The sequence below is a fragment of the Anabrus simplex genome, chromosome 2, assembly GCF_040414725.1.
Source record: "Anabrus simplex isolate iqAnaSimp1 chromosome 2, ASM4041472v1, whole genome shotgun sequence".
In the NCBI taxonomy this organism is placed as follows: Eukaryota; Metazoa; Arthropoda; class Insecta; order Orthoptera; family Tettigoniidae; genus Anabrus; species Anabrus simplex.
The window spans coordinates 1,072,518,045-1,072,590,133 of NC_090266.1; positions in this window are offsets into that span (position 1 = coordinate 1,072,518,045).

Consider the following 72,089-nt stretch of genomic DNA (forward strand, 5'->3'; position numbering starts at 1 on the left):
TAAACTGAGACTTGAGTGTGTACAGCTACCATCCCAGACCTATCGTCGGGCTCACTTGAAATCTGTACACCCTAAACCTAATCAGTATATACATGATGCCTTCCAAATCCTATCGTCGGGCGTGACCTAGGACGTCTCATCATCAATGACTCCAAGAATAAACACGTGACGTCCTAAATCTATCGTTGGGCGTCAAAGTGGGTCGCACCACGTCTCCCTTAACATATCAGGCGAACCGCAATTTCCAACAAACCTCCAACAGTAACACTGAATCTGGTCAGACAAAAAAATACGCACGACGGAACTACGTCTCTTATTAAAAAGAATACAAGTCGAAACACGGTAAGTGCCTACCTCTCGAAAAAAAATACAAGTGTCTACCTCATCATAATATGTGAACTCAAAAGTAAATAGACGTGACGAACGATTCTCCACCTCGAACACAATCTCAGCCTGTGCACTGAAGTGTCAGGGCTGCCAATGAAAATTCCCAACACACGTTTCCCTTTTAGTGGATGCATTCAAAATAATAATCATCACCATCGCATTCGAAAATCTCAGATCGCCTATCATCAATTCCAACCATCTTATCCATGACCTCTCCAATGAACAAATTAAATATAACCCAAACCGTGTGTCCAAAGTGCTCTTTGATCCTGAAGATCGTTCATTCTCTTATCATCCATGCGGGCTTTACGCACATAGATCACTGGATGTGTATTACCCAGACTGTAACATTTTACAAGAGTCGTTTTCACTTGGAATCTTTCTATAAATTTCACAATGCTTCACATCATAGTTATCTCAAATTCGGATTGATTGCGGAAAACAATACAGCCTGTTTCACACAGCCTGTTCCTAAATACTTCCTCTACAAAAATACAGCTTGTCTCAACACTCTTTCTCCTCGCTTTCCAGCGGTATTACTCCCATCTATCTCGTCTCCACATACATATCAATTCATCGCACTCAATTCCTTTTCCTTCAAGATCCTTTTTCATACATCGATCCCCTGGTGAAAACGACAACCATTATTAACCACATCTCTTACTTTACTATTATTAAGGCTTTCGGACCTCAAGAATCCAAGAGCACACATCGACCTTTCGCAATTCAAGTATACACGATGTCTCAAAATTTCCTTCCCATTAATGACTGTGACTCTAACAAATTTTCTTGACATTATCTAAATATGCCTACGATCCTTGTAAAAATAACTGGTTAAATGTAATTTAACAGAGAGGAATTTCCTTATCCCGCGGTAAACATTATTATTATTATTATTATTATTATTATTATTATTATTATTATTATTATTATTATTAACCAGCATTTCTGAATGCAACTGACACCTGAGATCACAATATTCGCCACGACAAATTTACACTTATAACGTTCACAAATCCGTACTTTGAATGATATCTCATCTCAACACAAAATTTTAAGCGTCGCATTTTACCGTTCTTGACATGAAATTTACACACTGAAAATTTTCACACGCTGACCAAAATTTACAACGCCTTTCGCCTGATAATCACGCATATCACCCGACAATCATCTGGAAAATTTGGTTAGGACAGACAGTAACTAAATAACTAACTACAACATAATATAAAATAGACAGACCTGCACAATGGTGACATTCTCAGCATTCTGATTGCATCATCCCAGCAACCTCGTACTTAGCCACTCATTTTCACAGATAACATTTTCATATTTAAAAACTCACTCATCCAAACACTACCCTTCACACACACACGAGATTAAAATTACCATAAATAATGCATTTTCTTTGTAACTTGCACCACGAACTTCCCTCGTTCTGCAGTCGGCTATAACTGTCTGATGCGTCTCCCAGAGTGGTTTCTCTCCCCGTTGTTTCAACAAGAACAGGTGTTCGGCCGATAAGGGAATCGAACTATTTTGAATCGCTTCCCCCAGACCTTCTTCACTTACAAGAGTACAGGAAATGATAAAAATAAAATCTGCTGTGTATTTTTCAACCAGCCTACACCTTCCCAGTTCGTCTGCAAACGTTCACAGCTTCTCCAATTCACTTTTCTTCTTACTAAATATATGGACTTTAGCCACGAACATGTATTGAAATATTGTCGGTCAATCTGGCGCGAAATTCTAATGACGACGGGCACGAGCTCCCGCGGCCTCAAGTTCCAGATCGACACTGAAAAATCTACGGTGGGGGGTTTCTTTTATAATTTCCGGAAGGACGCTATCCCCTCTATGAGTCTCGGTGGTGTAATCTGCCAAATTTGCTTCTAATAGACCAATTTTGATAAGACTTGTCCCAGAACTCCGGACAGACTTGCACTTATGTTCGATGTTAAATTTATAATTTTTCTACACTCACCACAGGAGAAATAAATTGTTTCTGCCCGTGCATTTCGCGCGTTTTTCTTCTGCCCACGACCTTGGCACGTGTAACTAGCTCGCTGTTCTCACGCTAACACACACTTGGGCTTAACTGCATCTAAATTGTCCCTGGTGTCACTACCTCCACAGAGGGTGTATGAATAATTTTGCTTATTTATTTCTTCCTTTACTATCTTGTCAAAATCCCTCGTTGTGCAGAATTCATTAATTTAGAAACTTGTCGGGCACTCGAGTTCCACCGAGGTGTCCCGGCAATCCACGAGCTCGCCTTGCGGGAACCTTCCCACGCAACATCGGGCTCTTGGGAGCGCAAAATGGCTGCCCTCAAACATACAGTCGTTTCTGAATACCAAAAAAAAATATTTGAGAAAAATAAAAATTTTTCTCACCGTAGAATTATGGGTTCATAATCCACCTACAACCACGAAATGTTTACCCAGAAAGGGGAAATATTTAAACAAATATATTCCTTCAAAATTCTAAAGTGTACATGGGAATTTTGATACAAATGAACCATGATTCTACGTAAAATTTCCCAGCCGATCTCACTCTTGACGTAGGGCTCTGTTACTTTCACGTATTTCCCTGTTTTCTTCTTCCAACAATAGGATTGCGTTACAGATGTCATCAACAAAGTCTTCTCTTAAGAATGAACATTGTAAACATTCAGCGTCTTCCTCTTCTTTACTCCCACTGCTTGCCTGTCCTTGGAGTGGTGCCTCGACCTGTCTTCCTCTCGACGTGACGATCATATTTACGGGTTGTACTTCTTCTTCTTCTTCTTCGGTGACCATTTCTCCAGCTGGTAAGACTGCGTCATCCTGTAGTGGAACTCTTTCTTCTGCTCTATGGTCAATCTGTAAATTTCTTGTTGGGTTGCGGTCATCATTTAATTGGGAGTTGCTCGAAGTCTGTTTCCTGTTGTTATTGATGTTATGTGCGTCATTCGGTTGTCTCTCCTTCAGAATCTGGGATGAAAGACTCTGAACCTTTTCCTACTGGGAATTTGAAGTTGTTTTTCTTCTATCAAGAGTAGACATTGACTCCTGCTCAAAATCTGGCGCAAATGGGTTCAGACCGGAGTTTCGTTGGTCTTGCCTATGTACCTTCTGGAATTCCAAACTTTCAGCCCCGAAACAATCGGTGTTGACGTCCTGGCGCTGTATAGCCCCCTGCCATTTCTTCCTTTCGTGGTCCTTCCTTAACCCGTCGGTGTACTGAACGCGTTCACGGTACCGTTCATCCTCATCACGGCGGAAGTTCTGGGTTCGATTATTTCCCCAGTCCCTGCGGTTATTAAGTCCATTCCTGAAATTCCTCTGGTTTTCTCTGTCCCCATCGTATCGCCTCCAGTAAGGGTTCCTCCTTTGTGGATAATTCCAATTGCCCCTACGCCTTTTCCAATCCTCATTTCGTGGATGCGAGGGTTCCCAGTTATTCCGAAACTCACGCCTCCGCTCAATCGGCTGTGGTTTCCCCTGCTCAGGTGCCTCTGGACTTCCCTCTGGAACCTGGCTAACAGTGTTTACATGTTGCTCGTGCGATCGTCCCCCTCTGGGTGCTATTTGATTATGGGTATGATCCAATTGCCTAAGGATCATTTCTGCCTGCATGGGGGTCTCTACCTTTGATGCAATGAGCATCCTTTGTACTTCGGGAGGTAACTGCTTCTGGATGGCCTGTACCAACTCTTGCTCCGAGGGCGGCGCCTCAAGTTCTCTGAACTTTACCATTTGTGCAATAAAGTATTCACTGAACTTTGTAGGGCCTATTGCATTATACCGACGTGAGTATAGCTCTAATCTAAGACTCTGCTGAATTTCCGTACTCCAAAATTTATTGAGAAACGCCCTCTGGAATTCATCAAAGGTATCAAAGTGGTATCGGAAGCCTTTAAACCATAAAAGTGGTGCCCCCTCTAAATATCTTTCAGCTACCCTCAACTGACGTTCCTCAGGAATCTTGGCGTCCCGGATGTACTCCCTGAGATCCTTAAGAAATCCCTTCGGCGTGGTATGTGGACCTCCATTAAATTTCTTAGGCTGGTCCTCATGTAACTTGATCATGTTAATAACGTTAGTGACCCCTGAGCCTTGAGATCGACTGGTATCTACATTCGAGCTCTGACCGTTATTATTCACATGATTGATATTTGGCAATTGACCACTGAGGTCAGAGTTAACAGCTGTCGAGGTTTGACTTAATACTTTGTCCACCTTGGACTGCATATCTACCACGCTGCTAATCCAACTGCTCACTTCGCTCTTAATGAACCCAACTTTCTTGTCTGTCTCTTCCTGGGCTGACGTGATTTCCCTTAAATCCTGTTCTATACTAATTTGCCTGTCATTGAATTCCCTGGTATGTTCAGTTTTCATTTCAACTAGCTCCTCTTGAATTTCTTTAATTAAAATTTCGGAGTCCTCATTAGCCGCTTGGAGTTTACTAATTGCTTCCTCATTAACTTGCAACAGTTTCTTCTCCATGGTTTCGGTTTTTGACAATACCTGACTCTCCAATTCCACACTAATTTTATCTACCTTATTGTTCAGTGACTGAATGTCCGCAGATAATACTTGACGTTGTTCCTCTATTATGGTTAGCGTTTTCCCCTTTTCCTTATCACTGGAGATCCGCATCTCTACGACCTGTTGTGTAATGTCGTCCTTAAATTCAACCTGGCTGTCGATCAGCTGCTTATGCGCCACCTGGCTTTCCAGTAAATGCTTGTCAAGTTCCTTTCTCATCTCATCCTGACTATCGCATAACCTACTGTACATGTCGTGGCTTTCGTCAAAACGCTTGTCCATATCGGTTTTTAAACTGTCATGGATTTTGGAAAACTGTTTGTCGAAATCGTTCTTTAAACTGACCTGCACTTCCGCAAATTGTTTGTCAATTTCATCCCTAATTTCCACTCGGCTATCATCAAAACGCTGGTTGAGTTTACCTATCTCACCCCTAACTTCCTCTTTAAGTTCGGTGCACATAGTGTATGTCTCGCGAACTACGTTCTTCAATCCAGCCTTCAACTCATCACTAGACTCTTTACACCTAGCCTGGGTATCCTCAATACTACTCTGTAACTCCTCACGAGTGTCTTTCAAACTAGACTGCAACTCCTCAATCTTACCATCCAAACTTTCATTATGAGCCTTCATGTCCTCTCTCAAATTCTCCCTCTGGACTTTCGCGTCCTCCATCTTGCTATCAAAACTTTCTAACATTTGCCCTTTCGTATCCTCCATCTTACTACTCAAATTCTCATTCTGGACTTTCATGTCCTCTCTCAACTTACTATCCAAACTATCTATCTTACTATTTAAACTCTCATTTGTCTTAATATTTAACATCTCATTATGAACTTTCATGTCCTCCATCATCTGCTTTAGCAGATCCACGGTCACCTGACCTTCCATCTCACAATACCACAAAGAATACAATAATGAGTACGCTGGCTGTTGATGCAACCAGAATACTCCAAACTACTAGGGAAAGAATTCACTACCTACTGCGTTTTCACATACAAACGCTATTATAATTTAATACCGAAACTGACAACATTCCAACAGTTGTCTCATAAAATTTTGTTTAGGTGGCTGGTATCACAAACTTGTTTAATAAAAAGAAAATTCTAAAGTTAATAATTTACTCTGGATAAATATCCCAAATGGTTTCGCTTCCGTAAATTAAGTAAATAACGAACATGTTAACGCATAAACTTTGAATGTAATTCAGCGTTACCACTTCCAAAATTTATATTGGCAACATGACATAAGCTTCAATATAGCTTTAAATACTAATTTCCTAAAATGCATTGTGACTGTTATTATTATTATTATTATCTACCAAGTAGTTACGCTCCTCATTAAACGTATTAATATCTAGCACTCTCATTGGGCATAATTCGTTTAACTGTGGCTCAGCCATAATTTTCACCCGCTTGTATTATTTATAATGTGGCTTAAGCCTCAACATTATTTTATATTTTTCTAACATTTATTTTCAATGGATAATTTCATTATCGTTATCGTGGCATCGTATCGTTATCGTGACTTTGGGCTCCTCATCGTTATCGTGACATTAAGGCCCCAAAGTTGATGGCGCCACTTCTACTGAACCCTTGAACTTACCATTCCATCGTTGGTCGGCCACGGCTGCTATAGTAGAACAATTTTAGAACTCTTAAATCTTGGGTCGTTGCGGGAATAAATTCGGTCACGATCTTAACCAAACGATGGGGTTCAGAAGAAAGCCTAACTACTTGAAATGAGGAGCATAAATGTGCTTACTAACTTTTATTTAAACTGAAAGAGCACGATAACATCGTTAATTTAATATGCATTCTTGCCACAAAACATAAAAACATTTAATTATTGATTTTTGAAAAGTTCCTAACACAGTCACATTACATAACGTCACTTCGTTTCTTCCAATGTCGAAGAGTTGCTTCAGAGAAGCTAATATGTTAGTGGACAGCGAAACTGAAAAACTGAAAAAGGGAAGACCTGAAAACCGGGCACCTATCATTCCAAACAAGAACTGAGAGTTAATCCACACGATCCGTGGAAAATCTGACTTTCAACAAGTAGAACGCCTGATTTTCTCTTAATTAAGGTTATCCACCAGTCAAATACCCTTCACGGATACGGAACATCCGCCGAATGGACCCTTAATCGAACCAAACTGACTATCAGTTGCTTTGGATAGGTTGCGAAATATTATAGGAAAGCATGGTGTTCACTACAAGTTAATGGCATCATTCACAATTGAAATAAAATTCCACCATGTATTTGTCATTCATGACACCCTTAAGTGATACGTTAATCCCGATGCTAACTGTGCATCACCCAAACAACTGTTCGGAAGGAACCAACAACAACATGATCCGAGAGGATCTTACGTTAGATCGTTCTAAAGGAACAAAACTGCGAAATGCAGGAAACACTTACTAATCATGCATTTAGAAGAAATGCCAAACACTGAAGTTAATCAAAAAGTGGAAAGTCACTTGAAAATATTATTATTGAACCGATTTTCAGGTTAGAAATGGGTTTATTATGCTTAATAAATTTACCAGTCCACGCTAAAATTTACTACAAATTTAAGGAATTCTTTCCCTTGACAACAATGCTACCAGTACAGATCTCTCCATTTACTGTCTGTCCCAACACACTACTGGTAAAGTGATTACTTACTTATTCTAACTATGAATACGAATGAAAATACGACAAGATTAAAATATAAAATTAAATTACTGGCTGACGAATCGAAACCGCATTCGCAACTCAAGTCTCATTCTAAAACACTGAGTGTCAATAATGCACACTATCAATGAAAACGGACGTCAAGACGAGGAAACAATAAAGTCCGTAAAAAAATATAAATTAACATCTCGAAGTCATACAGCTTAACACGCACGAAGAAACACAGTAAAAATATAATCTAGATCGGGTCGATGTCCCACACTTGGACAGCCCTCGTTTGTCAACAGCAGTCCCGTTATCTCAATGAGAGCTTCGCACAGACCCTCTACAATAAATCATATCGCACTGTAATGGCTACCTTCAACCAGGCCACTTCACAAAAGAAACAAAAGAAAAAAAATCTAAACTGAGACTTGAGTGTGTACAGCTACCATCCCAGACCTATCGTCGGGCTCACTTGAAATCTGTACACCCTAAACCTAATCAGTATATACATGATGCCTTCCAAATCCTATCGTCGGGCGTGACCTAGGACGTCTCATCATCAATGACTCCAAGAATAAACACGTGACGTCCTAAATCTATCGTTGGGCGTCAAAGTGGGTCGCACCACGTCTCCCTTAACATATCAGGCGAACCGCAATTTCCAACAAACCTCCAACAGTAACACTGAATCTGGTCAGACAAAAAAATACGCACGACGGAACTACGTCTCTTATTAAAAAGAATACAAGTCGAAACACGGTAAGTGCCTACCTCTCGAAAAAAAATACAAGTGTCTACCTCATCATAATATGTGAACTCAAAAGTAAATAGACGTGACGAACGATTCTCCACCTCGAACACAATCTCAGCCTGTGCACTGAAGTGTCAGGGCTGCCAATGAAAATTCCCAACACACGTTTCCCTTTTAGTGGATGCATTCAAAATAATAATCATCACCATCGCATTCGAAAATCTCAGATCGCCTATCATCAATTCCAACCATCTTATCCATGACCTCTCCAATGAACAAATTAAATATAACCCAAACCGTGTGTCCAAAGTGCTCTTTGATCCTGAAGATCGTTCATTCTCTTATCATCCATGCGGGCTTTACGCACATAGATCACTGGATGTGTATTACCCAGACTGTAACATTTTACAAGAGTCGTTTTCACTTGGAATCTTTCTATAAATTTCACAATGCTTCACATCATAGTTATCTCAAATTCGGATTGATTGCGGAAAACAATACAGCCTGTTTCACACAGCCTGTTCCTAAATACTTCCTCTACAAAAATACAGCTTGTCTCAACACTCTTTCTCCTCGCTTTCCAGCGGTATTACTCCCATCTATCTCGTCTCCACATACATATCAATTCATCGCACTCAATTCCTTTTCCTTCAAGATCCTTTTTCATACATCGATCCCCTGGTGAAAACGACAACCATTATTAACCACATCTCTTACTTTACTATTATTAAGGCTTTCGGACCTCAAGAATCCAAGAGCACACATCGACCTTTCGCAATTCAAGTATACACGATGTCTCAAAATTTCCTTCCCATTAATGACTGTGACTCTAACAAATTTTCTTGACATTATCTAAATATGCCTACGATCCTTGTAAAAATAACTGGTTAAATGTAATTTAACAGAGAGGAATTTCCTTATCCCGCGGTAAACATTATTATTATTATTATTATTATTATTATTATTATTATTATTATTATTATTATTATTATTATTATTAACCAGCATTTCTGAATGCAACTGACACCTGAGATTACAATATTCGCCACGACAAATTTACACTTATAACGTTCACAAATCCGTACTTTGAATGATATCTCATCTCAACACAAAATTTTAAGCGTCGCATTTTACCGTTCTTGACATGAAATTTACACACTGAAAATTTTCACACGCTGACCAAAATTTACAACGCCTTTCGCCTGATAATCACGCATATCACCCGACAATCATCTGGAAAATTTGGTTAGGACAGACAGTAACTAAATAATTAACTACAACATAATATAAAATAGACAGACCTGCACAATGGTGACATTCTCAGCATTCTGATTGCATCATCCCAGCAACCTCGTACTTAGCCACTCATTTTCACAGATAACATTTTCATATTTAAAAACTCACTCATCCAAACACTACCCTTCACACACACACGAGATTAAAATTACCATAAATAATGCATTTTCTTTGTAACTTGCACCACGAACTTCCCTCGTTCTGCAGTCGGCTATAACTGTCTGATGCGTCTCCCAGAGTGGTTTCTCTCCCCGTTGTTTCAACAAGAACAGGTGTTCGGCCGATAAGGGAATCGAACTATTTTGAATCGCTTCCCCCAGACCTTCTTCACTTACAAGAGTACAGGAAATGATAAAAATAAAATCTGCTGTGTATTTTTCAACCAGCCTACACCTTCCCAGTTCGTCTGCAAACGTTCACAGCTTCTCCAATTCACTTTTCTTCTTACTAAATATATGGACTTTAGCCACGAACATGTATTGAAATATTGTCGGTCAATCTGGCGCGAAATTCTAATGACGACGGGCACGAGCTCCCGCGGCCTCAAGTTCCAGATCGACACTGAAAAATCTACGGTGGGGGGTTTCTTTTATAATTTCCGGAAGGACGCTATCCCCTCTATGAGTCTCGGTGGTGTAATCTGCCAAATTTGCTTCTAATAGACCAATTTTGATAAGACTTGTCCCAGAACTCCGGACAGACTTGCACTTATGTTCGATGTTAAATTTATAATTTTTCTACACTCACCACAGGAGAAATAAATTGTTTCTGCCCGTGCATTTCGCGCGTTTTTCTTCTGCCCACGACCTTGGCACGTGTAACTAGCTCGCTGTTCTCACGCTAACACACACTTGGGCTTAACTGCATCTAAATTGTCCCTGGTGTCACTACCTCCACAGAGGGTGTATGAATAATTTTGCTTATTTATTTCTTCCTTTACTATCTTGTCAAAATCCCTCGTTGTGCAGAATTCATTAATTTAGAAACTTGTCGGGCACTCGAGTTCCACCGAGGTGTCCCGGCAATCCACGAGCTCGCCTTGCGGGAACCTTCCCACGCAACATCGGGCTCTTGGGAGCGCAAAATGGCTGCCCTCAAACATACAGTCGTTTCTGAATACCAAAAAAAAATATTTGAGAAAAATAAAAATTTTTCTCACCGTAGAATTATGGGTTCAATATTAAACTAGCAAATGTACCCGTGCTTCGCTACGGTACTCTACATTGTATACGGATTCCTCCGTAAATTACTGTAAAGGCAGTGAGTAGGCCCTTAACTTGGCAGGGTGGGCTCGCGACCACGGACCCTTAGGTGAGTCTCGTTTTTATACCTTAATTTATATATATATATATATATATATATATATATATATATATATATGTATTACAGTGTGTATAGATCGCTCCAAAGCGACTTCAATGTATTAATATATAGATTATATTTCACCCCCCTACCGAGGGGTTCTAGGGGCGTCTTGCTCCCACAGTACTTTTTCCACATAGTAGGTTATATTTGTACGCCCCCACCGCAAAGGGGGCTGAAGTTGAACTTTAAAAAATCCGAAGTGTCAGTATTCATGTCAGCGACCCCGAAATCTATGGATTCGACACTATTTTCGATTATTTGTATATATCACTCCCCCCCCCCCCTCGCCACAAAGGGCGTGAAAATGAAAGACACCACAGGCCACCACACGTAATACCGTGCGAGTTGAAATAGAACGAAAGTTGACCAAGGGAGGTCGAAAAGGATAGATGAAAGTGAGAAGCCTAGCACAAGGAAACAGAAGCAATGTCAGGACTCAGCTAAGGCCCCGCGATCGCCAACCCATACTCCCTACTTAACAGCCCCTGAGGTGGCTTGTAGTCGCCTCTTATGACACGGCATCATGATAGCACTCGAACTCGACTGCGACTGACAGTAGTAAAGGGAACGTGCCATTATAATGAAAATACCTTCCCTATTTCCAGTCATAGTGTAGTTGGGGAAGTATCATGAAATCGCAGGTGGCCTTGGGTGTTAGCAATCAAAAACGTGATGGAGTTTTTCCGTTTTAATGCCAGGCCACCGTGTGTACTTCCAGTCGCTGTCGAGTTGGAGAGTTCCCATTACAATGGGATATCTTGTTTCCTTTTTCCAATGATAATCAGTTGGGGAGTTTTAACTATAATGGCAAGCGGACTTGTCTACCGACAGTATTAGTCCAATTGGGGAGTTCGAGTAGAAGTCAGAGTCGAGTTGGGAGTTTTAATTATAATGACAGTTCTGCTTACTTATTTTTTTGCTATTTGCTTTAGGTCGCACCGACACAGATATGTCTTATGTCGATGATGGGATAGGAAAGGCCTAGGAAGTGGAAGGAAGCGGCCGTGGCCTTAATTAAGGTACAGCCCCGGCTTTTGCCTGGTGTGAAAATGGGAAACCACGGAAAACCATCTTCAGGGCTGCCGACAGTGAGGCTCGAACCCACTATCCCCCGATTACTGGATACTGGCCGCACCTAAGCGACTGCAGCTATAGAGCTCGGTTGCTTACTTAGTGCCAGTCACAGTCGAGGTGGAGGGTTTCCGTTATTACGGTAGATCATTTTTGCTATTCCCAGTCAGAACTGAGATGGAAAGTTTTGGTTAGAAAAGAAGGCCCCTTTGTCTACTGTTACCGAAATGTATTTAGGGTTTTTCAATATAATGGCAGGCCCACTGGTGGGTAGGCGGTCACAATCGAATTTCAAGGTTCCCATTATCATTATAGGTCGTCTTTGCTATCCCCAGTCACTGTTGATTTGCGAAGTTTTCATTGAAATGGCATTTCCGCTTGCCTATGGCCAGTTAGTATCAAGTTGACGACTTTTCATGACAATGTCAAGCCTTCTTGCCTATTACCAATCAAAAATGTGTTCGGGCGTGTGGGTTATGAAAGTAGGTCCCCTTGCTACTGCCAAACCCAGTCAATTTGGGGGTTCCCATGATAACGGCAGATCTTCTTTCCTATTTCCGGTTATCGTGTTTTGATTATATTGCCAGGCCCCCTTGCGTATTGGCAGTCACAACGAAGTTGGACAGTTTTCATTGTAATATTATTCCAGTTTGTCTACTGCGAAAAACATTGAGTTGAGGAGTTAAAATTATATTGGCAGGCCCCCTTACCTTCTGCCAGTCACAACCGACGTGGGGTATTTTCATTACAGTGGCAGATCCTCTTGCCTATTTCCAGTCACAGTCGAGGTGGAAGGTTCCCTACCGCCACAGACAGTAGATTTGAGCAGCTTTGGTTATGATGACAGCCAACGGCCGTAGCCGTGTTTAAGCACCGGATCCCGTGAGATCTCCGAAGTTAAGCAACATTGGACGTGGTCAAGATTTGGATGGGTTGCCACGCGCTGTTGGTGGGGGTTAAGGGAATGGAGGAGCGGAAAGGGACTGGCCACCCTACCGTACGTAAACTCCGGCTCAGGCACACCTCTGCGGAGGTTCGGACCTGCCTTCGGGCAGAATACACCCTTTAGTTATGATGACAGGCATACTTTCTCTTATTGCCTGTCACAATGGACTTGCGCAGGTTTCATTATAATGGCCGGCCCACTTGCCTATCGGTAGCCACAGCCCTCTTTCCTATATTCAGTCATAGTGTAATTGGCGAGGTTTGGTTATAATGGTAGTCCCGCTTGCCTACTGCGAGTCACAATCGAGTTGAGGAGTATTAATTATAGTGGCAGTTCCCCTTGCCTACTACCAGTCACATTCAAAATGGGGAGTTTTCATCATCAATGCTGGTAGAGTTTACCAGTGCTAGTCACAGTCGAGTTTGAAGTTGCTATTATAACGGCCGATCTCCTTTCCTATTTCCAGTCATAGTCGAATTGGGAAGGATTTTTATAATAGCAGGCCCCTTACCTACTGCAATTCACAATCGAGTAGAGGAGTTTTAATTATAATAGCAGTCCCCCTTGCCTACCACCAGTGTCAATCAAGCTCGGGAGTTTTCATTTTAAGGGCAGACCCCCTTGCCTAGGGCCAATCGCAGTCAATTCGGAGAATTCCCATTTTAACGTTAGGTCTTCTTCCCTATTCCCAGTCAGTGTCGATTTGGCCAGTTTTCATTATGTTGGCATGCCCCCATTTCTACTTCCAGATAATCAATAGTGTGCTTGGAAAAATTAAGTAACACTGATGATCTTCCCATAATTCGGAGCCTATTCGTTTATGGGATCAATTTCATTTAATTTGTCACCAGTACACGTACTGAAGCGAAGGAAGAACAGAGTCATTGAAGAACCTCTTGATAAACAATATTTCGTGTTTTATTTTCTGGTGCACATATAAACAGGGACTTGCTGCTGCTGCTGACTCGGGAACATGCGACGTACAGTTGCCCGTGGGAAAAGCAGGGTGATCTGAGGTGAAGTCCAGCAACACTCAACGTCTGGCCTTGGGATTTATTAATAGTCATCGCAAAGCAGAGGCTGACTGGAAACTGCAGACGCTTGAACTCAAACGGGTAGTTGATTGGGATTAGTGGTATCCGCGGGATAAGAACTGACTCTCCTTCACCGCATCCAGTCATGATAGTTGCCTCTATCACATGTTTGTGGAGGGCCTTTACCTGAAGTCTTGTCCCATTGCACAAATTAGGTGGGCTGAGATTGCGCATGAGTATGATTGGTGCGCCGATCTTTAAGGTAATTTTTTGCGATGGAAGCCCCGGAGCCGTTATAGAATTCAGGAACTCAGGAGGATAGTGAACTGCGTCGTCAGAGTTGATTACTTGATTGACAGACGTATAAACTGTCTCCTCGCCGTGGAACATTGTGAGGATAGTCGAATTAATGTACGCCGCTTGTTCATTAGTTGGAGTTAAGATCGCTCTGCAGCAGAGCCATGAGATGGGTTTGCTCCTAATATTTTCTACGTCCGGGTACACCGATGAAATGAGAGCTTCAAGGTTAGAAAGCGACAAACAAAATTCATCAGAAAGAGTAATGATCCCGTTACTGTCTCCCAGTGAGCCGTTCCCAATGGACAACAATATTTCAGTGAATGTATGTATGTTTTCATCACCACCTAGATGTACCCTCGTATTCTGTGTCAGGGACAGTTTTTTGATATTTGGCCAAAGTGATGATCTCCTTAATGAAGCGTTCACTTCATCTGCTCTGCTCCCTCTTGGAACAACCGGTAACGTTTGACGAAAATCACCAGAAAAGAGGATAGGGACACCTCCAAAGAAGTTATCACTGTTTCGGATGTCCCGCAGCGTTCGGTCAACTGCTTCAATCGCCTTTCTGTGAGCCATAGGGCATTCATCCCAAATTATAAGACTGCAGTCTTGCAGAACCTTGGATATGTTACTTTGTTTTGTGATGTTACATATTGGTGACTCTGTGCAGTCAAGATCTATAGGCACTTTAAACATCGAGTGAGCAGTTTTTCCACCGGGTAAAAGAGTGGCTGCGATCCCCGAAGAGGCTACTGCTACAGCAATCTTACTATCCTGTCTGATCTTAGACAACAGTAAGTTAATCAGGAATGTTTTTCCAGTTCCGCCCAGAGCGTCTAAGAAAAACATTCTACTTTCCTTATTTGTAACACAGTTTAATATTTCCCGATATACTACAGTCTGTTCATCTGTAAGTTTTGGTTCATTTAATAGAACAAAAGACCTTAACGCTTCTTTATCGTAATTTTTTTCCCTGAGATAGTCAGCATTTAACGTTTGTAAGATCTGAGGGGAAGGAAGGCCGTAAATGTTCAAAGGCTGACCGCCAATCGATAGAACGTATTCTTCGAGGTCTTGAAGACATCTGTCTTCCACATGGGCGATCATTTCATGAGCAGTACCGTCGTTACAGCGGGAAAGTTGTCGTAAGAAATCTTCTGCTAGGCTCTCCTTATATTTGTTCCACAGATCCAACGGATCAGAGAGACTGCAAAAGACTAACAATATGCCAAAAAGCCGGCGAAGTTTTGCTGGGCTTTGTGAAACTATCGCCTCCTTCAGTGTCTCTTCCCATTGAGAGTCATCCAGGAGTAATCCATGGACTTTGCATACACTCCGATATGTAGGGTGAAGTATGCCATTGACGGTGCGAAGGTCAGTGAAGGATGTTGGTCCCCTGACAGTGAACAGAAGCACTCGGAATTATTAGGATGGACTGCATACACTCGGCTAATTACGTGCTGCTTTCTAACGCCCGAAAATGCCACCACAGGTACTCCTTTCTTTCTTCTTACAAAGGTACCTTGCTGTTTGTTATACGTATAGTAAGAGGGAACGTCTTCATACAACAGTGTCTTAGCAAAATCATCTGTCTGACATAAGTTAAAGAATGCCATTAAGGTGGTGTTACGTGGATTTTCTACTATGTCATGAGCCGTTTCTGCAGTAAAGACAATTCTTTGAAAATTTTGTAGATGAACATCTAAATGCATTACTGGAGGATACCTTTCATGGATAGGAAATGAAAGAATTCGTCAAACTGCTTCTGTGCTGGATATGTACCTTCCGCTCTGATACTGGCACACTTCGTCATTTTTGTCTTGCAAACCTAAGACTGCCTGATCGCTTCCTTTGTTGATGTACTTACAGATGTATTTGATGGACTTAACACTGCTACAGTATTCAACATTGATGTGTGTTTTGAATATCCTAGACAAAACAGGACAGTATGGCACTATCCATCTATTATCCACTTCCATATCCTGTCCATTTAGCATAAGGCGTGCAGTGAAGCCACCCATAGAAGGATTCCTGCGCTTGTAGGATGGGTACCCATCGTTCCCTGTGACAGTTTCATTGACGAATGCTCGTGGGTATCGTTTTGAGCATCGTCCACCTTTCATACATGGTGAGCCTACGTTGAAAGATCCGCATGGTCCATGGACCATGTGACATTTAACTATGTTAAAAAGCTGTGGATCTTTATCAGGATCTGGAAATTCAGCACTAATAACCTTATCAATATCGACGGGTCGTATCTTGTCCTCAAGCCATAATAATATGTGGGCGTGAGGCAAGCCACGCTTTTGCCATTCAACAGAGTACATAAAACAAAGAGTTGGCCCAAATATTTGTTCTCTGGTTAGTAAGTCCATGAGATATTTTAATTTCATGTGAAATACACGTGTAATAATGTCGTGACGATCATTCGCTGACTGACCATTATATACGGCATTACCAATTTCTTCCCATTTTGGATTAGTTGTAGCTGTAATAAAAAGATCTGGACATGAGTATTTTCGCACATAACAGAGTGCATCTTGAGATCGCTCGTGCATATATCGGGGTCCTCCAGTGAAAGTGGACGGTAAAATGACTAACCGTCCCAAATCTGCCATGTTACCCTCGTCCTTCCTCAGGGCGTCTTTAAGGTGAATGTAGCTCTCAGCCCTTAATTCTCTTTGGTGTGTTCTGATATAGACTAACCTTTCAGTCTCTATTTTAGCATACATGTCTACCCAGAACTGATTGGACAGTTGACGGTAACAATGTAAGTAGTTTACCTCGCCTTGTCTTATCATTATACGATAAGAATAAAACTGAAGAGAAGATATTTTCTTGAGAGGGGTCTTTAGTTATCCGGTTCGTGGGTCTACGTGGTACAGTAGGAAGTGGTAGCCATCATCTCCACGAGGGAACATCAGGGGATATTGAAGAGCGTCGTATGATCGGTGGGTTTCAGATATTCGTCTCAGGCCCTGGTCTCTTGTCCGAAGCACGATGTCTCGCTTATCACATTCGTGTCCAACCAATATGACAGCTATCTCGTTTGCTGTCGGCTGATTATAACAGCCTCTGTGCTCACCAGCAGGAACTCGGTCGGCGTGGATCACAATCTTGTGGGTGTCACCGTCCGGCATTGTCTCTAGAGTTGTCTTCAGTTCCTTGACATATGGGTTCACATCATGTAACATGCCCTGCAAATCATTAACTAAATGGGTTTTTAAATTTGGTATTATTGCTGTTCTTTGATCTACCTGTGCTTTGTGGTCTGCAATGAAATATATTTGAAGATATTTAGAATTTTCATTGTTTGCAGGGAGAAGTGAACCTATTAAGTGGTATACTTGTCCTTGAATTTTGAATGTTGGCATAAAATTTCCTTCCACTACTTTAGTAGCTCCGAAGCTTGTCATTTGGAATGCGCTTTGTAGGCTCGCACAAACTGAAGGAAATGGCGAGAGTCGGTATGCGTCCCATTTAACAGAGAAATAAGAAGTTCCGGTAGAGGAGTTAGATGATTTAATTTAATTTTTCCGGAAGAGCAGCACATTCCCTCTGGCTCTTGCTTCCATTTGAGAGCCCTACAGAAAGGGCACACTTTACTCAAAGACCCTATATGGGCTCTTGGATGGTAGTCGATAAGATGGTTATAAGCATATGCACTTCGCTGCTTTTCATGCCATGGAATCATATTAGGACACCTAGATTCAATTGACGTTGAATGTAATTCTCTAACATTGGCATGTCTCACTCTATCTTCATCTAACCGTCTGAGATATTCATCAGTGGTCTCTGATGTACGTCTTTCTGCTGCACGTTGTCTTTTCTCTTCCTGCTGGACATTTTGCATTTCGTTTAACGATGCGTAGGTACTTCGTCGTTGTGTTAACGCCTGAGAATATTCCTCCGCAGTGAGGTTTTCGCGTATGAGGGAATGGTGCTCTCTGTCATGCTCCATTCGAGCCGTCCGCTGATCCTCTGATTCTGTTTCTCTTAAACGCATCTGTCTAAATCTTAATATTAATTAATGTTATTTGCTTTACGTCCCACTAACTACTTTTTAAGGTCTTCGGAGACGCCGAGGTGCCGGAATTTAGTCCCGCAGGAGTTCTTTTTACGTGCCAGTAAATCTACCGACACGGGGCTGTCGTATTTGAGCACCTTCAAATACCACCGGACTGAGCCAGGATCGAACCTGCCAAGTTGGGGTTAGAAGGCCAGCGCCTTAACCGTCTGAGTCACTCAGCCCGGCTGTCTAAATCTTTGCGATCTGAGTCTTGCCTCGCGGTCTGAAGCAGTCTCAGAAGCCCTAGATGTGGACTGGCGTGCTCTCTGTGAGCGAAGCCTGGCCTCGCGCTCAGAAGCAGTCTCCGAATCACGGTCAGTGCTCTTCCTCAGTCTGTCTGCATTGAGTCTGGCTTCGCGGTCTGAAGCAGTCTCAGACGCCCTAGGTGTGGATTGGCGTGTTCTCTGTGAGCTAAGCCTGGCCTCGCCCTCAGAAGCAGTCTCCGAATCACGGTGAGTGATCTTCCTCAGTCTGTCTGCATTGAGTCTGGCCTCGCACTCAGAAGCACTCTCCGAATCACGGTGAGTGCTCTTCCTCAGTCTGTCTGCACTGAGTCTGGCCTCGCGGTCTGAAGCACTCTCAGACGCCCTAGATGTGGACTGGCGTGTTCTCTGTGAGCTAAGCCTGGCCTCGCGCTCAGAACCAGTCTCCGAATCACGGTGAGTGATCTTCCTCAGTCTGTCTGCATTGAGTCTGGCCTCGCGCTCAGAAACACTCTCCGAATCACGGTGAGTGCTCTTCCTCAGTCTGTCTGCACTGAGTCTGGCCTCGCGGTCTGAAGCAGTCTCAGACGCCCTAGGTGTGGATTGGCGTGTTCTCTGTGAGCTAAGCCTGGCCTCGCGCTCAGAAGCAGTCTGCGAATCACGGTGAGTGATCTTCCTCAGTCTGTCTGCATTGAGTCTGGCCTCGCGCTCAGAAGCAGTCTCCGAATCACGGTCAGTGCTCTTCCTCAGTCTGTCTGCACTGAGTCTGGCCTCGCGGTCTGAAGCACTCTCAGACGCCCTAGATGTGGACTGGCGTGTTCTCTGTGAGCTAAGCCTGGCCTCGCGCTCAGAACCAGTCTCCGAATCACGGTGAGTGGTCTTCCTCAGTCTGTCTGCATTGAGTCTGGCCTCGCGCTCAGAAGCACTCTCCGAATCACTGTGAGTGCTCTTCCTCAGTCTGTCTGCACTGAGTCTGGCCTCGCGGTCTGAAGCGCTCTCAGACGCCCTAGATGTGGACTGGCGTGTTCTCTGTGAGCTAAGCCTGGCCTCGCGCTCAGAAGCAGTCTCCGAATCACGGTGAGTGATCTTCCTCAGTCTGTCTGCATTGAGTCTGGCCTCGCGCTCAGAAGCACTCTCCGAATCACGGTGAGTGCTCTTCCTCAGTCTGTCTGCACTGAGTCTGGCCTCGCGGTCTGAAGCGCTCTCAGACGCCCTAGATGTGGACTGGCGTGTTCTCTGTGAGCTAAGCCTGGCCTCGCGCTCAGAAGCAGTCTCCGAATCACGGTGATTGATCTTCCTCAGTCTGTCTGCATTGAGTCTGGCCTCGCGGTCTGAAGCAGTCTCGGAAGCCCTCAATATCTTCACTTTTTTAGCTTTTGATAAGGACCGTCCAATGTTAATTCGCTTCCTAGCAGGCATGGTCAAAGGAACAGTCACAAAAGTGTCGAAACCCAATCAGTAACTCTGTAATGGGCAGCAAAGTGCATGTGGTGGTGATTATTTTCTGTTGGTGACGGTGGTGCTGGTGATTATTGTTTTAACAGGAAGTACAACGGGGCAACTATCCTCTATTAACACTAATCAGAAGAAAACTGAAAGAGATCCGATACTTCGAAGAATGAAGTTATCGGCAAAATAAAGGAAAGGGCCGCAATGAGCTCGAAAATAACAAAAACAGAAACCCCTCCCAGAGCAGAAACTGGGAAGGCAGGAAGTACTAAGGGGTAATAGTCAACAAAATAGAGGTAGTTGTGATTATTGTTTCGAGAGGTAGTACAAATGCGCAACAATCTTCTGTTAACACTAATCAGAACGAAATATGAAGAGATGCGATACTTCGAAGAATGAAGATATCGGAAAAGGAAGATAAAGTCCACAAAGGGGTTGAAAATCGCAATCAGCAACAGAATTGAAATGGCCGTATTGGTGATTGTTTCAAAAGGAAGGACAACTCCTCAACAATCCTGCCTTATCACTAATCAGAACGAAATTGAAAGAGATCCGATACTTCGAAGAATGAAGATATCGGCAAAAGAAAGGGAAAGGCCGCAAAATGCTTCCAAATAACAACCACAAATCCCGCCCAGAAGAGAATTTCAGATGCAGCGGTTCCCAATGAAATTAGAGTATCCGAAAATTTCTAAAGTGGAAATAAATTAACGTACCGTCGCAACGCTTCTGAAACAGGAAACAATATTTCAGATATTTTTAAACGCAACAACTGACATGTACACTCACATAGATATGTTAACAATCTCAGTTAGAAAGTAACAATGTAATACAGAGAAGAACTAAGCGCCACCAGTGTGAATTCCATTAAGCAGTCAAGTTCCTTTTGCTCGGAGCAATATTGATTTCGGTTACGCTTATCGACATGGATGATATAGACTGCTGAAGCTGACCGAAGTAGCTGTTGCCTGTGACTCACGGGTGGCTCAGATTGGTTGCGCAGTAGATGTTGGTTTCCCCACAGGAGCACCGTGACTGTGTAGCACACAACCGCACGCGTACCTTATTTCTTTGTTTATAGCTGTCTCTCTTATAAAGGAAAGATTTCCACGTAATATCTGTACGTAATTTCTTCCCTTATATTGCTGTTGGTGTATATAGTGGCCTACTGTATTTTGCGTAGTGTGTGCATCGTAGTTCGTTTCTGTGAACCGCCTGTTGCGTGGTGAAGGTGGGGGGGGGGGGAGGAATACATCCGGGTTATTCCCTGCCTGTCGTAACAGGTGACTGAAATCGCCCCAGGGGTCCTTAACTTGGCAGGGTGGGCTCGCGACCACGGACCCCTAGGTGCACTTACTTATGCCACGCTCCTCACTTTAGCTATATTATCCGAACTTCCGTGGTCTATTCTTGTTCTTTGCAGACCCCGACGGCATTAGAACATTCGAGGCCTCATTTCCACGCCCTTCGCGGATAACTTAATTTCGGAAGAGTCGGATTCCTTCCATTTTTGTCACTGATTACTGTTAATATAGGATGGTTGCCCAGTTGTAGTTCCTCTTGAAACAAAAATCAGCACCATCACCACTCTCTTCTCTCATCCGACTTGTGTTCTTATGTTTGAGAGATCTCGGAAGTTGGCCCAATTTTAAGATCGTATGCCGTTCCTGAGGCCAACCGAATGTGGAGGATTGTATTGAACAATTACGCCTTTCTGCTGGGATTCAATCAATCAATCAATCAATCAATCAATCAATCAATCAATCAATCAATCAATCAATCAATCAATCAATCAATCAATCAATCAATCAATCAACATATATACGGAGTAATTAAGGAAGAAAATAATAGTTAAGAAATCTGACATTAATGGAAAATAGATTATAATAACTGAGGATAGCCGGATGACGACAAATATGTAAATAACAAGTGAATGTATTGCTCTTACTTATGCCCCTCAATAAATTATGCTGGTGTGAGTTATGGATATAAGAAAGCCGTAACAGAGGAGCAATTTAGGCGCAGGGATTCTTAGGTAAACAGATAAGATGAATAAGGGTGTTATTACTGAAGCTATTCGAGGACGGTTATAACCTCCAACGATATTCCGCCAATATCCCGCAGAATGGCCGATTGACACCTCTCTTGCCTTCTACCCAAGGAACAACCACGAATTTAAAGGCATGATGAGGACAATGGCAATACATTACTTCCCTGCTGTCATGCAGTCAGAGACGTTGCCATGGTAACCTGTAGGTTCGTTGTCGGTCTGTCGGTCACTCAATGCAGAGCATGGTACCAGCAGAAAATTGTAAATTTCTCCGTCATGTGAAGAGTAAGGTAAATTATGAACATAACGAAAGTTGTTTATAATGAAGAGACGTTTCACGTACGGTAAACGAAGTTTACAGAAAATCAATAGTATAAGAGAAAATGGAGGAAAACCATTCTGGTTTTCCTATAAACCCCCCATCTATTGAAATATTTTGAAATGATATGCACATCGAAACTTTCCCCGGGATGAGTATACTCTAAATATGAAGTTTGGTTGAGATCTATCCAGCCGTTTCGACGTGATGGTGAAAAAACCATCCTAGTTTTCCTATAAACACCCCGTGTATTGAAAGATTTTAAAATGATATGCATATCGAAACCTTCCCCGGGATGAGTATACTGTAAATATGAAGTTTGGTTGAAATCTATCCAGCCGTTTCGACGTGATGGTGGAAAAACCATTCTGGTTTTCCTATAAAACCCCCGTGTATTCAAAGATTTTAAAATGATATGCATATCGAAACCTTCCCCGGGATGAGTATACTCTAAATATGAAGTTTGGTTGAGATCTATCTAACCGTTTCGACGTGATGGTGAAACAGACAGACAGACAAACAAACAGACACGAAACGTAAAAACCACCGATTCGGTCTTGAGTTGACCTAAAACGGATAAATATCTGAAAAATTGGCAAAACAAAAGAAATTACAGACAGCGGACCCCCTACAATTTTATTTATATAGATATACTGTTTGTTGAAAACGCAGACATACTATTCAGAAAATAGTTAGGGCCTACACCACACATTCACACTCCATCGTACGAGGTACACTAGTGTCCAAACGTTAAACATAATCACTAAACGAGGCCATACCGCCTGATAGGAATGTCAGACGGATTGCTGAACAAACGGAAGCTGAATCACACAGCATATGTCACACAACTTGTTCAAAATAAACAGTGTCAGAAAGGTTCTGATAGTTAAGGTACACCTTTGACAACAACTAAAAAAACTTTGGCAATGTCTTCCACAACAAGATATGTTGTTAAAAGGGTGTATGGTTACCCCAAACGGCCACACATGCTACGCAGCGACGTAGCATGCTCTCTATTAGATGGTCCAAGAGCTCTTGTGGCAGTCGATCCCATTCCTCCGAAAGGGCAATGCGAAGGTCTTGGAGGGTCCTTGGTGGAGGCTGACGGGATGCAATTCGCCTCCCCAATGCATCCCAGGCATGTTCTATAGGATTCAGATCCACAGACCTCGCTGGCCAGTCCATGCGATGAATGTCTTCCCCAGCCAGAAATTCATCCAACAGAGCAGCGCGGTGCGGTCGGGCATTATCGTACATTAAGAGGAAGTCTGGACCAACCGCACCTCCGAAGAGTCAAACATGTGGTCACAGTACCTCATCCCTGTATCTCCGAGCGTTAACAGTGTTCCTCGGACCACTCATGAAGATGTGCAGGTCCGTACGGCCATTCAACATGATGTTGCCCCATACCATGACGCCACCACCAACATACTAGTCCCGTTTCACGATGTTCCTTTGGTTGTATCGGCTACACGGTTCTCTCCAGATTAATGTGCGACGGCAATCGTTCTGCAAACTGAAGCGGGATTCATCTGTGAAGAGCACATGCCTCCATTCATTCATGATCCAGTTTCGATGTTGTCGGCTCCACAGTAAACGGGCCCGTATCTGTGCTGGAGTGAGAGGGACGCACACCGCTGGACGTCGGGCAAACAGCCCTGCTGTTCTGAGCCTCCGGTACACAGTTTTTCGGGAAACGGCAACCCCTGGGACGGCTGCAAGCTCCGCCGACAATTGTCTTGCAGGTGCACTCCGATTTCGTCGGGCGGTTAAGGCCAGATATCGGTCCTGCTGTGGGGTGGTTACCCTTGGTCGACCTGGTACTGGCCTACGACTAACATATCCTGTGTCTCGAAATCGTCTCCAAAGCCTGGAAATGACATTTTGTGGCACATTCAAGGATACGGCGACTTCGGTCTGTGTCCGGTCTGTTTCCAGGCGGCCGAGTATTCTACCCTGTTAAACGGGATCCAAATGGCGTCGTTGTACCATTATGTTGTCCCGTTCACTACGAGGCTACACTCCGCACACTGTAACAGGGCAAACACGACTGAAGGAATATGGGGCGCAGGCACTAGCTGTGTTTAACTTGCGGTTACACTACTGGTCAAAGCAGGGAGCACGCCTTTCCTATACAGAGCGAACACGTAAGGTTGGTAGGTGCCTATGTCGTGCGATTTTCGGTCTATTTCCCGTTGCACTGCTTACTCGTAACTTATGCTTAACTTTTGGTCACTAGTGTACTTGATGGGACGCCTGTCGCACCCAGTGAGGACTGTCCGGACTCCAATAGTGCATGTTGTGGCGATTGACGTCCCATTATTGTGAAAGAGCGATTCGTCCAAGAACAAGATGTGCGATACAAACACTGCATCATTGTCCAGCCTGCCTAATAGCCACCGACAGAACTCCATTCGAGCTTCGAAATCCCGTCCATGGAGCTCTTGGTGTAGCTCAAGATGGTATGGGTGAAATTTATGTTCATGCAGAATTCGCCAGACGGACGGCTGGCTGGTGTTCACCTGTTGTGCACTCGCCCTTTTACTGATGTGTGGATTATTACGAGCTGCCTCCAGAATGGTCTCCTCTGCTTCACGCGATGTAACGGGCCTATCGCAGACTGGTAAACTCTTGTCCTCATCCCGATGTGGTTCAGCCCTTTTCTGCCACACCCCCTATGGAGGTGTGCTGCATGTACCATTCCAACCACACACCAGCCCTCCTGCCATTCTTAAATTTCCGGCGGTAGCGGGAATCGAACCTGGGCCTCCGAGGACGGCAGCTTATAACACTAACCGTTACGCTACGGAGGCAGACATCGCGGACTGTTGGCTCCTTGGAAATCACTCCTGTTGTCCTTAGGCGTATTTTAACACGGCGGAATATCTTAGCAGCCATTGTTGCCTGTCGGTATACCGTTCCTGGTACAGACGTAGTGCCTCTCACGCGTTTTGTCTTGCTTCCCCATAAATGAGGAGCATGTCAACATATTTCTCTGTGGAAAACATGCCCTAACCAGCGGAATATGCGCAGGGTACAAGATGAATAACAGCGTCGTTCTATTGTGCGAATGTGGCAAACGTGGACCTATGTTGTTTACATATTCAAACATCGTACCGATACAAAAATATTTGGACGACGCAGGATTCGAACCACCGATGGCACAATCCGTCGATTGCGAGGCTAACGCCTAACCAAATCTGCTACGCTACACTGCTGCGAACATGCTGGTAGTACGACGAGAGCAGAGGACATACGTTATCCGGTTAGGTGTTTAATACATTAATTACTGTACTGTTATCTAGTTTTATGCATTGATTCCCCTCTTCCTTACACCCGGTTACAAGGCACGACATATTAACATAGTTACATGGTCAAAGGACGCCACTTCATGACTTCAAGGCGTCATGTTTTGCGAGCGGACGATATAACCTGTCGATAGGGTTCAGAATCGCGTGAAAAATGTTTTCACTGGACATTAGTACCATACAGTACACCTGCAGGGGAATAGCCACCTTATAAACATGTCGCACGTTAATTGGGTTACATAAAACTACATTGGAAGGGGCGGCTGAATCGCATGCTGTAGCTATTCCAGCCCTAACACCCGACTCGTTTTTGGAGCCGTCTGTGTATAGTAGTTCTTCTTTCTTATCTTGTATATTATTATTAAGTTTTCAGCTGGGTGATGCCAAGTTTTGTGTCATTTGCAGTAATTTCTCATATGTGTTTAGTTCTTCCTTTAATTATATTGTAATAATTTGCAATTTTCAAAAGTGTAATGTTAACTGGAGTAATTCCAGCTAGTATGCATAGTGTGATGTCGCTCTGAAGGCTTTCGTAATTTTAATATTTACTACCCTCTGTACTCGTTTTGGTTTGTTGACATTATGGTTTGTATTTATGGTATACTGTACACTCAAGTAGGAACTCCATGCGAGTGTAATATAAGTATTGCTCCTTTGTAAATGATACTCATGACATAGGAACGCAATGCGCAGTTAATTTTAGCTGTATGTAATATAATGTATACATGTACGTATGATAGGGTTCCTGTTCGGGCAATACGGCGGCCACTCTAGTCGAGTGATATCTTGACCACGAAGGAAGTCAGTAACGAGAGCCGCACGATGGATGCACGCATTATACTCCTTTAAAGCAAATTATCCGCCAAAATACTGTCACTATGGGTCGGAGGATCTTGTACCTGTATCGTACAGCCGTGACATTGCCCTACAAGACTACTGGCGTACAGTATCCCCGCATTCTGCCACTGCAAATCATCAGGTATCCACAACCTTATTGTTCGTGCCGGACAGTGTGTCTGAGACGTGAAGCCTAACCAGATTGTCTTCAAACAAGTTGCCGACGATCATCATGAACAAGGCTCATGCGACAATCGTCGGTGAAAAGGACTTTATACCAAGAGACCATTCAGCATAATGTTGGGCATATCTGTATCGCGCCCCATAATGTCTAAGTTTGAGAGCTGGGCCTCACCATGGGCGTCGCGAGTGATGTGCCTCGTACAACCCGTTTCAAACATTTTAAGTTGAAACGCGCTGACCTGTGACTGCATGAAGATTATTATTCAGCATAGTGATATTGTGTTCAGGGTTACTCCGAGCTGAAATTCAAAGGTAATGGTGATCGACTGCAGTCGTAGAGCTTGGGCAACCTGGGCGAGGCAAGTCAACAACAGCTACTGTCTCCCTGTACTGCTTACAAGTTTGAACCACGTCATTTCGATTACGGCCCGCACGTCGAGCAACTGCTCTTGTTGTTCATCCTTGTTGACAACTCGCCTCCCGAAAGCAGAGTTTGGCGCCAGAGCCACACAGCTCGTTAAATACTTCGTAGTGGTTGTTGTTGTTGATCAACAGAGTAGCGTTGTGATTATGTCCTATGTACCTACTCAGAATTTCGTCCGACTCGTTGGCTGAATGGTCAGCGTACTGGCCTTCGGTTCAGAGGGTCCCGGGTTCGATTCCCGGCCGGGTCGGGGATTTTAACCTTTATTGGTTAATTCCAGTGGCTCGGGGGCTGGGTGTTTGTGCTGTCCCCAACATCCCTGCAACTCACACACCACACATAACACTATCCTCCACCACAGTAACCCGCAGTTACCTACACATGGCAGATGCCGCCCACTCTCATCGGAGGGTCTGCCTAACCCGGCTAGAAATAGCCACACGAAATTAAATTAAATTAATTACTCAGAATTTCGGGAGTAACACGTTAAGTGCTAAAACGCCCATCCTTACATGGACTGTCACGTGTGGTCCACCAGTGCTATGACAGTTTATAGACGGCGGGCGAGAACCTACTTTTTTTCTTTTCATTTTTCCTGTTCAATCTCGAAGGCAGGTCGATCTCTGGCATGTTCTGCGATCTCTTGGGTATTTTGGACACTTGAGTAAATAGTAAAACTTTTTGTAGAAGACTGTCATGTATTGCTGGAGTTCATCAGTGATATAAACGGAACTAGCTGAACACCACCAAGTTCCTCGCGCCTCGTCGTGATTTGTGATGAAGAAATCATTCATGAACTTTCAAAAAATGAATTAGTTCAGACATTTTAGGAAACAAGTTTTCTTTGGACCATTTAGCTTGTACAGAGACAGTGTAGCCTAAGCGAGGACACAAAAATTTAATTTTAATATCTCTAAAAATATTTTCAACCGCAGTGCACGTAATTTGAATTTGCATTTAGCTTAATAAATGCCCAATTTTTATTTTTTAATCATCCCCCTGCCCGTGGTGTACGGGTAGCTTGCTTGCCTCTCACCCGGAGGCCCCAGTTTCAATTCCCGGCCAGGTCAGGGATTTTTACTTGGTTATAAGGGCTGGTTCGAGGTCCACTCAGCCTACGTGATTACAACTGAGGAGCTATCTGATGGCGAGATAGCGGCCTTAGTATAGAAAGTCAAGAATAACGGCCAAGAGGATTCCTGTTGACGACTTCACGAAACTTCGTAATTTGGCCTTCGGGTTGAGCAGCGGTCGCTTGGTAGGCCAAGGCCTTTCGGGGCTGTAAACCCATGGGGTTTGTTTATTTAAGCACCCCCCCTCCTGATAAGTTCTATTTCCTTTACATTCGAGTGAAGAATTCTGTACTGAAGTAGCCAACGGCAAATTGGCAAGTCAGCTCTCTAAATGTTAAATCCCGGCGCAATCGATTAAGTGAGATATCCATGTCGGATGATGTATTCGTACATTGACACCCTTTCCCAGGTACTATGATCATCAGTCACATTTTATTATTATTATTATTATTATTATTATTATTATTATTATTATTGTTATTATTATTATTTGCTTTACGTCACATCGACACAGGTCTTATGGCGACGATGGGATAGGAAAGGCCTAGGAGTGGGAAGGAAGCGACCGTGGCCTTAATTAAGGTACAGCCCCAGCTTTTGCCTGTGTGAAAATGGAAAACCACGGAAAACCATCTTCAGGGCTGCAGACAGTGCTGCTTGAACCCACTATCTCCCAGATGCAAGCTCACAGCTGTGCGCCCGTATTATTATTATTATTATTATTATTATTATTATTATTATTATTATTATTATTATTATTATTATTATTATCATTGTTTCATTGAGAACTTGAGCATCGTGATCTTCAGCACCTGGTATAATATGGCAGTGTGAAATTGTATCGTTAGCTTCTGTTATTATTGCATATAAGTAAAAAATTTGCGCTATGATTGGGAGAAAAGGCTTAGAGTTGTAAATATAATAATAATAATAATAATAATAATAATAATAATAATAATAATAATAATAATAATAATAATAATAATAATAATAATAATAATTCAAGGGCGGTTAAAAGTGGAATTCGAACCTATATTTCTGGCGAGACCATGCGTTGCAATTACAATGTCTAAGACCTAATGTGCTATCTTGGTTGATAGTGTAGTGAAATTATCATTAATCAATAAGAAAACACATTTTTCTCTTGAAGCCGGTTATAAATACATTTAATTACACTTGAACACCTGCTGTGTGTTACCTGCATCCATTCCAGCAAATTCTTCTTTACTCATTAAGACCAATTAAACTTCAGTAAATTACACACGTATGTGCTAATCTTCACCAAAGAGAAGTGCTGCTAATTTTATGATAAGTTTTAAGCTTTTCATTACATATCTGAACCGAACGTTGACTCCCCTTCGTAGACGAGTGGATACAATCCACATTAGGATTGGAATCCTGCACCCTTTAAAAGTCTATTATACAGTTCCCAATGTCGGCAGCTTCTACTTTGAATTTGTCATTTTCCGCACTCATTCAGTAACCATTTTAAGAGAGAGTCATATTTCAAATCACAGGTCATTAATCCTCGGACAAAATAAGTAAAGTTACACTTGCACAAGAAGAGGTGTGTGTTAAGACGAAAAGAGACAGCTAGTTCCGGGGTGATATGCGGCTAAAATCTCCCGACCTGGTCAAAAATAAAACCCGAAAACTTTTGCACCGAAAACCTTGACGCTGATCGTTTAGCCAACTGGCAGATAATATCTTAGCAAAATATAGAGCATAGCGCAACCAACTGGTGTGCTGTTCTTTCAGCCGCTCAAAAATATTGTTAAATTTATCACAGACACACTGATGGTATATTCGGATATGAAAATTTGGCATAGAGGACCCTCCCTCTCTCTCTTTTTTCTTCCAGGAGTGTCCGAGGACGTGTATGACTCGCCCGAGACTGCTATGTCGTCTCCGTACAGGCCACTAAGCCCTTGGAGAAATGGAAGGTAAAGGCATCCGGTTTTCGTAACCTGTATTAATATTGAAGGTAGGTGTTGTGTATTGCATGGAGTACGTAACACAAGCGCAAGGAAACAGATTACATTACAAATTCAAACACATGTCTACAACACGTCCTCCATTAGCGTAGGAGGGCGTGATTCTGTCTGGCCCATTCATCTCAACATTCTTTTTTTTACAATTGGCTTTACGTCGCACCTACACAGATAGGTCTTATGGCGACGATGGGATAAGAAAGGCCTAGGAGTGGGAAGAAAGCGACCGTAACCTTAATTAAGGTACAGCCCCAGCATTTGCCTGGTGTGAAATTGGGAGACCACGGAAAACCATCTTCATAGCTGCCGACGGTGGGATTCGAACCCACTATCTCCCGGATGCAAGCTCACAGCTGCGCGCTCCTAACCACACGGCCAACTCGCCCGGTCTTAACATTTTATCAGACTTAATTTTAATTATCAAAATATAACTAATCTTGCCTTTCTAGACCGGGTTATGATTCTTAAGGAAAGTTATAAACATGGAGTTCCTTCAGTTTCCTATAAAGACCATCGATAAGATTTTTAGGGTAGGAGGAATGGGAAAGAAGTCTACCAAACTTAGGCTACTGAACTCCCGATTTTTACGTGCGTTATGTTGGACAAAACTGATATGATGGGTGTGACGAAGAGATTTTCGAGTACAGGATTGTACATTTTCGATCAGGTCTCATTGACGCTAAGTGGCGTCAATATTACAGTTGATTTCTTTCTTTTATTTTTGGTAGTGGTTTAACGTCGCACTAACACATTGAATGTTTTCGGCGACGCAAGGATGGGAAAGGGCTAGGATTGGGAAGGTAGCGGCCTTGGCCTTAATTAAGGTACAGCCCCAGCATTTGCCTGGTGTGAAAATGGGAAAGCACAGAAAAACATCTTCAGTGCTGCTGGCAGTGGAATTCGAACCTACCATCTCCCGATTGCAAGTTCACAGCGACGCTAAATCATTAGGAAAAAATAGTGCAGTGTACAGTTTCTCTGCGGGAAATAGACAAATAGTCACCCACCTTTAAGTAAATTCAGCAGCCACTTCTCATCAACGCGTCCTCATAACCCTCTAATTATATGAAAGGAGAATACTTTCGAACAAGAGCGAAAGTGCTATTGGCTCACTATCATTACAACTTCAATTAAGTCTGTTTGATGCAAGAACATGTCACGAATTGATTACGTTACTTCTGCACCTGAGGTTCTTGTAAAAAATCCATTAATAATAGAAATATAGCAAACGTTTCAACTCAAGTCTACTCACACTGACCAGAATTTTGTGTCACGATATGCTGTGAAGTTGGCTAACATCTGTATAATACTTGCGGGGGACTAATTGCTCTTGTGTTAGTTAACCAGTGTACACACAAGCCATGGAGACCATTAACTGCTACACGACCGCCTCCTCATTTCCATGTTTCATATTTATGAACCTGTTGTTCTTGTGACAAACGGAGCGACCGTCTCACCAGCTTGCTGCTCGAGTCTGCGATCTGACAGCCTCATGTGCGCCTTCTTGTAGCGAAATGACCGCGAGGATACTCTTCTGGTAAAACGGAGGCCAAAGCCCAGTCTTGTGATAGTGCAATGGCCTCATTAAACTGGGTGCCCTTCTGGTAAAACAGTGACCGCATGAAAAATGAAGAGTCTTCTTGTTATTCAGTGACAGACACCTTCGGGAACTCTTGTGACAACACAGTGACGAAAGGTGGCTTGGGAGTCTGGTAATAGCACGGTGTCCAAAGGGAACTGAAGATTCTACTGTAATATAGAAACTAAGGGGGACTGAAGAGTTATCTTTATTTTTCTATTGGTTTTAGGTCGCGCCGAGTCTGACACCTTCTTATAGCGACGATGGTATGGGAGAAGGCAAGAATTGGCAAGGAAACGGCCGTGGCTTGAATGACGGTATAGCCCTAGCATTTGCCAGGTTTGAAAATGGGAAAATATGGAAATCCATTCACTGAAGAAACTTACGATATTATAGGAACCAAAGGGACCTGCAGAGCCTTGCAGTAATACAGTGACAAAAGGGAATTGAAAAGCGTTGTGGTAATACAGTAACAAAAGGGAACTAAAGTGTCTTGAGGTAATGCTATTATTTATAACTTTCGTTACCGTGTTGATGTTTAACTTGTATAATAAGGAATCGTTTGAGGGATGTTCCACCATTCAACACGTTATATTATGCATAATATTTATTAAGTGAAAACCGGATTCGATTCCCTTGGAATCATCATCAGTTCACAGTAAATAAATAAATCAAAAGGACATTGACAACAATCAACATTTAAACACACTTAAAATGGTTGACATGGGTTGTGTGACATGATAACTCATTAACATTTAAAGAACGTCCTAGGATCCAGGTCACAGATAACTGCAGACGGATTTTTAAAGACTGAAAAAGGTTCAATCGGTACTCCCCATCATACGATGTCGGTTTGTAAAATATCACATTTGGTGATTCTCAGAAAATAGTCCCTTGGCACTACCAACTCTGTTCAACATTGTACAGTCCGGTTCCATGGCTAAACGGTTATCGTGCTGGCCTTGTAAGGTCAGGAATTTTAACCATCATTGGTTAATTTCGCTGGCACGAGGGATGGGTGTATGTGTCGTCTTCATCATCATTTCATCTTCATCACGACTCGCAAGTCGTCTACGGGAGTCAACTCAAAAGACCTGCACCTGGCGAGCCGAACATGTCCTCGGACACTCCCGGCATTAAAAGCCATACGTCATTCCATTCAACATTGTACAAACTCACTACAGTTACCTGTGACCTGGGTCCTAGGACGTTCCTTAAATTTTAATGTGTTTTCATGTCATATAGCCCATGTCATCCATTTTAAATGTGTTTAAAGACAGATTTCATGTTGATTGTTGTTAAGATCCTTTCGATTTATTTACTTACTGTGAACTGATGATCATTCCAAGAGAATCGAAACCGGTTTTCACTTAATAAATGTTATGTATTATATAAAATGTTCAATGGTGGATCATCCCTCAGTTGATTCCTTGCGGTAATGTAGTGAAAAAACTGAGGAGTCTCGTGTAATTGAGTAACAAAAGGGAATTGAGGAGTCTTGAGATAATGCAATGACGTAAACTGAGGAGCCTTGTGGTGATACAGTGATAAAAGGAAACTAAGGAATATCAAGGTAATTCAGTAATAAAAGGGAAATTGGTGGTTTTGAGGTAATACTGTTAAAACACGAACTGAGGAGTCTTGTGGTAATTCAATGGCAAAGGGAACTGGGTAGACTTATGATAATACAGTGACAAAAGGGAACTACGTAGACTTTTGGTAATACAGTGACAAAAGTGAATTGGCAGACTTGTGGTAATAGAGTAATCAATGGGAACTGGATAATTTTGTGGTAATACAGAACCGGCGGACGAGTGGGTTCAAAGCCGGCAGAAGTAGTCGGATTTTTAAAGAGTGGTAGAAGTTCATACGATGTCGGTTTGTAAGAGGTCACATTTGGTGTTTCTCGAAAAGTAGTCCCTTGGCACTACCAGCCTCGAAGGACCTTTGGCCTACCAATCGGCCGCTGCTCACTCTGAAGACCTGCAGATTACGAGGTGACGCGTGGTTAGCGCGACGAATCCTCTCGACCGTTATTCTTGGCTTTCTAGACCGAAGCCGCCATCTCAGCGTCAGATAGTTCATCAATTGCAATCACTTAGGGTGAGTGGACCTCGAACCAGCCCTTACATCCGGGTAAAAATCCCTGACCCGGTCGGAAATCGTAATCTGGGCCTTCTGGTAAGAGGCATGCACGCTTCCTACATCACGGGGCTGGATTTCATTTGGTGGTCACCCGACAAAATTAATTAAATCTCAGCCATCGATCGGCCAACAGAGGTCCGTTTCTCTGCCATCTGGTGAAGTAAAACGGTACGTCGAAATTGAAATGTAGGCAGCCTAGACAGCGTCAAATCAAGATGTCTGCACATGTTAGCTAAATCCATAAGATTATTATTATTATTATTATTATTATTATTATTATTATTATTATTATTATTATTATTATTATTATTGATTTACAGTAGTCATATATAAGTTATGGAAGCTCGCGTACGTTTAAGTTTACAATTATTGCTGTTGATGTTATTGCTATGCTCCGAGTTGCTTGTTGGTTGAATTAAGTTTCCTTACACCCTCTACAAGAAAGCCAGCTAGGTCCACGTCTGTATTTTTCAAACCACAATATAGCGGGCCTAATTACTGTATTTGTTGAATTAATATTTCACAGCTAAGACTTGGCTGTTCTAAATCCGGGGGTTTAAAATATTTCTTGGAGAACGTAAAACATGAACCGCTCTCCAGTCTGACTTGATGGAGTTATTTCTTAATCTGGGTGGGAGATGCTACCTGCCCTGCCATCAGCAGCCGCAGAAGACAAAAGAGGATCTGGCCTGACCTGCCACTCCACATTCCGAGCGCCCAAGAATCTCAGTCCATTATTAGAGAACACTTTACTCGCTAAAGTACCACATGTATCATCTCAAGGTGACGACGAAGAGGATCCAGTTATAGGCTTATGAATAACTGACGCTCCTAAAATCAAAAGGAGGAAGTTTTAAGAGCTCGTATGAAAACACTCGGGGACAAACCTGCATCATTCACGAACCCTCACTTCACTAACACATGAATATCTATTTCCAGGGCGTAATAATTCAAGGAGGATGTGTATTCAGGTGTTATGGGGTTTGAGCTTTTCATACCGCTATCTCAGTGCAGGACTATTTATCCCACCACCATTAGGTATCAGTTTACTTGACTAACAAAGCAACCTTTCGGATCATATGGCTACTCACTGGTCCTCATGAGGCTGAGTGAACCCCGTTCTAGTCGGTCAGTCTGGTCTTCATTTGCAATTGCAATTATGCAGATTTGAATTGCAAATCTCGGCCAATGCAAGCGGGATTCTTGAAGTGAAAAGTATTTTTTTTTAAATTATTAACAAATACATTGCAAATGGGAAATATCCCGGTGGCAATGTTCACTTACAGTAATGTAATAATAAACTAAAGTTACCATAATTACCCAACAACAACAACAACAACAACAACAACAACAACAACAACAACAACAACAAACAAACAACAAGAGTACAACGAGCAAATCTATGGAAAGAAAATATTACAAGAATTACTACTAGTTTAAAATTCTAAATCCAGCATCATCATATACAAATTCACACACTACTTAAGTATTTCCAGTACCTAACACTACGGCTTACAATACTATACGTTGAGATTACTACTAGCTTAGCACTACAAGTGATAACAAAATAAACTTAAAACATAACTACCCACCAAAAACAACTGGAGTACAACAAGCAATTGCGCGTAAAAAGGTATTACAAAAAATACTGCTAGTTTAAGTTTAACATTCTAAATCCAGCATTATCGTATAAAACTTCATACACAACTTACGTACGGTATTTTCAGTGCTTAACACTACAGCTTACAATACTATAGGTTGAAATTACTACTAGCTTAACATCACAAGTGATAATAAAGTAATGTTAAAACATTGGTACCGAGCTCGATAGCTGCAGTCGCTTAAGTGCGGGCAGTATCCAGTATTCGGAAGATAGTAGGTTCGAATCCCACTGTCGGCAGCCCTGAAAATGGTTTTCCGTGGTTTCCCATTTTCACACCAGGCAAATGCTGGGGCTGTACCTTAATTAAGGCCACGGCCGCTTCCTTCCCACTCCTAGCCCTTTCCTGTCCCATCGTCGCCGTAAGACCTATCTGTGTCGGTGCGACGTAAAACAACTAGCAAAAAAAAATAATTGGTAATTACCCAACAACAACAACAACATGAGTACAACAAGCAATCCCTGGAAAGAGAATACCACAAGAAAAACTCCTAGTTTAACAACCTAAACCAAGCAGAAAATCATAAATTCAGTGTCCGTAATTTACAACTTTTACTTTTCACTTTACACTAGCACTAATTGTCTTCTTAAATGACTTGATACCGGAAGGGAATCTATCAAAGTCTGCTGCAGGTAATTTATTCCAATCCCTTATGGTCCTGTTTTGGAAGGAAAGCTCGCACACGTCCGTATGCTCGTCCCTGGCCCTAATTTTATGCTTATGATCATTTCTCGACAAGTATGAGGGATGTTCCAACCTATTCCTAATACTACTCCAGACAGCCCTTCCCGTATAGCTCTTATGAAGACCACACAGGCGAGCTCTAGTCTTCTAGATTCAAGACTTTCCCAATTAATGGCATTCCTGCTATTCCCGGTTACGAAACGCATCGCTCTTCTTTGAACTATTTCTTGAGAATTTATTAAACCCACCCTGTACGGATCCCAGCATTCATATCCTTATTCGAGAATCGGTCTTACCAAGCATTTATAAGCTTTACTTTTGGCACCTGAATTTGCTTTCTTGAGATACCCCATAATAAAATGTAACGATATCCAGGATTTCTTAACTACATTTTCCACTTGCTCTGACCATTTTTAAGTCTTTTCTAATAGTAACACCAAAGTACTTACAACTATCAACTTCAACAACACTTTCTCCTCCAATTTCGTAATCCCTCTTTCCTGTCATTTTCTTTTTAGTGAAACACACTTTCTTGCTTTTTCCGCTGTGGATTTTCATTCGAGTTTCACGCGCCCTTTTTCAATCGTATCTAAATCCTGCTGAAGCAATAGTTCGTCCTCCTCTGTCGTTATCTCCCGGTATATGACGCACTCATCTGCAAAGATGCGCACTTCCGATTTTATCGAATCAGGCATACCATTCATGAAAAGTACGGAAAGAATCCAATTACGGAATTCATGTAACTTTACAACAAAACGAGAAAACAAAAGTAATCATAAAATTATTTAGGATACTTCATCACATAATTATATTTTGTTTAATACAATTAAGTCGAAATTCAACAATTCTAATAACCATAACGTACCTATGAAATGTGAACACAAAAGAGATATCCATAACATTTTCGTCAGATGTTTTGACTGCTACTTTTGTGGTCTGGGGGTACGTAGGCTATTGAATCTCTGGTCCCGAAGGTCCCCCCATGTGATAAATTTAATATCTGGCGTGAGGACTGGAAGAGGATCGACTCATTCTCGTGAGGATACCTGGAGATGAGTTGAAATCCCATTCCTCGAAGTGATTTTTTTCGAAGTTTTCGACATCAACCCCAGACAAATGCCGAGATGGTACTTAAGTTAAAATCATGGTCACTTCATTCCAAATCCTACACTCACCTCTCCTGATTCTCATCCCTGAATGGCCGCCTGAGCGATAGGCTAGTCCCCGACCCCAGTAGTAGCCAGAATTGACCAAATCCCACTCAAAAAGATTACCTGAGAAGAGAGATCTCAATCCGAGGGCATCGGCCGCATCTGGAGAGTAAATTTCAATTTCTATCAATAACATTTCCACTCGACAAAGAAAATTATACATTTTTGACTAAAACTATTCCCTGTCATGTATAGTCCTTAAGACCACCGGTTTAATTTCTGTATCTATATACAGTAAGTGTGTATGTTTGTATGTTTTTTTGTTTATTTTTGTTTATTTGTGTAGTACGTGAAAGCGGGAAAGTGGTTGCACGGTTTGGGTCACGTAGCTATCACCTTGTATTCAGGAGATAGTTTTCCATGGTTTGCCATTTTCACTTCAGGTAAAGGCTGGTCTGTACCATAATTAAGGCCAAAGTCACTTCCTTTCCACCCCTAGCCCTTTACTATCATAATACTGCTGTTGGTTTTACGTCCCACTAATTACATGTTTACGGTTTTCGGAGACGCCCCTTTCCTATCCAATCGTCGCCGTAAGACCTGTCTGTGTTGATGCGACGTGAAACAAACTGTAACAAAAAAGAAGCCTCATCTTGGAGTGCATTAAACTTTTTAATGGATGGAGCTTATGTTTGTTGATACTGTTATAGTAATATACGCAAGCAATGAAAATTCAAGGAAAATTGGTTGTTCCTTCACAATGACGCAACTCGATGGATATCGTATGAAATATTCTAACATGGCAATGTGAAGTGACTCTGTTTGACTGTCCAGTAAGGATGGGATGATTGAGAGAAAGTGGAGAAAACAGTGGTTGTAGCCATTTCTTTTTCCTCTGAAAAATCACGTTCATTATTTTGACAGAAAATAATATTGGCAGAGAGACTAATTGAAAAACGGATAACCAACCTTCTTCTGCTTACTGGATTATATCGATAAAAATCTCGAAAGTAATTCTTGGAACATACTGCATACATTCTTTCGACATGATATAGGTGTTGATTCCCATAGGGAATCTGAAATATTTGTGCCGAATGAGTAAATTTATAATACCAATATATATGGTCCGTTATTGAACATTATAAATTTTCCATGCAACTCATTCCCGGTTGCCAGCGTTTCGCCCCCGTGTGCTAGGCTGGGCTCGTCAGTTGGTACCTAGCACACCTACCAATACGCTGGCCAGTGCATACCGTGGAGGCCACTGCGTTGGCTAATTGTTGCCACCGGCAGTGCCAATGCACTATGAGAGACTTTGTCTCATTACCAAAATTAATGCCTGCTTGGCCATCAGATGATAAAGATGTTGATTCCCATAGAGAATCTGAAATATTTGTTCCGAACGAGTAAATTTATGATACCAATATATATGGTCCGTTATTGGACATTATAAATCTTCCAGCTAACTCATTCCCGGTTGCCAGCATTTCGCCCCCGTGTGCTAGGCTGGGCTCGTCAGTTGGTACCTAGCACACCTACCAATACGCTGGCCAGTGCATACCGTGGAGGCCACTGCGTAGGCTAATTGTTGCCACCGGCAGTGCCAATACACTATGAGAGACTTTGTCTCATTACCAAAATTAATGCCTGCTTGGCCATCAGATGATATAGATGTTGATTCCCATAGGGAATCTGAAATATTTGTTCCGAATGAGTAAATTTATAATTCCAATATATATGATCCGTTATTGGACATTATAAATCTTCCAGCTAACTCACTCCCGGTTGCCAGCGTTTCGTCTCCGTGTGCCGGTATGCGAAACGCTGGCAACCGGGAGTGAGTTAGCTGGAAGATTTATAATGTCCAATAACGGACCATATATATTGGTATCATAAATTTACTCATTCGGAATCAACATCTATATCATCTGATGGCCAAGCAGGCATTAATTTTGGTAATGAGACAAAGTCTCTCATAGTGCATTGGCACTGCCGGTGGCAACAATTAGCCTACTCAGTGGCCTCCACGGTATGCACTGGCCAGCGTATTGGTAGGTGTGCTAGGTACCAACTGACGAGCCCAGCCTAGCACACGGGGGGCGAAACGCTGGCAACCGGGAGTGAGTTAGCTGGAAGATTTATAATGTCCAATAACGGACCATATATATTGGTATTATAAATTTACTCATTCGGAACAAATATTTCAGATTCCCTATGGGAATCAACATCTATATCATCTGATGGCCAAGCAGGCATTAATTTTGGTAATGAGACAAAGTCTCTCATAGTGCATTGGCACTGCCGGTGGCAACAATTAGCCTACTCAGTGGCCTCCACGGTATGCACTGGCCAGCGTATTGGTAGGTGTGCTAGGTACCAACTGACGAGCCCAGCCTAGCACACGGGGGGCGAAACGCTGGCAACCGGGAGTGAGTTAGCTGGAAGATTTATAATGTCCAATAACGGACCATATATATTGGTATTCTATCGACATGTCAGGGAGATTTAAAATACTCAGAATATACAGTGATAATTTCGTAGTTGACGGGTCGGATGATCGACAATAAGTAACATTATTAGTGTGAAAGCTCTCGGTTATTTTTATTTATTAATTTCTTTATTTATTCATCTATTCACAAAGCACAAGATAAAACTACATTGATCACATCACACCTGTACTGCAAACAGATGAATTATCGAACATAAATTTTAATAAGCTAGGCTGAGTGACTCAGACGGTTGAGGTGCTGGCCTTCTGACCCCAACGTGGCAGGTTCGATCATGGGTCAGTCCGGTGGCATTTGAAGGTGCTCAAATACGTCCGCCTCGTGTCGGTAGATTAAATGGCACGCAAAATAACTCCTGCGGGACAAAATTTCGGCACCTTGGCTTTTCCGAAGACCATTGAAGTGTTACGTAAACACAATAACATTATAAAAACTTTAATAATAAAATATAACAAAGACAACAAAAGCGTAACAAGATAAGGTACATATAAAACAACTGTCCAAATAAAAAACCACGAGAATGTCCATGTTAATATTCAAGTAGTCCTAGGTCAAGGTAGTGGCAAAACACTTCACATTAACTTACTTTTGAGAACTTATTTACCTTGTCCTGAAATATTCCTTTACTTGGCAATATGTTCGGCTCCATGGCTAAATGGTTAGCGTGCTGGCCTTTGGTCACAAGGGTCCCGGGTTCAATTCCCGACAGGGTCGGGAATTTTAACCATCATTGGTTAATTTTGCTAGCACGGGGGCTGGGTGTATATGTCGTCTTCATCATCATTTCATCTTCATCACGACGCGCAGGTCACCCACGGGGATCAAATCAAAAGACCTGCACCTAGCGAGCCGAACATTACCTCGAACACTCCCGGCACTAAAAGCCATACGCCTTTTCTTTCTACTTGACGATATTCCTGTTCCTCCCAGCCAGTGCCCAAAGTTAATTTTATTGTGGATCTTTTTGACTAGAGTAAAATAAATAAAGTTACGTGCCAGCCCAGTAGTAGCCCTTTCGGTACTTCCATGAAGGGGCTAGTGATTCAGGCGGCCTGGGATCACCCAGCCGGCTTAGGGTTGGGGCCGGCATTTCCGTGATTGTTCTCGTCGGCCGGCTTACCTGTAAGTTTCTTTGAGATTCAAGGGGAATGTTCTGCCTCTAGCCACCTCGCGACAATTCTGGCTGAACTTATCCGAGCTATAAAAAGGGAGGCTAGCCGTGGACAGTCAGTCACACCGAGAACGAGCTTGGCAGCCACAGCGAGAGGACGTACGTGCTTCCCGCTGACTCGTCTCTCCTCGCCAGGCAATCTGCACTTTCCAAGTATTAGTCAGGCAGCTGTACTTGTTGGCGCACCTTCAAAAGAGCTTTTGTCTAAGTTGAAACACTTGTCAGTGCTCGCTTTCTCTTTCAGGAGGACCAGGATGACTACAGCGGACAGCGGGACGGAGTTTGACGCCTACAGGGACGGGTGTGGCCCCCCTGATACTTTCCAGTTCCGGGGGACCAAAGCGAACCCGGCGAACCAGGCTCTCCCCGTGTACTACAGGGAGGAGTACCCCGCAAACATAGAAAAGGATATAGTCTTCCATATGATGCGCAACCCCTCTACCGGGGTTCCCTTCTCGGTACCACGAGAACTTTCTCCCTCTAGGGCTGATCGTCCGGCACTACAGCGAAGAGCACCTGGAAAGCTTAGCAAAGGAGCTTTCCGCCCGGTACGAGGTCATCCGACTACCAGGGAGGGACGGCGCAGCAGGGGTGAACGCCGGCGCCCTCAGGACGAGACAAGGTCAGCTATCACCCAGATGGCCAGGCAGGACAGATGGACGAGGAATAAGGCGGTTAACACCGACTTAGTCCTTCCATCCACGCCGGAGACCAGCGACGCCATCACGGAGGTGGAGCACGCCGCCCTCTGGCGCCGCGACTGTGCGACCCAGGCCGAGCGTCTCGGCACTGCGAAGTGGACGCAGACCACTGCTCCAAGGACCACCTCTGCGAGGTGGACGCAGACCAAGCCCTACCAGGAAGGGCCTACCACCAGGGCTAATCCAGGAAGGCGCTCCAGACGGCGGACGGCAACAGGGCAGTAGAGGAGGACGCCCCCTAGCGTTCGGAGGCTGCCACACAGGCCCGGTCTGTCAGCGAGTCTGTCATATTGCAGACATCGATATGCGCAATCAGGTGTCGGTAACGACCGACGCCGCCGCAGCCAGCCAGGAGGAGGGAGAAGCCGGCGCTGCAGCGGAGCCATCCGCAACCCCAGGGTCACCGGGCCGGGACGAGGGCCACCAGGATGAGGCCTCTTCTCCTGCGGAGAAGAGACAGCCCCAGCCAGGAAGCAGGCGCCGCCCCCGCACCAGGAAGAAGACGTCGCTGTACCACCAAGTGAGGGCTACCCAGCGGCAGCCCAGGACTGCTCTCTATCAATCAATCAATACTGATCTGCATGTACGGCAGTCGCCCAGGTGGCAGATTCCCTATCTGTTGTTTTCCTAGCCTTTTCTTAAATGATTTCAATGACATTGGAAATTTATTGAACATCTCCCTTTGTAAGTTTTCCAATCCCTAACTCCCCTTCCTATAAATGAATATTTGCCCCAATGTGTCCTCTTGAATTCCAACATTACCTTCATATTGTGATCTTTCCCACTTTTAAAGACGCCACTCAAACTTATTCGTCCTAATGTCATTCCACGCTATTTCTCCGCTGACAGCTCGGAACATACCACTTAGTCGAGCTGCTCGTCTCTTTTTTGCCAAGTCTTCCCAGCCCAAACATTGCAACATTTTTGTAACGCTACTCTTTTCTCGCAAATCACCCAGAACAAATCGAGCTGCTTTTCGTTGGATTTTTTCCGGTTCTTGAATCAAGTAATCCTGGTGAGGGCCCCATACACTGGAACCATACTCTAGTTAGCGTCTTACCAGAGACGTATATGCTCTCTCCTTTGCATCCTTACTACAACCCCTGAACACTCTCATAACCATGTGCAGAGATCTGTATCCTTTATTTACAATCCCATTTATGTGATTACCTCAATGAAGATCTTTCCTTATATTAACACCCGGATACTTACAATGATCCCCAAAAGTAACCTTCACCCCATCAATGCAGTAATTAAGACTGATAGGACTTCTCCTACATTGTGAAACTCACAACCTGATTTTTAACCCCGTTTATCATCATACCATTGCCTACTGTCCATCTTACCGAGCTCGATACCTGAAGTCGCTTAAGTGCGGCCAGTATCCAGTAATCGGGAGATAGTGGGTTCGAACCCCACTGTCGGTAGTCCTGAAGAAGGTTTTCCGTGGTTTCCCATTTTCACACCAGGCAAATGCCACGGCCGATTCCTCCCCATTCCTAGGCCTTTCATATCCCATCGTCGCCATAAGACATATCTGTGTCGGTGCGACGTAAAGCAAATAGCAAAAATAAAAAATAAAAAAAGAAACCCTGTCCATCTCACAACATTATCGAGGTCATTTTGCAGTTGCTCACAATCTTGTAACTCCTTTGAAAATAAAGAAACACATATTTTTGTGTTTTTTGAATAATCCGACGAATAGGGGGTGAACAGGAGTGACAAGCGGGACGAATTTTTAAAAAGACTATATCTGCAAATTATCTCAGACAAGTAACATATTACAGATTTGAAAACTGGTCATTGGAATTTCCTCTAAAAGTAAAGAAACATATTTTTTCCGGAAAAACCACATAAGTGGAACTGAAATAGTGGGTAAATTTTTAAAATTAGCGTAACTACAGTATATCTCAAAAACTTAACATGTTGGAGACATGAAAATTGGTATTTGGAATCTCCTTTAAAAATAAGGAAACACGTATTCTTTTGTTTTCTGGTAAACCCTTTAAGAGGGGGGGGGGGGGGGAGATGAAAGAATTGAAAAATTAGTTGAATGATTTGTATTTGAATATGTATACCAAAAAATATAAAGATGTTACGACCGTGAAAACTGGTATTTGGAATCTCCTTTAAAAATAAAGAAACAAGCACTTTTTGGTGGGGAGAAATCAACTTGTTAGGGAGGGGGGTTGGGACGCGGAGATGAATTCCTTTAACGAGGATACATATATCTCAAAAACTGAAGATGTTACAGCCGTGATAATTGGAATTTGGAAGCTTTTCTAAAGGAACGGGTACTGTTTAATTTTGGAAAAATCACTTAAGTGGGGAGTGATAGGAAGTAAAAAAATGAATTTCTTTTCCGAAGAAATTTATATCTCAAAACTGAAGTTTACAGATGTGGAAATTGGTATTAGGAATCTCCTTGAATAATAAAGAAACACGCATTTTTTGGGGTGGGGTGAAACCAACTTAACGGGTTGGGTGGAGTGAAAAAGGAGTTGATTTATTTTCATGAGGATACTTATATCTCAAAAACTAAAGATGTTATTTTTTTTTGCTATGGGCTTTACGTCGCACCGACACAGATAGGTCTTATGGCGACGATGGGATAGGAAAGGCCTAGGAGTTGGAAGGAAGCGGCCGTGGCCTTAATTAATGTACAGCCCCAGAATTTGCCTGGTGTGAAAATGGGAAACCACGGAAAACCATTTTCAGGGATGCCGATAGTGGGATTCGAACCTACTATCTCCCGGATGCAAGCTCACAGCCGCGCGCCTCTACGCGCACGGCCAACTCGCCCGGTCTAAAGATGTTAAAGACGTGAAAATTGGTATTTGGAATTTCCTTTAAAAATAAGGAAACACGCACTTTTTGGGAGGGGGGAATCAACTTAACGGGTAGGAAAGTGGGGGGGGGGTGTAAAAACGGAGTTGAATTACTTTTATGAGGATACTTATATCACAAAAACTGAAGATGTTAAAGACGTGAAAAGTAGTATTTGGGATCTCCTTAAAAAATAAAGAAACACGCATTTGTTTTTTCGGAAAATCGACGTAAGGGGGGTGGGGTTGAAAATAAGTAAATAAGGAGTTGAAATATGTTTACGAGGATACTTTATCTTATAAACTGACATCTTAAAAACTGAAACTGTTACAGACGTAAAAGTGGGTATTTGAATTTTCTTTCAAAATAAAGAAACACGTATTTTTTGTTTTCGGAAGTCCACTTAAGGCGGGAGAGGGGTGGAAAGAAGTCAAGGAGAAGAAGTTGAATTATTATGAGTATACATTTATCTAAAAATCTGAAGGGGTTACAGACGTACAGATATGAAAACTTGGTATTTGGAATCTTCTTTAAAAATAATGAAACACGTATTTTTTATTTTCGAAAAATCCAGTTAAGGAGCTGAAAAGAATTTGAGAAGCCGTTGAATTTTCAAAATGAGTACAGGAATATCTACACTATATGTCAAAAACGAAAGATGTTACACACAATAAACTTGGTATTTGGAAAGTCCTATAAAAATACAGGAACATGCACCTTTTTGTTTTCGGAGAACGCACTTAACGGGGGGTGAAAAGAAGTGAAAAATAGTTGAATTATTTTTATGAGGATTCTTATATCTTAAAAACTGAAGGTGTTACAGATGTAGAAACAGGTATTTGGGATCTCCTTTAAAAATAAAGAAACCTGTATTTTTGTTTTCGGAAAATACACTTAGATGGAGTTGGAGGTGGGGGAAGGACTGATCAAGGGGTTGAATTCTTTTTAAGGGGATAGTTATGTATATCTCAAAAATCGAAGATGTTACAGATGTGGGAATAAATATTTGGAATCTCCTTTAAAAATAAAGAAACATGTATTTATTTTTTCGACTTGAGAGAAGACTGTTTCTCACATGTACAGTTCTATGTCGCATGGTCACCTTAGAGGCTTAGCCCTAAAAGGTAATACCAAAAGCATGGTTCACAAAGAATTTCTGGGGTAAATGAAACTCAATTTTTGGGTGAGTTATTATACTTTAGAAATTTTCAGATAATGTTTTAGTACAATGCCGAGGAACGATTACTTTGATCAAATTACGAAATCCACGCGAGCGAAGCCGCGAGTAATTGCCAGTCTATATATATAAAATAACTTGTCCTGACTGACAGATTCATCATCGCCGAGCCAAAACTACTGGACATAAAGGAATGAAATTTTGGGGATACATACATGCAGATGCTCGCTAAGGGAGGATTTTTGGATATTCCGTCGCTAAGGGAGTGAAAAGGGGGTTAATGTTTAAAATGAGTATATCTATATCTCGAAACTTTAAAAGTTTACAGATGTAAAACTTGGTATTTAGATTCTCCATTAAAAATAAAGTAACACGTATTTTTTGTTTTCGGAAAATCCCACTAGGAGGGGTGAAAAAGGGTGAAAAATGGGTTGAATGCCTTTAAGGATGATACTTATATCTCAAAAACTGAAGATATTACAGACCTGAAAACTGGTATTTAGAATCTTCTATAACAATAAACACGTATGGTTTGCTTTTGGAAAATCCAATTAATGGGGGTTAAACAGGAGTGAAAAATGGGGTGAACTTTTAGAAATTTTTAAAATGAGTATCTTGAAACTTTAATTTTTTACAGATGTAAAATTTGGTATTAAGAATCTTCTTTAAAAATAAAAAACACGTATTTTTTGCTGCTAAGGCTGTGAAAAGTGGGGGGGGGGGGTGAAATTTTGAATGAGGATATCTATATCTTAAAAACTTAAATGTTTACGTACGTAAAACTTGGTATTTAGAATCTCCTTTAAAAATAAGGAAATACGAGTTTTCTTGTTTTCGCAAAATCCCATTAAGGGGGTTGAAAAAAGGGGGAAAATTGGTTGAATACCTTTTATGAGGATACTTATTTCAAAAAAAACTGAAGATGTTACAGACATGAAACTTGGTATTTAGAATCTCCTTTAAAAATAAATAAACACATATTCTTTTGTTTCTGAAAAATCCAATGAATAGGGGGGTGAAGGGGTGTGACAAACGGGGTGGAAATTAAAAAAAAAATATCTAGGACTACAATATATCTCAGACACTTGACATGTTACAGACTTGAAAATTGGTACTCCTGTAAAAGTAAAGAGATGTAGATTTATTTTCGGAAAATCCACTTAAGGGGAACCAAAAAGGGGATGAATTTTTAGAATGAGAATATCTACAGTATATCTCAAAAACATAACATGTTACTCAAGTGAAAATTTACATCTTTAATCCCTTTCAAAAATAAGAAACACGTATTTATTGTTTTCGGAAAAAACACTTGGTGGAGGGGGGAGGGGCGGGTGGAAAGGACTGAAAAGTGGGTTGAATTCTTTGTATTAAGATACTTATATCTCAAAAACTGAAGACGTTACAGACGTAAAACGTGGTGATTGGTATCACATAAAGAAGTGCATATTTTTTGTTTTCGGAAAATCCACTTAGGCGGCTGTGAAAAAATTGGAAAATTAGTTAAATTATTTGTATGAGTCTACTTATATCTAAAAAACTATAGATGTTGCAGACATGAAAATTGGTGTTTGGAATCCCCTTTAAAAGTAAAGTAACACACATTCCTTTGGTTTCGGAAAATCCAATGAAGGGGGTGAAAGAATTGAAAAATTTATTGAATTATTTGTATGAAGATACTTATATCTTATGAAAACTAAAGTTGATACAGACGTGAAAATTTGTATTTGGAATCTCCTTTAAAATAAAGAAAAGCGCATTTTAAGGGGAAAATAAACTTGGGGGGAGGGGGTGAATAGGAATTGAATTCCTTTTATGAGGACAAATATCTAGAAAACTGAAGATGGTGCAGTCGTATAATAGGTAGGCCTATTTAGAAGCTCCTTTATAAGTAAACACGTACTTTGTTTTCGGAAAATTTGCTTAAGGAAGGGGGGCGTGAAAGGAAGTGAAAAAATTGAATTCTTTTAATGTGGTTGCAGACGTTAAAATTAGTGTTTGGAATCTCCTTTAAAAATAAAGAAACACGCATTTGGGGGGAATCAATTTAACGGGAGTGGGGTGAAAAGGGAGTTGAATTATTTTTGTGAGGATACTTATATCTCAAACAGAAGATGTTACAGACGTGAAAATTGGTATTCGGAGTCTCCTTTAAAAATAAACACGTACAGTAGTTTACAAGGAGTTTGCGGGGTAAATGAAACTCAATTTGTCGGTGAACGATTGTACATTAGGGATTTTCAGATAATGTCTTAGTACAGTACCGAGGAACTATTACTTTTATTATTTTACGAAATCCACGCGAGCGAAGCCGCGGGTAACTGCTAGTTTATATATATATATATAAGAAAACATGAAGGTCCAATAATACTGCCTTGAGGAATTCCCCTCTTAAATATTACAGGGTCAGATAAAGCTTCGCCTATTCTAATTCTCTGAGATATATTTTCTAGAAATATAGCAACCCATTCAGTCACTCTTTTGTCTAGTCCAATTGCACTCATTTTTGCCAGTAGTCTCCCATGATCCACCCTATCATATGCTTTAGACAGGTCAATCGCGATGCAGTCCATTTGACCTCCTGAATCCAAGATATCTGCTATATCTTGCTGGAATCCTACAAGTTGAGCTTCAGTGGAATAACCTTTCCTAAAACCGAACTGCCTTCTATCGAACCAGTTATTAATTTCGCAAACATGTCTAACATAATCAGAAAGAACGCTTTCCCAAAGCTTACATGCAACGCATGTCAAACTTACCGGCCTATAATTTTCAGCTTTATATCTATCACCCTTTCCTTTATACACACGGGCTACTATAACAACTCTCCATTCATTTGGTATAGCTCCTTCAACCAAACAATAATCATATAAGTACTTCAGATATGGTACTATATACCAACCCATTGTCCTTAGTATATCCCCCGAAACCTTATCAATTCCAGCCGCTTTTCTAGCTTTCAAATTTTGTAGCTTACTGTAAATGTCAATGTTGTCATAGGTAAATTTTAATACTTCTTTAACATTAGTCACCTCGTCTATCTGGGCATTATCCTTGTAACCAACAATCTTTACATTCTGCTGACTGAATACTTCTGCATTTTGAAGATCCTCACATACACATCCTACTTGTTCATTAATTATTCCTGGAATGTCCTCTTTGGAACCTGTTTCTGCCATAAAGTACCTATACATACTCTTCCATTTTCACTAAAATGTGTATGACTGCCAATTATGCTTGCCATCATGTTATCCTTAGCTGCTTTCTTAGCTAGATTCAATTGCCTAATAAGTTCCTTCAATTTCTCCGTACTTCCACAGCCATTTCTAACTCTATTTTTTCCAATCCGCACCTCCTCCTTAGTCTCTATATTTCTCTATTATAATTAGGTGGGTCTTTACCATTCCTTACCACCTTTAAAGGTACAAACCTGTTTTCACATTCCTCAACGATTTCTTTAAACCCATCCCGGAGTCTGTTTAAATTCTTATTTACCGTTTTCCACCGATCATAATTACTTTTAAAAACTGCCTCATGCCTGCTTTATCAACCATATGGTACTGCCTAATATTCCTACTTTTAAAACCTTCCTTTTTATCACATTTATTTTTAACTACGACAAAAACAGCTTCGTGATCAAACCATCTATTACTTCGGTTTCTTTATAGAGCTCATCTGGTTTTATCAACACCACGTCCACGATATTTTCCCCTCTAGTTGGTTCCGTCACTTTCTGAATCAGCTGTCCTTCCCATATTAGCTTATTTGCCATTTGTTGGTCATGCTTCCTGTCGTTCGCATTTCCTTCCCAATTGACGTTTGGTAAATTCAGATCTCACACTACAATCACATGCCTTTCCATGTCATTTCCCACATAGCTGATTATCTTATCAGGACAGATGTCGGCCGAGGAGCTATTCGGGAGAGGACCTCAGCGGGTAGGGACAATGAGGTGAGACCGAAACCTCCCCCTCGGCAGCTCTTGCAGTGTTTCCGCTGCCTGAGGTAGGGCCATCGTCAAGAGAGGTGTTGGCTCTTAGTGAGGTGCAACCGTTGTGGGGGTGATCACCACTACACGGTCTGCGCGGCACTTAAGGAGGCGCCAGTGTGCGCCAACTGCGCGGGTGCCACCCGGCCTCTCATCGCAGTTGCCCTGTGTTCCGGGCCATGGCGCGGGCAGAGAGGAAGGAGGCACGGTGTTATGACCCATCCCCATTAAGGAGGCCCCCGCCCAGGTGGGCTTGGCTTCATTCTCCGGGATCGAAGACTGGGTACGAAGGACCCCAAGGAGGTGGCGCTGTGCGGCGGGCCCTAATGGCACTTCGCACATGACTCCGCACCCGGCAAGGCCCGTGCTAGTCACGGCAGTGCCCGGACGGACTGATCCCTTGATAACTGGACAGGCGAGTATATGGATCATGGGTGGTGCATGATACCTTTTCTCTACTAATACAAACACCTGAACCTATCCAGAAGCCACATCCTTGCATGTGCTATCACAATTTGTCAGGTTTTACATGTAGGCTCTTTCTTTTTCCGCCTATGTGGTTTTCCCTGACCCTTAATACTGTACAACGCTTTAACACCTCACACCTAACACGAACTCTGGCCTTGGTAGCGAGTCTAACTCGGAAACGGGCAGATACTCCTTGTACCACTTCCCACTCTTCCCTGCTATCTCTTTTCTTGTCAGAAATAATAGCATGTCGGAGGCAATGTAGAATGAATCGATTTCCACGCGTGTGCAGCGGGCTTCGCCCCCCCCCCCCCCCCCCCACCGCCCCGAAAAAAATGGACTGTCAGTCATAGGTAGGCTCCGTGGTGTAATCATGTGAGACTCAGTGTGTTGGGGTTCGGTGGCTCGGCTGAGGGCGACAGAGGTATTGGCTGTCGATAGTGTCCCAGCGAAGTTTGAACGAGGAGCTGTTGTTGTGGTATCGGAGAGACCAGTGAGTGGGTGGGCTGGAGACGACAGAACATAAGACTATACTGTGTGTTCGTGTATTTCTGTGGACTGATGCTCGGGGTGAGTCAGCGAGAAAAGCCGCGATCGTGAGTGTAAGGGTAAATGGATCTGTGTTAATGTTTGCTGTTTTGAGTATCGTCCTGCTGTTGAATACTGTTGAGCTGTTTAGTTGTTCACTGCATGTGACTGTGTGAATTACTGGACTGTCTGTGGAGTCGAACCAAGGAACAGTCATAGTGTGTCGAGTGGCCCGTAGTTCTGTGTTGAGATCCAGCTGTCTACAAACAGCTGCTGTATTAAGTGACTGGACTTGGGAAAGTGAAAATAAGGATTAAGTGTCCGCAAATATAGCAACGGTCTGGACCTCCTGCTGCGCCGTAAGGAAGAGGGACTTTTAAATAGACAGCAATTAGTACGCGTGGCCATTCATAACTGATTAGAATTGTGTGTGTGTGTGTGTGTGTGTGTGTATGCATTTATTATGTCATCCTGAAATAAATTAGAGTAATGAAACAGATTTAGGCCTAGTTTTATTCGTAACAATACTGTACATGTCACGAGTGATAATGATGCGTGTAAATTGTTATACAGCGAAGTTACTCTGTTATTTTCCTACTAATACAAGACCAGATGTATGTATGTATGTATGTATGTATGTATGTATGTATGTATGTAAGTATAGCCCTCACCTTGAAGGCTGTTTGGAGCTTGAACAAATCCATCACCAATTATCATAGGTGGCCTAGGTGTCACTGAAGAGGCGTACTAGGAAAATGACGAATGAGGTAGTTTCTCGTTGCTTTCTGATCGAGCTAGATGGTGCTATCTATCAAGCCCACTGAAATCATACTCCCAACGACTCTATAAGCAAAACTATCAAACCAGTCATTGCAGGGACTGGGTGCTTTAGGGATGGTGTTACAGTATTAATCGTACCTCAGTTACTTTTATATTGTCACAGAGACTGAGACAGACAGAAAAATGAAAGTTAAAAAAACTTGTTCGAGCCCATACCAGGAGATATAATGCACTCTGTACACTGTATCTCATCAAAGATGGATCCGAGAAGACTAGACTGGTATCTCAATGAAATATTCAACTTTGGAATAATAAGCAGTATCGTACAACTTGTCTTCACTTGTAAATTGTCAATTTTAAACGTTTTATCTGCTGATGATCCTTAAAAAGTATCGTGGTACATAAGGACCCTTGAGGGAACTCAGAATTCCGTAATTTGACCCAGAAAATGTTTAAATATTGCGTTTAGTTAAATCTACCGATCTACTAATATCTGAAATCCCAGAAGACTATGCTACGGTTTGACATCAAACCTCAAGAAAACGAGACAAGCACTTGAGCAACTACGTGACAGAGTCGGCTCAGTTACTCAGGAATCAACATTTTAATTAATAACTCACTTCAACATTATACTCGTGTACTGAATAACTCGAGGGCACTCATCGAGATATTGAATAATTCATAACAGTGAAAGACACAGAGATACGCTATTTGCATACCTAAGTGAAATTATCCATCATATTGCATTATGTAGTTTACTAATCAAATAAACTAGATTCAATAAATACAAGAGTAAATTGTGACTGCTGGACTCAAGACATATTGCGCACTTCTGTTGTTAGAACAAAGATGACCCGATTAAATTCTCTTCTAAAAAATATGTCGAATTTAGATGCAGGCAGTTGTGATAACCAGGGCTGCGATCTCTATATAAATACATATTTGTTTTTTAACTAACTACAGTTAAAATTGCGTCATATATTTACGAATTAGGATATTTGGAGTGATTTAAAACATATGTTATTTTCCATATTTGTCCCTGGGATCGATGTAATATGAGTTCACCTGATTTACCCAAAACACTATCAATTTCCTTGTCCCCTCCCTTTCTAGGATACTTTATTACTGGCCAGAAAGGTTTCCTAGACTCTTGAACTAGCCTTTCCTACTTATTATCGAAATATGACTACGACTTCTTGGATTCAACAATTAATTTGTTTCTCTCTTTTTCCTTCATCTACGTACAATTCCCTATCTGAATCAGTCCTTTTACGGAGTTATTTCTGATACGCCTTCTTTTTACGTTTACAAGCTTCATTCGCTTTATCATTTCATCAAGATGTTTTCTATTTCCCATCTTCACACACAGTTGTTCCTAGGCATTCCCTTGATTTTTCTACTACACCGTCCCTGTACGGCACCCATTCTATTTCTATATCCTGCTTACTCTATACTCTTTTGGAACTTTTCACAATCATATCCATGTACTTCTGTCTAATTCCTTGGTCCTGGAGATTTTCTACCCTTATTCGTCTGCAGACAGATTTTACTTTCTCTATTGTAGGCCTAGATATGCTTATTTCGCAACAGATCAGATATTGGTCCATATCATCAAAATATCTCCGGAAAACACGCATATTCCTAGCAGATTTCCTGAATTCGTAGTCGGTTAAGATAGTCTATTATGGATCTGGTGCCCCGACCCGCCCACGTGAAGCGGTGAATGGCCTTATGCTTGAAGAATGTATTCGTAACTGATAATCCCATAGTGGCAAAGAAGTCCAGTAAACGATTCCCATTCTTATTGGCTTCCATATCTTCCCCTCATTTACCCATCACCTTTTCGTATCCTTCAGTTCTATTGCCAACTCTCACATTGAAATCACTCATTAGCACTATCCTATCCTTGTTGTAGACCCACTACGATGTCACTCAGTGCTTCATAAACTTGTCAGTTTCATCCTAATCTGCACCCTCACATGGTGAGCAGACTGAGACAATGTTCCTCCTCATTCCTCCAGCAATTAAATCTGCCCGCATCATTCGCTCATTTACGTGCTTGACAGAAACTCTCTTACATGCAATAGTATTCTTGATGAACAGTCCTACCTCACACCCTGCCCTTCTGTTTTTAACATCTGTTGAAAATACTTTGTAATTCTCTTCCTCGTTATCCCCCATCACCCGAATATCATTGCCTCCTAACACATCCAGACGCCTCCTCTTTACTGACTCAGCCAGTTCTCCTTTCTTCCTTCCATAAGCCCCATTAATATTTGTAGTTCCCCATCGAATTACATTCCGTTCGCCAAGTTGTTTTCAAGGAGACGTTCGCTTGTCAAATGGAAGTGGGACTCCGTTACTCCCATACGTCCGAGGCTTGCTTACAATGTTCTGAGCTCGGTAAATTCTGCAAAGCAGGATACTGCTCTACGTACACATAGGCCCAGTGAGGATCTCTTCTCTAACGGGTTAGAAACCACCGTTGGTCTGTGTGGTTCTAGCCACCTGACCACAAGGAGGTCCATGACTCAGAATATGTCCGAGATGCTCATTCCTACTTCAATGAGCTGGTATCCCAGCTCTCGGGACCACTTATTCGGCCACTCAGCCGTTGCCAATGGTTCACAAACTCGGACGTGACTATGATAACCCACACCATGAACCATTAATAATAATAATAATAATAATAATAATAATAATAATAATAATAATAATAATAATAATAATAATAATAAAAACCCGAAAGGACAGGTTTGATTCCAAGTCAGGAAGTAAAAAAAAAATAGAAACGCAAAGCATCTCAAATCAAAGGAGAATAGGGAGACAGTTATTAATTGTATCCTCTCAAAGAACCCCAGGTCACTGACTTTGAAGGTCACCAGAAATCTGAATATCAGTGTTGAAATAATTGAGAAGAAGGTTTTGGTGAGTCAGATTTTTATTTTACCCGAGAGTATTTCAAGGGCTGTAAAAATTAGTAGTTCTGCATTTAACCCGTAAATGTGTGACTTTAATTTTAATATCTTGATATTAATGTTGTATTGGAAGGTTTGTAGAAACAGGAATATAATGCAATATTCTTCTCCCATTTTAAAATAATTCAGATGTTACTTGTACTACAGGTTCGCGGTGCAGCCATTCACAGAACGTATATTGATAATTTAGCATATAAAAATATTCTGTGAATATGTGTCTACGTACATTCCTATGGCCATATGATTATTAACTTCAGAAACCACACTTAAGTAATGTAAATATATCTTTAAACTTTATTTCAATATAAAAACATGTAGCCTTTTCCTGCTCATCAACATATTATGATACTGCAAGTTCGTAGTGAAGGTATTCACTGAACAATGAACACTATAGCTAGTGGCGTAGCCAGGATCGGCCGTAGGGCGGGGGCGGGGGCGGGGGGGGGGTTGCAAGTGAAAATTACTGATAGAACACAATGAAGATGCTTGTGCGTGAGTGCTGTGCTGTCATGACCCTGACCTGGCGCGTTCTGCCATTCCCGTACAAAGAGCGAACGGTTCGAACCAGGGTCGAACCACGACCTCCCAGTACAAGAGAGATGCAAAAGACCATGTAGTAGATTTAAGGAAGAAAAGCTTAACTACAAGAATTACAGTGGTATCGTAATGAAACGAAAGATCAGTGGTGACAGTGTTCAGTGTAATAAGAAAATGTAAAGTGTGAATAATTTAATACATATACGAAAGCCTGAAAAGGCAATGCAGTTCGCTGATGGCTTAGAGTGGAGCCAAGGCATGACGAAATATGAGGAAACATCATAGCTGTATCTGCCAGCTTATCACCGGTATGTAAATGTTCAAAGATCGGGAGTTGGGAGCTTCAAAGACGCATGTAGGCAAGGGAAACATCCCTTGTTCATAATCATTCCAGAACATGTTCGTGGTGAGATCCTTCCCTGGGAAGGGAAATGGCGAGCCAATCAGGAAGGGTCACCTCAGAGTCACGAGAAGGGCGAGGTCGGTTATCAAGTAGTTGGTTCTGGGAAGTAAGAAGTTATTTAAGGAAGTGTAGAGGGCGAAAACGGGGAAGTTGGTCTAAAGAATTCACGAGAGACGGTCCGGAGAGGGGACAAGGGAGTTTGTCAGAAGTAGTCGCAGGAGGTGGTTTTGGGAAACCACGGAAAGGGCCTGTCTAACTAATTGGCAGGGGAAGTCTAGGATGGAAATCTAGCATCATTGGGACTCAAGCTAGTTAGAAAGGGAGCGAAGTGTTGTTCTGATGAGTTAATCCAGAGTTTATTGAGAAGAGTAGCTGTGTCAGTTCGGCGGGGTGAAAGCCTAGAATAGAGGCGCGAAGGACGAAGTTAGCGGAAGTATACCTATAATATAATAGCCTCAAGTCCTACTCAAACAGAAGTTCGATTGGGAGAACTTAAGAGGACTAATAAGCCGTCTAGTTCAACGTAGTTATTCAGAAGCCAGCCCAAGAATTCCCAATACGGGAAGGTGAAGACAGCCGACTACAAGGAAGAGCGACCTCGTATGGGAGAGTGGTTCGCGAGGCAGGTTGAGAACTTTTAAGTAGAACTGCATTTTCTTGATAGGTTGGTGAGACGTGAAGTGCTGAAGACGCTCGAGTGCCAACTTAACAAGAAACAAGCAAGAAGAGAGAAGAGAGAAGAGAGAAGGCATCGCTTCCTGAAGCTAAGTATTTACCGTAATAGACAATCTTAAAAGAAGGGAACCAAAGACTCTTTAGTTAACTCACTGATGTGCAGTAGAGGTAGGAATTCCTCCACTGAGAAGAATGTATATTTGCGTATAATTGTACATACTGAATAAACTTGTATAATTCATTTTGGGTGTTTCAATATAAGTTAACTCAACAATAGGCCAACTGACTGGTGTATTTAATTGATATTACTGATCTTGCATTCGAACCCAGAGTCCCTAGCCTGTCCCGTCCATAGGATATGACAGTGCGCATGCAAGACTTGTCATTATAAGGACACTGATTCAAGTGAATTATCTTGATTTTCAGATTGCAGCAAACTACAAAATCTTACATTAAATTACAGAACAAGTATAATACGATCAAGGTTAACAGTTTTACAGCAAATGGTATACACTGTTTACAATCTAAACTGTAACTTTCGAGGCTTCTTAGAAAATAGACTCAGCAGATCTGTTGGTTCTACAATTATGCCTCTCAATGTTTATTTAGTTTATTGTTTATTGTCAGTTTGTCTTTATTTTCCTTTGGCAAAATTTCCAGGAGGGTTCTAACCCAAAGTAGTCCGCCCCCTTGGCTACGCCCCTGACTATAGGACATTTCTTTTTGGTAGTTGTTTTACGTCGCACCGACACAGATAGGTCTTATGGCGGCGATGGGACAGGGAAGGGCTAGGAGTGGGAAGGAAGCGGCCGTGGTCTTAATTAAGGTACAGCCCCAGCATTTGACTGGTGTGAAAATGGGAAACCACAGAAAACCATTTTCAGGGCTGCGGACAGTGGGGTTCGAACCTACTATCTCCCGAATATTGGATACTGGCCGCAATTAAGCGACTGCAGCTATCGAGCTCGGTATAGGACATTTTAAACGTACATTGGTTCACGAAATATCCGGCTTTAATCTCCTGCAAAAAGTCCAAATTATGCTGCGTTCGGATCTCACCGTTGGCAACCTTGAAGAGAGTTTTTCTTAGTTTTCCATTTATTTTGCTATTTGTTTTACAAAATGCACCGACACAAACAGGCCTTATTGTTATATTGGAATAGGAAAGATTTGGGAATTGAAAGGAAGCGACCGTGGTACATTCCTTGCATTTGCTTGGTATGAAAATGGGAAAATATAGAAAACCATCTTCAGGACTGCAGAAAGTGGGGATTCGAACCTACTATCTCCCGAATACAAGCTGACAGTTACGTGACTCAAACCGCGTGGCCAACTCACTCCGTGGTTTCCTCACTTTCACGCCAGGCAAATGCTCAACTCACCCCCATACTTGCGTCGCCGAAAACCCTTCATATGTTAAGGCGACGTTAAATTACATGAAATGAATAATAGTAATACTAATATTAATAATAATAATAATACCGAGCTCGATAGCTGCAGTCACTTAAGTGCGGCCAGTGTCCAGTATTCGGGAGATAGTAGGTTCGAACCCCACTGTCGACAGCCCTGAAAATGGTTTTCCGTGGTTTCCTATTTTCACACCAGGCAAATGCTGGGGCTGTACCTTAAATAAGGCCACGGCTGCTTCCTTCCCACTCCTAGCCCTTCCCTGTCCCATCGTCGCCATAAGACCTATCTATGTCGGGGCGACGTAAAACAACTAGCAATAATAATAATAATAATAATAATAATAATAATAATAATAATAATAATAATAATAATAATAATAATAAATGAGCTAGGGTAGCTCCAACGGCCCCAAAAATAACTAGGATGATCTACGAAGTTAAGGAGACCTGATTAGAACTCTGGTTTAGCTGCTAGCTTTCTACAAAGACAACTGAAATTCGAATTCTAGGGTGGCTCGTCTTAAAAATTATGTGTCATCAGGAAGGTCATCCGGCCTTTAGCACTGAGTCAAAACTCAAAACGAACCAGGATGCGTCCAGCGACCCCACTGATATCCGGGAAATTGAAATTGAAATGGCGTATGGCTTTTAATGCCGGGAGTGTCCGAGGACAAATTCGGCTTGCCAGATGGAGGTCTTCTGATTTGACGCCCGTAGGCGACTGCGCGTCGTGATGAGGATGCCTGCCTGGAATCGAACCCGGGACCCCTGTGGCCAAAGGCCAGCACGCTAACCACATAGCCATGGAGCCCGACGTCTGGGAAATGATTATTGTTGTTTTAAGTAGCTTCACATCTAAGTCGTCCGCCATATCTGGGATAAGTTGAAAAAAGTACTGTACCGTATGTTGCAGTTATACTACGCCATGTATCTGACGGTTTGTCCGACTTGTTGGCTGAATGGTCAGCGTACTGGCCTTCGGTTCAGAGGGTCCCGGGTTCGATTCCCGGCCGGGTCGGGGATTTTAATCTTCATTGGTTAATTCCAATGGCCCAGAGGCTGGGTGTTTGTGCTGTCCTCAACATCCCTGCAACTCACAAACTATACATGACACTATCCTCCACCTACACATGGCAGATGCCGCCCACCTTCATCGGAGGGTCTGCCTTACAAGGGCTGCACTCGGCTAGAAATAGCCACACGAAATTAAATTATCTGACGGTTAATGTTATTTTGTTGAACGTCTGTTCTCACTGGTAACGCTAGGGGTATCAGATTCTTGTCCCACAAGAGTGTTTGGCCATGCTGGAAGCCAAAGACGTCTAAGCGCTGTCAGTACTTTGACCGCCACAGCTGTGTTTTGATTCTGGTCATCTGCAACATAGACGGATAGATCATATGCCGTATCGACGGAAGTGGTCTGTGCATCATATACGCAATCCGCTCACCTCGCATTCAAAGACACGTGATTATCAATTTCCGAAGGCCAGTGGAACTTGGTTTTGAGTTGACAAACCGATAGTAATTTTCTTTGTAACACAAGGCCCCTACAGGCATGGAGAGTGTAGTTATGTGACGTATGTTTAAGCTTGGTTCCACTGTGTCTGCTATTTTCAGATTATATTATTATTATTATGTCTGATGTTGACAAGTGATGTTATTGTTAAAAATAGTACCGTGCGCCACAGAGATATGTTATTGGGGATATTTATTTACTTCCGATGAACACAATGGATTTACATGAGAAGGAAATTCTGAACCTGTAGGAAGAATCTAGTTATGCCAGTGACAACTCGTTTTGGGATCATGCAGTGGTTCTGATCCAGAACATCAAGTTTCAAATCGTGATGCAAATGATAGCGAAGGTGAAGGCGAATAAATGGACAAATTTCATCCTCCCAGACGCTAGATACGTGTACATCACAGCTGATGCACATGACTAGCTACATACATCTCTATTTCCACGTTCTAAATAAAATTAGCCACGCGACATTCTAACATCTTTGATTGATGTGAGAAAATGTGGTAATTTTCTTCATCTCCTCATTACTCTTAAGCGGCGATAACGACGTCATCGCGTGGCCTTCGGAGAGGTCTTTCTAGTTGACGGCCCTTGGCGACCAGTCGAATAAGACCAAGAGGTCTGCTCAAGGCTTGACGACTCCGTGCGACGGACGAATCGCCATCATACATATACCCTCACTCCGCTGGAATACTGTGGAGAGGTTTGAAAATGAACCTAGGCTTTTGACACGCAAACTAATGATTATAAATTGTATACCACCGCCGGCCAAAATTCTGATGACCGGGCGAGTTGGCCGTGCGGTCAGGGGCGCGCAGCTGTGAGCTTGCATCCGGGAGATAGTGAGTTCGAACCCCACTGTCGGCAGCCCTGAAGATGGTTTACCGTGTTTTCCCATTTTCACACCGGGCAAATGCCGGGACTTTACCTTAATTATGGCCACGGCCGCTTCCTTCCCACTCCTAGACCTTTCCTATCCCATCGTCGCCATAAGACCTATCTGTGTCGGTGCGACGTAAAGCCAATTGGATCAACAAAATTCTGATGGGGAAATTTTTGTGGACCAACGAAACTCGAACCAGCGGACCACGGTTTCCGACCAGAAAGACCTGATACCTTAAAGATTATAGTGACGAGGAGGGATTGACTGATCAATTCAGAAAAAGGACATAGCCAAAACGCAAAGTGTTAAAAGGCACCAACCTCAGCCAAGTTAGATCCCACTGACGATTAACCGACTGGGCCTCTAAGGTCAGCAATAAGGTATTCCTCGAGGAAGAACTCACCATGTGTGCACCCGCATTCGATCAAAAGGAAAGAAAAAAAACTTCTGAGCATAAAGATCAGTTTACGACGGTCACAAGCTGTGTTAATGACAACGCGAGCACTATGTAACGAAACTCTAAAATATTGAGACATGCAGGCGATATAATGACCAGGCTTGCTGAGTGAAGCACTACTTGGTCTGACCTTTCGACCTTGCAGGAGGCTCAGATTTTCCCAGCCAATTAAAACAGCAAGCTGGAACGCTGCAAGCCGGAACAATTGTCGTCCAAGAGAGGAGGCGGTTCCTTTGAGCTCTAACTCGCTGTGACTAGCTTGACGCAGCAAGAATTAATTGCTGAGGAAGGCTATTCCTAATAACTGAATGGTCTCAGGGCACGAGCCTAATGACACATGAACTGTACGTACGCTGGCAGAGAATAGCCCGAGCCAATATTGACCATCGTTGGGGGGCAGCCGTTCTTCACATTAGCAGCTGACGCTCCTTCGGGTGTCTCAGCGTTCTACTACTCAAGATGACGGAGGGAAGAGAAGGAATTAGCGATTTTGTGCTTACCACGTAAAGTCAAAACATTTTCCTTCAAGTTGAAAGAGGTCACTGTCTTCGGGATTCAAAGCCGTATCCCAGGATTGTATTAAATGACTCATTCAGAATGATCAATACAGCGTGATGAACCTTGATAGTATTCGGGAGACAGTGGGTTCCAACCCCACTGTCGGCAGCCCTGAAGATGAATTTCCGTGGTTTCACATTTTCATACCAGGCAAATGCTGGAGCTGTACCTTAATGAAGGCCAAGTCTGCTTCCTTCCCACTCCTAGCCCTTCCCTGTCCCATCGTCGCTATAAGACCTATCTGTGTCGGTGCGACGTAAAGCAGCTTGTAAAAAAAAAGAAGAACCTTGATAGTAGACACAAATCATAACAGTGAAGAAACTGTCATATGTTAAGACAAAATATAGATGTAAGTGTTAAGAATATTGTCGCACATACAGCCCTTTAAAGGTCTTTTCTTGATAAAGCGACTGCTGCCCAGCCAGATGATTTGCAGATATCGGAGTTTCACTTGGTCATCGTGATGATATTCTCAGCCGTATTTCTTGGATTTCGTGACTGGGCAGACGAAAGTTTACCCAGTTGTTACGGTCAGGGCTACATAACTCATACAGGAAGACGAAATACAAGCTTGACTGTTGATATCGTGATCAGAGTCGTGGGACACCCAATGTTTGTGTGGAATATGAACCACAGGAACGTGATATTTCATTCCAAAAATTCCCCATCCAGTGGCCGGGATTCGAACTATGGCCACTTTCGTGGAAAGCCAACAACTGTGCCACTCGGCTATCACGCTTCCTGATTATTATTATTATTACTATTATTATTATTATTATTATTATTATTATTATTATTATTATTATTATTATGTCCGACTCGTTGGCTGAATGGTCAGCGTACTGGCCTTCGGTTCAGAGCGTCCCGGGTTCGATTCCCGGCCGGGTCGGGGATTTTAACCTTAATCGGTTAATTCCATTGGCTCGGGGGCTGGGTGTTTGTGCTGTCCCCAACATCCCTGCAACTCACACACCACACATAACACTATCCTCCACTACAATAACACGCAGTTACCTACACATGGCAGATGCCGCCCACCCTCACCGGAGGGTCTGCCTGACAAGGGCTGCACTCGGCTAGAAATAGCCACACGAAATTATTATTATTATTATTATTATTATTATTATTATTATTATTATTATTATTATTATTATTATTTCTTACATTATTAAAGCTGGCGCAAACAGTTAGTCAGGAACTACGCACTTCATTTTACACGCAGAGGCTTAAACTATGAGCATTTATGCTGATTTCGTGCGATTGTAATGTTATACTTAATTCCGTATTATGAGTATCCATGGATGGAGAATTACGGAAACTTGATAAAATTGGAGGCAGATTTTGTTATGTCATTCATTGTCAAATATTTGATGTGCTCCAAATTCAGTTCGACGGCAGTGGACGATGATGATATTTGTTTAATGTCACTTCAATTAAGTTAATATAAATCTTCAGACTCATTGGAGTGTCGGAATATTGTCTCACAGGAGTTCCTTAACGTGGTGGAACTCAACGACACCCACCATCCTCAGCGGATATACGACTCACTATCCCGGGAACAGAAGAACGACTATCCAACTGCATCATACAGATCAGTTTTCGCAATGAGGGGTGTGGTAGGCGAGTTACATCGTCGTTGGCTTCTTACCAAGGAATCCCGAACAATGCATGTGGGATTTTTGAAATAAGAGTCACATCTCCGTGGTTCGGATTCCACATAAAATGGGAGGACGCATGTCTGTGATCACGGTCACATATATCGACGTCCTACTTGTAATACCACGTATCAGGCAATGCTTTCCTATCCATTATTTTCCTTATGACTGCTGATGTCTCCCAGCCACATATGGATATGCAGTCCATCAGAACAATTTTCGTTGAGTTCATTTTCCTATGCTCCGTGTAAATGAAAAGGAACCTTAAATACATAATTCTGTAGGAGTGCGCAAATACGTCAAACAAACAACATTCCTACAGTACGATACGCTTGCAGTAAAATGACTCAAGCAGTTAGAGGAATGTAAAACCAGAAATATGTATATTTTTAACTTTTCTAGCTTGCATTTTAGTTCCCTCTCACATAAACAAAATGCCATATTTACTTTTTTGTTTTATTACTGTCCAACGAGCGATTCTACGACTGAATAACGGTCATTTAAAGCTTTATCGCGTGTTGACCAACTGATTACCATACGTTACTATCCGCCGTTATCTATATAGAAACTAGAAAACAATGAAAATTATGGCTTCTCAATAAACTCGACAAGGTTTTGGTTGTAGCAGGAGTTTAGCAGTTGAATGTGGTACACTGCAATATAAATACTCATGCCAAGGAATACATATTGGCCGTGCGTGTAGAGGCGCGCGGCTGTGAGCTTGCATTCGGGAGATAGTAGGTTCGAATCCCACTATTGGCAGCCCTGAAGATCGTTTTCCGTGGTTTCCCATTTTCACACCAGGCAAATGCTGAGGCTGTACCTTAATTAAGGCCACGGCTGCTTCCTTCCAACTCCTAGGGTTTTCCTATCCCATCGTCGCCATAAGACCTATCTGTGTCGGTGCGATGTAAAGCCCCTAGCAAAAAAAAAAAAAGAATACATATTGATGGTAGGAGAGGGTTGGGTGGCTTCTCTATCTGGACTTCTGTCTGAACGATCTTTGGAATAATAATAATAATAATTACATTCGGGAGATGGTGGGTTCGAACCCCACTGTCGGCAGCGCTGAAGGTAGTTTTCGTGGTTTCCCATATACACACAAGGTAAATACTGGGCATGCACGTTAATTAAGGCCACGGTCGCTTTCTTCCCACTCCTAACCCTTTCCTATCCCATCGTCGCCATAAGACCTATCTGTGTCGGTGCGACGTAAAGCAAATTGATAAAAACAATACTTTTACTTTCTTTGTTGTTGTTCCACCACACTCGTGTGGTCGCAGCAGCGAATTGTGTCGCACGTGAACATGACCCTGTTTTACGGCTAGATTCCATTCTTGATGCCAAATGTACGTGGAGGGATGTATTCGCTATTGTGTATATCTGCGATGGTTGGCCGTGTGGTATGTTTTGTATTTAAAGAGATGCGCACTGAAAGAAACACCCAGTCTCTGAGCCAAAGGGATTTACCAGGAGGCTAAAATATCCGGCCAGGAATCGAATCTAATCTGAGGAGCATAATAATAATAATAATAATAATAATAATAATAATAATAATAATAATAATAATAATAGCAGTTGACCGTGGCAAGCACCTTCAGTTCACTGGTCTCTTGACGGATCCTGAAGCTCTACATGACATTTATTTATCTAGGCTTAGTTCTGAGTTATAAGGGAGTCCGTGAACAGAAAATTAAAAGAAGGATAGCTCCTGGACTCTATGCAATGGAAAAGTTGAAAATCGTCTGGCGTGACAGAGAAATATATAGAAATAACAAAATCCGCTTGGTGCAGACTCTCATAGCTAGAGAACAGTAGCGTATTGACTACTTTGAAATGTAGTGCTGGCGAAGAATAACATGGACACAAAGAAGGACGAATATGTCAATGGGGAATGAGCTGGGCATAAAAATACCGCCTTCTTTATTATACTACCAGAAGATACTGCAGATTTTCAGTCATATCAAAAGATGACAGGAGGACAACTGACGAGAAGGCTATACTCTAGTTCAGGGAACAGCAAATGATGAAAGGCCAAGAGGAAGAGCACAAAGCAGATAGGTTGATCAGGTGACGGAGGTCACCCAGATGCCATTAAGGAAGATCATACGAGGGACAGAAAAACGTCAAGAATGGAAACAGCAGGTCATGTTCAGATGAAACTGACACAACATGTATGAGGTTACGATGTTCAGTCATGAGCAAAACTACACTAATGTTCATCAAAACCAGAACACCCTGAAAGACTAGAGATAGGAAGTTCATGTTCATAGGACAAGCGCATTAGTATGTTCTGAAGAAATAATTAGCATTTGAACCATGTTGGACCTCAGGTTCAAGATCCACATCGATATCTCGGTGCACCACCACCGACTGGTAAAATGTACCTGCGGCTCTCGTTGTCGCTATAAACCGAAGGTAATGGATCAGTGTGACTTGAGCAGACGTGCAGGATGCCTCGCAGACGTATGAGAGAACCGTACCGTCAAATGAGTGAGTTTGAAATAGGGCGCATTATTGACGTGAGAGAACGCGATGCATCCACCCGGGAAATTGCTGCTCGTGTGGGACACGAAGTGTGTCGGCAGCGCAAAGGGTGTGTACAGAATGGTTCACAGAAGGTCGTTGAAAACGGTGAGATGGGTCTGATCGCACCACTCAGACCTCACACCCCCCCCCCCCTCCCGAGAAGGTTGACACCTCATCCGAATGGCATTGCAGGAGAGATCTGCGTCCTCCTCGGCTATGGCGCAACAATGGAACAGTGTAACACATCGTACACTATCAGGAGTGACAGTCCGTCACCTTTTATTACGGTCTGGGTTACCGGCGCGTCGTTCACTTTTACGCCTATCTTTGACAAATATGCATAATCATGCTAGCGTGTAATGGTGTATGGAACGACGTCACTGGGGACAGGAATGGCAACAGATAGGGTTTTCGAACGAATCCAGGTTCTGTTTTTTTGAAAATGATGGCCGCACCTAGGTTCGCCGCAGACAGGGGGAGAGGCATCATGTTTACTGCATTTCCACAAGACTTACAGCCCTAACTCAAGGCCTTATGCTGAGAGGTGCTATTGGGTAAATCACAAATCACAGCTGGTGCGTGTCGAGGGTACTGTGACCAATTTGACCTATGTGAATGACATCCTGCGACCCGTAGCCATACCCTTTCTGCACGATACCCCAGACGCCACATTTCAGCAGGAAAATGCGCGACCACATGTTGCTGCACGAACACGTGTCTGCTTGTCACAGGATGTCAGACTGTTGCCCTGGCCCGCCCGATCACCGGACTTGTCGCCAATCGGAAATGTGCGGGATATCGTGAAACGACGGGTGTGGCGCTGTGACCCAATGCCAACCACCAAAGAAGAACTGTGGAGCCAGGTGAATGCAGCATGCATGCATACACCCCAGGATGCCATTCGCTTCTTATAAGCGTCGATCCCATCACGCAATGAACAAGTTATCAGTACCTATGGAGGACCTAGTGCCTACTAGACAACAGGACACATGCTGAACCTAGGTGACTGAAATGCTAAACGTTTCTGCAAAACATACTAATGAACATGTCCTGTGAATATGAATTTTCCATCTCTATAGCCTTTCAAGGTGTTGTGTGTTTTATGAACATGCGTGTATTAGAGAATAATAATAATAATAATAATAATAATAATAATAATAATAATAATAATAATAATAATAATAATAATAGGTTGTCTAGATCAGGCGGTAAGGGCTTTCTTGGTTTTCCTGGAAGAAAATGGCTTCGCTTCCTGTCGGGATATTGAGAAGTTTAGAAACGAGAATCCGCTTCTGGAGTGGTACGTGGAGGTGAGTTTCATCTCGGCCTACACCAAAAAATGAGTACTACATTAATTTCTAGGGCCAAAGGCGGCTGGGCATATTCTATCCCTCTTAGCGCCGAAGTTACGAATAGTTCCTTTATTTTCCACTCCTTCAGGGACCATCATGACCTGCACGGATATGGCTTTGCTCTTGCTTTCATTAACAATAATAATGGCGGTAAATTAAAATTAAGCTAAATTGAGTTCAAATAAGGACAATTAGAGAATGAATTTCAATGAGTTGTAATATGCGATATAAAAATTAAATACAATAATGAGCTGCTGTCTGAACCACTCTGGCCGACAAATGACCCGCTAGGGTCGAAACCGGTTCTGTATTTTTAATAATAACAATAAACAAGTATTGATTAGGTCGAATTCTTCTCCTCTTTGCATTTGTGTGAATCATCAATAGGGATATGAAACTCATAGATTACGACAAATGAAATATACATTTGCAGGGTAAGTCTCAGGTGAGTGTCAATCATGTAAGTAGCTTGCCTTACAATAATAATCTGGTAGTAATGCTAGGATATGTTAAGCGGAAATGGGAAGGGTATGGTATGAAGATTTGCATTTCAAAGACGAAAGCAGGTTGTTAAGATAAATGTGTAGGTAGACTGAATGTCAAGCAGGCGAGACTGGTCGGTCATTTCAAGTACCTGGTCTGTCTATTAGTCTAGGACGTCAGAGTGCAACAAGAAGACGATAATAAAAGTGCAATAAATCGAATTATTAGTCCTACTCCATAGTTTTTTTTTTTTTTTTTTGTTTCTTGCTACGGTTTAACTTCACTCCAATTCTGGCAGGTTTTGGTGACGATGGGATAGGAAAAGGCTAGGTCTAGGAAGGAGGTGGCTGCGGCTATAATGCGGCCGCTGCCTTAATTAAGGTACAACCCCAACATTTTCCTGGTGTGAAAATGGGAAACCATGGAAAACCATCTTCAGGGCTGCCAACAGTGGGGTTCGAACCCCGGATGCGAGCTCACAGCTGCGCGCTCCAACCGCACGGCCAACTCGCCCGGTATGGCTATAATTAAGGTACATCCCCAGCATTTTTATGCTGTAAACTTGGGAAATCATTTTGAGTGTTGCGGCATTGCCAATTCGCTCGGTAATTTGCAGTATTCTGCAAGAGAAAAACCAGTTACGTTTTAAATCTTGTTCAGTGTTAAAACCAATTATGGTAAATTGATTGATTCTATCGATAGCTCAAGCGACAAATACGGTGGGCTGATTGAGCACGAGTTGGCGAGCTTGATTTCAGCTCAGTCCGGTGGTAACTGAAGAACTCGAATATTCCAGTCTCGTGTCAGTAGGTTTGTCGGAACGTAAAAAAAACTCAAGTGGGACAAAACTCCAGTACCTCGGCGTCTTCCAAAACTACAGAAGTAGTTACTGGGATGTAAAACCGAATTCATTATTCTTAGTGACAAATACACACAATTTTCTCATTTTTCGTTTTGTTAACTCAACTCGATTCAGTATTCACTTAACAACCACCACCGTTGTTTAGAGTTTGGCATAGGAGCTTTCCCTCCGATTGACCCTCGTTAACAAAACGAACATGTGGTAAATTGTATGTAACTGTCACTTATAATAATCTGATTGGTGTTACGTCCCACTAACTACTTTTACGGATTCGGGAGACGACGAGTTACCGAAGTTTTGTCCCACGAATTTACGTCTAGTCTGAGGATTAGCAGTGTGGTGCGCTGAACCTCGGGAACACAGATGAAAAATGCCTTTCGAAAATATGTTAGAAATATATTTATGTTCATTCGCAGGTGAATACTGGAGTACGTCACAATCATAGCCCCCAAATAAATTACATAGGACACATCAGTGTAAACACGATAGCCACACAGTGTATCACACACACTTCACACGTAATAATTAACAAGGATGTTAGCCTTGATCTTCCAAGACATTTACATGGAGCTACAAGAAACGAATAGAACGAGCTGACTGTGTGGTACAGGTCGAGTAGCTGTAAACTTATATTCGGGTGATGGTGTATTTGAAACCTACCTTCGACACCCCTAAAGATGGTTTTCCACAGTTTCTTCACTTTCACACAAGACAAATTCCTGGGCCTAACCTTAATTAAGAAGGCTACGGTCCCTTTCTTCCCATTCTTAGATCTTGATGACGATGATTATGATGATGATGATGTGATGATTATGATGATGAGGCTTGTTGTTTAAAGGAGCCTAACATCGAGTTAATTAGCCTGGTGACAAAATAGGAAACCACGGCAAACCATCTTCAGAACTGCTGACAGTGGGATTCGAACCCACTACCTCCCTAACGCGTTTGACTCACTACGAACCGCGCCACGTGCTATATCCCACAAAATACGGGGTAACATTGATTTCTGATGCGTGCCGGACTATCGGGCCTACCGAACTATCGAGTGCCGAATTATTGCGGTCCTACTGTAATTTCATTCATCTCATGCCCCTCACCTCATCAAACGCGACTAAGAAGTAGACATACATCATACATCCATGCACGGTTAATTCCTTTAGCTTGGGGACAGGGAATTTGTGTTCGTCCTAATATACACATTCATCCACATCTAACATACCACACTACGAACCACCATAGAAACACGAAATTGTGAATACCAGATGTATGCGTAAGTCTTTTCCGGTTTCACTAAGGGATGGCGCCAGCGAACAGTACACAGCGTATGAATTTGACACATACGTCAGTTTGTTCGTCTGACATTAACTTACCAACACACACAAGTTGAGTCCGCCAAACACTAGAGTCTGTGTTGTATCGTTCAGTGATCAGGTCGACGTATGTGCCTGAAAAAGAACATTTGCGGCACGCATTGCTTTTCTTATTTAATCAAAAGGAAAGGGCTGTGGAAAGTCATCGTTTGCTGGTAGAAACATATGGTGGCTCCATCGATTAGAACATGTGAAACATGGTTTCGACAATTTAAACGTGGTGATTTCAATGTGGAAGACAGTGCGCGCTCTGGTAGACCACAAAAGTGGGAAGACGAGTAATTGCAGGGGTTACTGGATGATGGCCCAACTCAAAATCAACAGCAATTGACACAAGCATTAAATGTGTCACAAGAAACAATGAGCAGACGTTTACGAACAATGGGGAAGATCAGGAATCTCGGTAAATGGGTAAATGGAAAATGGAAAATCGCCAAGTCACTTGTGAAGTGCTGCTTGAACACCACGAACGAAAATCATTTCTGTACCAAATTGTGACGGGTAAGGAAAAATGAATTTATTTTGAAAACTCGAAGCGGAGAAAATCGTGGCTGTCACCTGTCGAAGCCGGTCCTTCAACATCACGGCTCAGTCTTTTTTCGTGAGGGCACCGGGTAGGTAGTGCCAGCTGAGGTCCCCGCAATGGTTACGTATTTGACTGGGGCGAACGGAACACAGTGTAGCAAGCGTATTGTTTGTTTGTGCTACGAATCTAGTACTGTTTAATTTATTTACTACAATGTATTTTACTTAAGTGAAACGTGTTTTACTGATGGACGGTGGAACATACGGGGAGGGAGGCGCTTCCCTATTCACCCCAACAATGCCATAGAGGATCTTCCCGCGCCCTTTTTACATTCTACAGTGAAGGCAGCTCTTCTCTCCCTCAATGAAGACCAGCATTACGACGTAGAAATGGACCTTCGAAGCAATACAGTCCAGAAGCGTCCGATGGATCACCAGCCACACAACAAAGAAAAAAGTTCGCGACACTCACTGAATTAAAAGGTAAACATAATTCTCTGCTTCATCGGAAAAACTTCCGAGTACAGTTGACAAGAGTTCTTCTCCCTATGTGAACAACAAAAACAATAGATACAAGGACGATTCCCTTGGCCCATTCTATATTTAGTAGATGTTACAGGAGGTAAGATTGAAAAATTTCATCCCATGGAACTAGGGAAATTGCTTTACAGTAATATGCAAACAATTATGTCTAGCACGTTGAACATTAGCCACATCGGACGGAACAGAATCAAGATTGACTTAAAAACAGCTCGAGCTGCTAACTTACTTGTAGAGCCCCCCCCTCCTGTTTGCTGAGAAACAATTGCAAGCTTATGTTCCAGCTCATGTAATTACTCGCCAAGGAGTAAGGTGTGAGGTCACCTCATACGTTGCTCCTGTACGCCAATGTTTTAGGTGTTTACGGTTTGGCTACACTCGGCTATACTGTCGTTCAACGGGAAGATGCGCTAAAATTGGTAATCAGCACTCAGTAGAACAGTGCTCATCCTTGCAGTTAGTGTGTGTACATTGTAATGGTGCACATATTGCCACACGTAAAGAGTGTCCTGAATAATCTAAACAGAAGAAGTTGAACGAAATATCAGCTACTAGGAATATTCCTTTCAAGGACGCAATCAACGTTTTGGAATACGAACCCTACACAGAGGTAGTGGGATCAACCCTTCCCATCGTAGAAGAACGGACCTTCCCCTCGCTCCCAAAGCAGCGCTCTAATAGATTCACTGCCTTAAAAAACCGCGCTTAGACCCACCACCTGTTTCCCGTGCTTATGAGCAACCACCTCTGTTTTATTCCCCTCGTGAACTTCCACAAGGCCCCATCACACAAGACCCCTACACACCCTCAACCTTATTGTATTCCCTCCCAAAAGGACGTGAATAACTCTGTTTTAAAGAATAATTGTCCTTTTGTGATGCATGTCTTAATATCTGATGTTCACAATTTTATTTTACATATTTTACAATAATTTCATCTTCGACGGGCCCTCCGACGTCTGAAGAATTAAGTGAAATTATTTCTCGGTGAATTAACAATGGCAATTAATCCAAAAAAGATTACAGTGGAACGCTCATTCTTTGACAGCTAAGAAAGACAATTTATTAATAGAGATTCATGACAGGCAGATTTCTGTCGTTGCCATATCTGAAAGTTGGACATCTCCAGGTTTGGAGGTGTAGTTTAGAGGTTTCAGAGGGTACAGAGATAATCGTGTGGATGGTTACGGTGGAGCAGCTCTCATTATTTCCTCTCAAGTCCGACATAAAATGATCCCCCTGAACTTTAGACAAGTGCTGTCTTTCTAGGCTGTAGCTGTACGGATAGACTTGCCTCCCAAGCGTTTTACACTGTTATCAATGCATTGCCCTCCTGGATGTGTGATTAAGCTTAACGAATGGTACACCCTGATATCACAACTCGACCCGCCACACTTAATATTTAGTGACCTAAACGCACATTGTGAAGCCTGGGGTTGTTCGTTCACTGATGCTGCGGGTACTGCCCTACTGAATACCCTCGACGAATTTACAGTAACTTTGTTATTTGAAATGATGGATCTCAAACTCTCGTCCCTCGACTTGGACAGCGTCCTTCTGCTGTTGATGTTACATTGTGCTCTTCTAATCTCTTGAATACAGTGTGCTGGAAAACTTTGCCGTATGTCATAGGTTCGGAGCATGATGCGATTGAAATTTTATTCAGTACTCTTTATATCTCACCATGAATCATTTACCTATCCACTAAGTTGAATACAAAACTTTCAGACTGATACG